This window comes from Phyllostomus discolor, chromosome 1 (assembly GCF_004126475.2).
Source record: "Phyllostomus discolor isolate MPI-MPIP mPhyDis1 chromosome 1, mPhyDis1.pri.v3, whole genome shotgun sequence".
Lineage (NCBI taxonomy): Eukaryota > Metazoa > Chordata > Mammalia > Chiroptera > Phyllostomidae > Phyllostomus > Phyllostomus discolor.
Window position 1 is genome coordinate 36,775,471 of NC_040903.2, and position 72,089 is coordinate 36,847,559.

Consider the following 72,089-nt stretch of genomic DNA (forward strand, 5'->3'; position numbering starts at 1 on the left):
TTTAATCAAAAATATTATGAGAATTACATCTATGAAAAAGCCTGAATGGAAAAATATTTCAACATTTCCATACAGTTTCCTTTTGTAAAAATGTGAGAGGAGTAGGTTGGTTACAGTTTTATGTTCTGATTCTCAATACTTTTATTCATTTTCAGTTAAAAGCACATTACTTTTATAATTAGAAAAAAATAAAATAAAAAATAGACATAGATGGTTACAATATGTTTGATTTATTTAAGACTTTTAAAGGATATTCTGTTAATCATTTACCATTGTTCATTAACATCTATTGTGAGTTCAAGAATTGTCCTCTGGTTTTACTTATTTATTTATATCATTGTATTATGACATCTCATAAATATTCTAAAGCATATCTTCTTATCCTAAGTATGATTATTTCATGTGTTTGTATTAATTTCTATGCAAAATGCTGTGCTATAGAACTAAATCAATTTTTACATGCTTCACTCAGCAGTATGCTTTAAATGTCCAGCTTGTTGCATTGTCCAAGCCCCATTCTCCCATAAGCCACACACAGTTTTCTATAACCCTATGTCCTACCAGCAGTTTTTCAGAGTTCACTCACTCCGTTTTGGACCCTTATTCACTCGTAAAATTTTTTTTTAGAAATAGGACTTATTTTATATAGAATCTTAAGCTTATTTTAGTGTGTTAGGAACAGGATAAGCAGAATTGGAAAGCAAACTAAAATTCCAAAATTAATAAAGGAAGGGAATAAAGTAATAAAATAGAAACTTGAGCAATCCAATGAAAAAAGGGAAAAGGTTAAAATAGAAAACAAATTTAAAATATATATGCAACAGTAAGGAATAAAGTGTGTATTATTTATTACACTGAAAAAATGACTACTAATAATCATGCCTATGGCTTAATCCTACTGAGTTAAGAGCACTAACAATAATTTATATATGAAAATATTTCCTGAACACAATGATTTTTACATATACATTTAAGACATATTATGTATTAATGACTAAGAGATAACCTTGAATGTTTTAAACAACAGAAACATACAAAACAGTTACAACTGATAAGAACACTAGAAAAGTGCCCTGTGTTTTTATCCAAGAGACATACCATAGGAAATCAGGTTAAGAAAACTTTGAAAAATATTTTGTATATTAAGCCCTGATTGGTGTGGCTCAATGAATTGAGTGCCAACCTATGAACCAAAGGGTTGTGGGTTTGACTTCCAGTCAGAGCACATGTCTGGGCCGAAGGCCAGGTCCCCAGTAGGGAGTACATGAGAGGCAACCAAACACCGATGTTTCTCTTCCTCCTGCCTTTCCCCTCTAAAAATAAATAAATACAATCTAAAAAATGTTTTGTATATTAATAATGAGTTTTTTGGGAGAACACAGAAAAACAGTTTTTCCTTTGGCTTAAGGTAGTCAGCAGTTTGAAGTTATTGAACTCAGAAGGCAGCAGCCCCTGGGGGAGCCAGAGTTCTGCGGCAGGAACCCAGTATGGGAGCGCTCCTGTGTCTTCACTCCCTCCACAATGTTCACTTGGGGTTCCCACCGTAAAGGAGCTGCTGCGGTGGTCACTTCTGATTCAGAAGGATAGTGGTTTGATGGTGTGACTTTTTCATCTTATTCACTGTGATGAATGATAATTTTTAAAATGATTTTTTTTCCCACTTTAAAATGTAAATGTCTATATCCCAACAGATGAAGTGAAGGTATGCTGGGAGTCTGAAGGTAACACCCACTCCCGCCAGTCTGTGGGCCCTGTGAGCAGGAAGCGTGGAGGGTGTCTGAGCAGCCTGGAGTTCAACATCAGTGGCACCGTGGAATTCATCGTAGTCACCTTTCTACCGCTAATTACAATCATAACTGTACTCTTTTTCTTGGCATTATAATCTCACTGGAGGCTCTTCATTAATACCTTGTTCCTATGAACACATTTGGGGCACAACATATTGTCCTCCAGGTGCAGGGGTGGAAGGCTGCAGGCAGGTAGCAAGAAGAGTGCACACACTTTCCCTCATTTTTCAGGAACTCAGGCTTGCCCAGCATAAAACTGTAGCTTAACCCAAACTACTGTGTCTGCAGGGAGACTTCGCCCATGGACCACACACCACCTAACACCAGAGGCCTCTTGTGGTGACTGCAATGTCTCCATCTGCCCAGCACTGGCTGCGATTCTGCTCCAGGAGGCAAACACAGCTTCTGGAGTGGAAGTTGTCACAACAGCACTGTCCATTCCCTCAAGGAGAGCAGTAGCCCCTCCAAGACCAGGCACCCCCTCCTCAGGGGGAGCAGTCACTTGAGGAAGACCAAAACTTTCTAGAGTTATTCCTTCCTTTTCCATCTTCAATTTCCTTTTTGATTCTGTCAACACCCTGGTCTCCCTTGAGGAGACAGGAGTATACGTTTGATTAGGGTAAGCATATTCACACCGCCTCTTATATGCTTCCACTTTCAAGCCCTTGGTGCTCAGCTTTAACTGCTGGCACCAAGCCCTCATGATATCTCGGTGAAGCACATCAACTGGTGGCAATTTAAGGGGCAACGGAGGAATTGGTGTCTTCTTCCGAATTCTGACTCTCTCATTGTCTTGTGCCATCTCTTGTGGGCAGGAAGCTTTGTCATCTTTCATAGACCTTTTCCATTTGTTTTCCTTCCCCGAGGTTCTTTCTGTACTTGATTCACCAGCAGCCTGATGTTCCTCTTCAGCTTTTACTGGTTGGAATTTGGAAGTCATTTTCTTCCCCCCTGACTTCTTTTTGGACTTACACTTCTTGCCTTTCGCATTTTCCATATTCAGAATAGAACATGAGGGTGACAAAAAGAAAATCTTCTTAGTTCTCACTCATAAAAGTTTAAAATAAATTCTTTCAACTTCTCAAATAAAACCGGAATTTTACAATTACATACTTACAATTAACTTTTGTAAGTAATTAAGATTAATTTATCATAGTGTTATTTTTCCCTACCAGTTTAAATCTTTAGGCCTTTTAGTTGATTTTTAATATTTTCCATGGACTTTAGATAATATTAGTTAATTTCAATAATATTTTATGAGTTTTTATTAGTGGTGTCATTTATTAAAATATCTTGTTAGTTATTGTTTCTGGATGGAAATGCAATTGTTTTTTGTCAGTGAACCTTGTACATTGCAACTATGAACTGTGTTTTTTCTAATTGTCTGACAGAATTAGACATTTTTCTTCTCTTTTGTTGTTGCCAAACATTTTCTGTAGTAAATTTATTATTTTGTAATTTGAAGTTAAAAAGTGTATTCTAAAATATTTGTAAATGTTACCATATTCTACATATATTTGAATTCTGCTGTCCATCCTCCTTATTACTACAACTGCCTCACAACTGTAGGACTGAAGAAAAACTCCGTTAATGAACAGTCATGTGCCACAATGCTTGCTGTCAGTAATTTCTGGTAAAGCAATCTCTACATCATTTTCAGGATAACATGGAGACATTTAATATTATGGTGCACTGCTTTCCCTCTGAATTCCATATCCCATTTATTATGAGGAAACCACATTGGGCCTAGCACTAAGCATTAGGAAAGTACACACTAGTTCCTCTCCTAAAGTTTCTTTCACATAAAAGAATATTTCATTAGAGATATTCACCTAGTCTCCCTCCACCTATTTACTCATTTTTCCTCAGCAAAGTCTTGACCTATCTGCTTATCTGGCTTAGCAGAATGAGATAGACCTATTATGTCTAGTTTCTCCATACCTCAGATATGCTTGGCAACAGAAGTCCTACCCCTCTGTCCTTGGCCTCATGGTTGTAAAATCAGATTAAATATATAAGCTCTAGCCCTGGCTGGCATAGCTCAGTGGATTGAGCGCGGGCTGCAAACCAGTGTCGCAGGTTCGATTCCCAGTCAGGGCACATGCCTGGGTTGCAGGCCATGACCCCCAGCAACCACACATTGATGTTTCTCTCTCTTTCTCCCTCCCTTCCCTCTCTAAAAATAAATAAATAAAATCTTTAAAATTTTTTTAAAAATATATAAGCTCTGACCATGGCTTAAGTTTTCTAGTAGTCAAATGGAGCTTCATTCACAAATGAGTACAGCTTTTTCCTAATAAACAAATAATAAAGGAGACCTATGAGAATATCTCATCTCCTTATTTTCAAACAGATTAGCAATTCAACTAAATGATAGGAAACCCAGAGCCTGAGGAGGTTCTTACAAAACGTGGGCTTGGCACTTCTGGCTTGAACAATAGTATTTGCTCAGAAAATCAAACAGAAACTAAGATTATTAGAAAGACCTGGTTCAGTTCCTTCAGATAAGGAACAGCAAAATAATTAAAACATAAGAAATCTTGAATATTCTGGGAAAAGAGAGAAATTTCCTCAAGGGAAAAGTTGAGTCTTAGACTCTAATACATTAAACAGGTATAAATTGGAAAATGATCTACATGCCCAGGATAAAGAGATACAAAGGGAATGCAGCTACTCTTAAAGGGAGTTTTGGGAAAGATGGTGTTGTTCTAGGTATCACCAACCAGCCATATTATTTTGGCACCAAAATTTCAAAATCAAGAAGACCAGAATGACCTCCTAGGAAAGATTTAGGATCAGGGAGATACTGAAAACTGCTCTCTTGTACATGCAGTTGGAGTGCCTAAGATCGGAATAATTAAAACTCTGCCCCTGAGGATTGCTACAGGCATGTAAAGTGGTTATGGAAAACTTGAACAGATATAGAGAAAATGAGAAATGTCACTGTAAAATACTGAAAGAGTGACTGGGTTGATTCCAAAGTGATTTCTTTACCAGTGGTTGGAGTACAGGATTACCTGTTTCCTGAACACATGTATCTGAAAAGCATATTGGATTATGATGCCAATAAAAGGTAGAGAAAAATCAGCAGTACCACAACTAGCCCACAAATATAAACTGTGCAAATTGAAATATAAGTTGTTCTGTGCTTTGGGTAGACACACTGTCACGTAAGAGCACTCAGTGCTGCAATGGGGATGAGGTTAAATACCTCTTTTCTCAGTGCAGGACCTAAAAACCAAATGTAATAATTCTGAAATTAACCATACCAAAAGGAAATCAGGAGGAACTATAGTAAATGGAGTAAGTGTGAGTTTGATGGTAAAATGGCTCCTAGGTGGTATTATCCAACTCAGGGTGAGGTAGAGGTGTAATGTTTTTTGAACACTGGATATACTTGGCAAGCCTATATTTCTCACTAAGGCAACCCGCCCCAACACACAATCTAAAACAGCATGTTAAAACAAAACATTGTATTGTACAGAAAGTGCAGAAATTATACAACAAAAGTAAGAACTCCATTTCATCAAATAATAGCCCAGAATGTGTTAGGAAATGAAAAGGATAAACCAAAGAAGCATGTTAAAATATTAAGAAGGAGCATTTGATCCTCCCTGAAGGAATAGGGAAGTGGTTCTCAACACCATCTGCACATACTCATGCATCTGGAGTACTTTAAAAAGTAATTAAAGCCCCATTTTCTAGCTCAAATCTATTTAATGAAATAAGGGGGTGACATTTTTTTAAAGAATTCCTCTAGGGTTTCTCAAACGCAGTCTGAGTTCAGAGGCGCTACTCCTGAGGCAGACTCTACTGCTGCAGAGTGACGCAGATCGGAATACTGCCACCCAAGTGCACCTTCCCAAACATGAGGAAAGACAGTGGCCTGAGACTGACTTGCGTGGTAAAGCTGTTGTTCACTGCTGGGCCCCTAGCAGAACGCCTTTGGATAGATTAAAAGTTCCTTCAATTTAGGACTCTTCTGGGGATAATTCCACAGCTGTAACTATTATGGAGACTAGGGGCAAGGTTTCCCTGGGAGGTAAGTTTCACAGGCATAAGCAATTCCATAGCAAGAGGCAATAACATTAGCCAATGGACAGAGGACAGAAAATGCCTAAACAGGAGACAATGGAAAACCTCTCTCACTAGGCAGAGCTCACACTCCGTGTTGGGCTGGAAAGACAGAGGCATGGAGATTCAGGGGCAAATGAAAATCAGGCATATTAAACTATTTTGGATTTAGACCTGAGGACTGGAGATACCGACCTTGCATTTTCTGATTATTAGAGGGCAAGAATACTTCAAATGCCACTCTCTGAGAAAGAATCAAGTAGCGAATCAAGTATTTTAAACATTTCAAACTAACCACACTATTCTTGAAACTGAACAACATTGCCTAGCAAAACAAAACAAGAACACCAAACGCTCCCGGTTTTCCTATTGATGATGCCACCACATCACACTGCTTGTGTATTGCATATGAAATACACCAGTAGGACAGGTTCCACTCACCCACATGGCCTTTCGTACCCGCTTTCAGCTTCTCCCCCCTCTGTGAATGCCTGCTCCAGAAACTTAAAATGCTGAGGCCAGGATTCCATCCTTCCTTCTGTGAACCCAATCTTCTTCCCTGTTCACCAACCAACCACTTTATGCATTGGTGAGTCAGCCGATTCAAATTATCTTCCATATGTCTTCTTTCCCTGGGCTGTAATTTTCTTCTCTTATTTGAAAATGCAATAAAGGCTTAATGTGAGATGTGGGGTTGAAACATTCAATTGTAGAAAATGCTAGGTCATGTTGTTGTGAGGTTTAAAGAAATGACTAGCACAAGCCTGTGCAGCTGGGAGGTCTGGGACCTGAGCCCCTCACATCCAAATCCAGCCAAGCCCTGCCTGCAATTTGGTGCCACCTGGTGGTAGTTGTCCACTCCAACTTCATAAATGAGAATAACTGGGTCCTGTGACAGAATGGAACTTCTGGGACAGAAGCAGCGATTCCAGGAGTCTGACCAGGTATGGACCTGTTTGTTGACCCAATCTGGAAGGACTGGGCCAGGAGAATAATAAGACTATGAGCACCCACTTTTTCAAGATACAGTTGTTGGCTGTTTTCCAACTTGCCCTGGTTTTCCCTCCAAACAGAAAAGCCTTTAGTCCCACTTGAGAATATAGGTTAGGCACCGGATGTGACCTAATTTCATTATTTCCAAATTTGGATTATCTCAAAGTGAACTATAGCAGAGTTTTGCTGTATTATTTTTCTGACTCATGCCTTTTCTAATTTTACCTTTTAGCTTCGTTTTCAAGACACTGGTCATACACTTCTCCTAGATGATCATAGCAGCCTCCCAGCCTATTTCCCTGAGTCTTCAAGATTTTGCTCAAATATAATATTTTCCTAAATTCTTCTCAGGCTTTTCTCCCTGTATTTCTCTCATGCCCTTCTTCTTTACCTCCTTAATATCCTGTGTAAACATTTTTATAGGGCACATCTGCCTCTCATAATTAATTCCTTAGCTACCTTCCCTCTTGAACTTGAGCTGCTTTAGGATAATGGCCTATAGTCGTTTTACTCCCAGCATTGACCATGGTGCCTAAAAAATTACAGATGTTTATCTAAGTGTTAATTTACATAGCCCTCTCATTTTACACATTCACAACATTACAGGTCGTTTCTTCATTGGCTCTCTAGTACTTTAAAAAATATTTTATTCAAGAGTCCCAGGTTCAATTCCCAGCCAGGGTACATGCCTGGGTTGCAGGCCATAACCCCCAGCAACCGCACATTGATGTTTCTCTCTCTCTCTCTATCTTCCTCTCTTCCTTCTCTAAAAATAAATAAATAAAATCTTTAAAAAATATTTTATTCAGCAATAGAATCACAGATTCCTTGAGCTTACATCAAAAGAAACTTTTTCAAAAACTTTAACACTTGTTGATTTAATATAGAAGTTAAATATTGACTCCAAGATGTTAATGTTAACATTACTACTGTCCATATAAAGTCATATTATACTTTACCTTTGCTTTTTTTTCTCCTTATTCTTCTCCGCTGTCAGGCAGCTAATTTTTTGTGTACCTGCTATGAGCAAGACTTAGTGCTGAGCAATGTAGGGATTAAAAAATACAGCCCTGCCTGGTGTGGCTCAGTGGATGGAGCGCCAGCCTGTGACCGAAAGGTTGCCAATTCAGTACCTGGTCAGGGAACATGCCAGGGTTGCAGGCCAGGTGCCCAGTTGGGGGTAAGTATGCAAGAGGCAACTGATCACTGTATCTCCCACACATGGATGTTTCTTTCCCTTACTTTCTCCCTGCCTCTTCCTCTCTCTCTAAAAATAAATAAAATCTAAAAAAAAAAATGCATACTGTAAGAGCTTGTTCTTATCCTCCTGGACTTAAAATGTAGTTAGAGAAATCATTGTGAGAATGATGATTACAAAAATTGTCATCTTTTAAAAAGTAGTTTATGCAGACTATGCACTATACTGATTATTCTATAACAACCTGAAAAGGCAGATAAACATTTTGTGCCCTGTAGGTGATGAGGGAGCTCCAAGGACAGCAGACACCTGCCACATTCATTCACAGAGTGAGTGAATGTAGAGCTGGCAGTTAAACCTCGACTCTTCAGGTTGATGGTCCATGCTCTGAAACACACACACACACACACACACACACACACACACACACAGAAGGAAGGGGATGCACAGGGAGCATAGAAAATATTGATGTGGAAGATGCAAAGAACAGCATTACTCTCAGGTGGACTATCCAGGAAAGGTTGCAAAGCACACTTTGAACAGGATCTTGGAATCTATGGAGAAAAAAGTAGTGGTGGAGTAAGTCAAGGGAATGTGTCTCAAAAGAGGAAACTGGATATTAAGCTTCAGATTGGAGAATTTTAAAATATCCTTTCTTTTTTTTAAATAAATATAGCTCTCATATTTTCCCTCATAGTATGGTATTCAAATTAATGTATTGTACCAGCAGAGATTTTCAGTTCATAAGTATTCATCTTTTAACTAACTTTTACCTGGAGCCATTGAGGAAAAAAATAAGAGGTTACAAAATAATTATTCTAGATTAGGTCTAGACTGTAATTAAGGAACAGGACACTGTAACTACAGAGATCAAAAATAAGCATCATTTTACCAGGCAAGCTTTTACTATTCACTAATAAACAGTATACAAAAATGTCTATATTTCTGCACATTATTTTACTTTTAAGATTATATAGTTTAAGAGGTAATATATTTCATATTTTCAGTTAGGCAAATAATAATAACTTTTTATGATCCTTACTATAATGACTAGAGAAGTGTTATTGCTGCCTCGTAATTGTGCTCATAGGTCAATGAGAACAAAAGAATGAGCCAAATGACAGAAGTCCATGGTAACTGCAAGCTCACTGGAGAAGTAGTACAAGAATGGGTGTCAGAGTCATCAAATTTTTACACATTGGTGAAATAGTTGGTTGATGATAAAATATGTTTTATTGGTGAGGGGCATTAAAGGGAGTAGGTATGTTCCCTTAAAAAACACTTTCACTAAGATATCATAATGATCAAGATTTTAGTTTTTAATATTTGTTGAAGTAGGGGAGTAGTTAAAAACTGTAATCTCCTATTAGTAGTAATGTCAGAAAAAATATTCTGGCATAAACTATACGTTTACTTATTTTCTGGTATAATCTGCTTTCTCAGAGTTAGTTGCTATCTGCCAGCCAATTTTGTTTTTTCATTTTTTTTTTTACCTCTGGAAAGACAAGGTGACCATGACCTTTGAGCAAAGTGAACAAACCCCTTTCTGCTTCCTTTGTAGTTTATCTAGCCAAAGTCTGCTAGCAGTCTGAACTATGTGGATGGATCAAATGTACTATTTCTTGGTCCATAAATCATTTTTCAAATGAGGTAACAAATATGAAAATCCTCAAACTAAAGAGTGATTGTGAAGTATATGCTGCTGTCATTCCTTTAATTTTATATTATCTTTTTACTATATATACAAAGGTTTCCCCAAGATATCCAGTATCATCCTTTCTAAAAAAAAAAAAAAAAAAAAAAAAAGATGTAGCTCAGAAGAATTCTTTCATTGAAAGCTCTGTTTTGCTTGGTTTGCTTAGAAACTTTTGTATCTAGAATAAGTGCATCTTGCCATATCATTTTGACCCCAAATGTGTCTCTCACACATAAAGGCCAAAGTATGCATGAAACCATTGGCAAATCAAAGTTTTGCCATACCAACAAAAGTTTTAAATTACCATTTCCTGGTAATTTCTCTTCTTTAAATATACTTTATGAAATGTGTTCACTGAAATGTTAATTTCTTGAGATAGCAACAGAAATTGCACAACAAGGGATTCTGTGGTTTTAAAGATATTAGATTCAAGTAGTCATATAAGTGTAATAATACTAATTTAATGTCTATAATTTACTCAGTAGTTTCTAGTAAAAATAGCATATGACTTACTTTAGAAGCATTTTCTCTATCTTTCCATTTATAAGTGAATAACCAGAAATTTATTTAGAGCCTTTAAGTAAATGTTAAGAGTCACACAGTAGTAGTAGAACCAAGACCTAAACCAAGGCATTTCTACTCATTTTGAAAATTCTTCTACATTAAAAAGATAGAGTTCTTACTTTCTATTCTAAACAATCTTTGAGATGCTGTAGTAGGCAGAGTTTTACAAAGAAACAATAGGATATCCTTCCTATCTATCTATTTATCTATCTATCATCATCTATCCATGTACCCATCCATCCCAGATGGATAGGCAGAATTTTTTTTCTATAAGGAATATGTTTGCATGATTATGAAGACTGAGAAGACCCAAAATCTGTAGTTGGTCAGCTGAAGACCCAGGAGAGCTGAAGATACAGTTTTAATAATGTCAGAGTCCTGAGAACTAGGTGAGCCAATGTTTTAAGTTCTGGTCCAAAAGCCAGCAGGTTTAAGAGCTCTAAAAAGAAAATTTTTGAGGTTGAGTCCAAAGGCAGAAAAAAGACCAGCATCCTGGCTCAAACAGTCCAGCAGCAGGAATTTCCTTTTATTTAGGCTTTTTGTTCTATTCAGGTCTTCAATTAACTCAATGAGACCCAACCACTTTAAGAAGAGCAATCTGCTTTAGACAGTTTACCAGTTTCGATGTTAATCTCATTCTGAAATACCTCATGGACATACTCAGAATAAAAACAAGTAAAAATAAAAATTAACCATCATACACAGTAACATGGAAATTTTAGGCCCGAAGTGAGTCAGGAAAATGAGTATTTTCTAAATCTTTTTAATGACAAGTTTTATCCCTTTGAAGAGAAAATATCAGGACCATGGTTCTACAGAATATCTTTGGGACTTGTTGTTCAAAAAATGGAGAAACAAACAAATAATTAATTATGAAATTGAAAAAAAATTTAAAGACTTTATAGACTATCACTATATATATCACATTCTCTCTATAACCTTTGAAAGGTTTTGCTCTTTCATTTTTTTTAATTAATGTGTCCTCAGAAAGCAATAACCCTAAAAAACTGTTAAAGCGTAGGGTCTTTCCCTTCAAAGTAACTATGGTAGATGCTGCACTAATGGTCTCAAATTTGACATACCTCTCTATACCAATATCCTGGGGCACTCCCTGTACACACTGACCCTAGACTCAACCACAGCACTTTCTTTAACCAATGAAGCAACAGCAATGAGACACAAGCAATTCTTGACAAGTAAACTGAACATAGGAATTTTCCTTATTTTACTGATTTTGGAATCTTGTTGGATGAGAAGACTATGGCCCAATCTTTCTCTTCACCTCAGCTGGGAGCCAGCCAGCCCTCAGAGCTGCTGCACCTAGATGACCAGCAGTTGAATTCGGATGCTTGAGTAAGCCTGGCCATGACTGACAAAATAACCACCCAGCTGAATCCGGGCCAAATTGCAAACCTACAGAATCAACCATGATGTTTTAAGCCAGTAAGTCTCAAGGAGATTCAAAGTTTGGAATTAAAAGAACTAGCCCTAACAAGTTCTGTCTGTGTGACCCACCCCTGAAAAGTTTTAGCTCTCCCTCTTTAAGGTTAGGACAGTAATATACTAAATAATATTACTTTAATGGTTAAAACAAATAAGGATTTTGAAAAAATATTTGGTAAACTATAAACATTAGACACAACAGTTACAATTATTTTACATGAGATCTTATTATTATTATTAGTTATCATAAGGCTAGTTATCATTTGTTTTGTTTGTATAATGTTATTTGCTGCTCAATCAACATAGTCCTGAACAGTTATACAGATTACTTGGTCCCTTGGCCAGACCTATGTGGAACTGGTCCTTGGGCTCGGGCAAAAATAAAGGTTCAGAATGAACATGTAACAAGCATTTGGTTTGCCTTGTTCACACGAGACACTTATATTGTTTACATCAATCTTTGCTGGACATCTTCAGCAAGTCCAGTATATGCAGAAATCCTTGTACAAAACAAAGAACAGTGAGATCAGGCCCTGCTAGGCTCTCTACTGCATGAGAGAAAGGAGAGGCCAGTGTGAGCCCTCTCAGGTTGCACGGTACCAAAAGCTTCCTTGCATATGTTACTTGATGTATCTATTTCAGTTTCTTCATCGACTAAAGTAGGAAAATAAAACATAGTATCCCTGTGAGAAATGAATGAGTGAATACTTAGAAAGTAATCTGAACCATACCTGGAAAACTGTAAGTACTCAATAATATTTATTGTAAATATTTAAGAAGGTGATAGCTATTATTACTCTTACTGTTATTGTTAAGTAGTTGTACTATTACACTGTGGCTAATATTATTTTATCACATTATTTTTGTTTGGACTTTTCAATCTATAGTTCTGCTGGTTCTTTTATTCTTTGGAGCATATGCAACAATCATAAATGTAAAAATATTCTAAATTGATGATCCAGACAATTTTTGCCAGCAGTTATAACATTTCAGTAAGACAATTCCTTGATGATTAAATTCATTGCATTGATGCTTGAGGTTTAAGGAATCCTTGTATGTCTTCATGCTATTGTGCTGGCCAAAAAGTTCATTTGTTTTTGTTTTTTTTTCCATAAGATGGTTCTAGTACAGCTTAGTTGTCTTTAACTTCATTCAAAACAATTTTGCTAAATTGTATTATGACAGCTGTCATATTGGCGTGCATTTTTTAAAAAGCATCAGAATTGGTGAGTTGTTGTGTAGACATTTTAGTATTGAAGATGGAAAAGAATACCCAACATTTTTGGCATATCAGGACTTATTGTTTCAAGAAAGGTAAATACACCATTGAAATGCAAAAAAAAAAAATTGCACAGTGTGTGGAGAAGGTGCTGTGACTGACTGAATGTGTCAAAAGTGGTTTGGGAAGTTTCATACTGGAGATTTCTTGCTGGATGATGCTCCATGGTTGGGTAGACCAATTAAAGTTGATAGTGATCAAATAGAAACATTAACTGAGAACAATCAATTTATACCACACAAGAGATAGCCAACATACTCAAAATATCTTATCGATAAAGTTATTGGTGAAAATGAAAAATGTGTCTTTTATTTTAGGAAATAAAAACAGAATAATACATGCCCCCTACTAATATCACATTGCAATTTAGAGAACATATATAACCAAGTTAAAAATGTTATTCCACCTCTCTGGTGATTGGAGCATCTTCATGTAAACCAAAAGGCCATGGGTTCCATTCCTCGTCAGGTACATGGCTCGGTTGCGGGTTTCATCCCAGGTCAGGGTGTACAAGAGGAAGCAAATTGATGTTTCTCTCAAATTGATGTTTCTTTCACATCAATTTTTCTATCCCTCTTCTTCCCTCTCCTTTCTCCTCTTTCTAAAATTAATAAGCATGTCCTTAGCTGAAGATTAAAAAATGTTTTTCAAATATTATGACTGTTAAATAGATATAACACAGGTGTTCATATTTACTGTAACAATATAATAAAATGATACAACTGGCATATTTGTTTTTTATCAGCTTTAAATATGTTTGGACAAAGCTTTAATATAAAATTAAATATCTGAGGAAGATAATAAACATCAATAAAATAATGATGCATAAAACTAATTCTTTTCTAGGTCCCAACCTCTTATTCCTTCTCAGAATTCTAATTTTAAAAATAAATCTTTGTATTATATTGCACATTGGACATTTTATCTTGGAGAAAAAAAGAATTAAGCCAACTTAACTTTTACTTTACTGGTTATAATTGTTGGCACATTCATCTCAGAAAAGTCAGTTACTGCTTTAGCTGTGGAAAGGGAGACTTTTAAAGGTGCTAAGACTTGGTCTCCAAAACAGATACTTGAACATTGAACTTTACTGTCAAGACACTGTGTTGAGTAGCAATGAAATGTCAAAGGTTATAAATAGAAGAGTCTCGATGTAAGATTCCTCTACAAACTTATTTTCTTTTATATTACCTGACATCAAATGAAAAACATATATATATACTGATTTCCTAGGTAACCAATTAATCCAATTATTTTATTGCCAGTCATTTGCATATAAAAGAAGAAAGGATTATAACACAGAAAGGCAGTTTAAATAAAAGCCATTGTAGTAACAATTTAAATAGAAATTCAAAGATTTGGGGAAAGAAAATGTACCTATTGTACATTTAAAATGATTATTTACAGATGGAAATGAATCTCTTCCTTTAAAAGGCATATAAGAAATATCAGCATTTTTGCTTATTGGCTTTATTAAAAAAAATGGAGGGAGCCCTGGCCAAGTGTCGGAGTTGGTTGGAGTGTCATCCCCTACACCAAAACATTGGGGGTTTGATTTCTCCTGCTCAGGGCACATTTCTAGGTTGCAGGTTTGATCCCAGGTTGGGGCACATACAGGAGGCAACTGATTGAAGTTTCTCTCTCACATCAGTATTTCTGTCTTCTTTCCTCTCTCTCTAAAATCAATAAAAAATATACTTGGGTGAGGATTTAAAGAATGATGAGAGTATTTTTAACTAAACTAATTTTTTTCATATAAAGAGTCAGAAATTCTTTTTCTGCTGTTGTTAGTTGAGTTGCTGAGTACTGTTTATTATTTTATTCATATTTCCATTAAGTTCATGGCTTTTATTATGTTCAGAAAATGTTATTTATGATAGAGATGTGGGGACATAGCAGTCATGAACAGCCACAGAAATCACACAAAGAAGGCCCTGGCTGGTGCTCAGTGGATTGAGCACGGGCTGTGAACCAAAGTGTTGCAGGTTCAATTCCTAGTCAGGGCACGTGCCTGGGTTGCAGGCCACATCCCCCGGCAACCGTGCATTGATGTCTCTCTCTCTCTCTCTATCTCTCTCTCCCCGCCACTTCCCTCTCTAAAAATGAATAAATAAAATCTTTAAAAAAAGAAAGAAATCACACAAAGAAACTCAACCTATCATTATAGAAGATACTATAACTGCCAATCTTAAACTGTACCCACCAGACCAGAAAAGGGATCAAAGGGAATGGATCAAAGAGAATGGATAGTGAAACATAAAAACAGCATAAGCAAAAGACTTTTTTTATACCAAATATACCTACTTAATAACAAGATGTTCATATAAGAAAGGAGCAAGAGAAAGGAAGAGGTTAAAGCAAGTGAAACCCAAAGAATTTTCCCCAAAGTCTGAGGGAGGTCATGACCCTGGGGATCCCAGAGGTGAAGGGCTAGAAAGAGGCAGAAGAGGAATCACTGAAGGTACAGGAAGAGAGAAAAACCCAAATGAGTAAATTCTTTATTTTAAGTGGCAAGCTGGTAAGGAAGAATTTAGATTACAATGTACTGAGGAATTGATACAGTAGCAATTTGCAACCAATGGAGAGAATATAGTCAAGGAATTTGCCTTTGAATGGGGAAGGGAAAAGAGATTGTGGCTGAAGGAGACCTAATTCCAAGGGATGCCTTTTGGGGAGTTTGAGGAGGCCTAAACTATGAGGGAAAATAACCATAAGAAAAATAATTTAAGGAATACATTCAGAAAAAGAATTTAAAAAATGTCATATGCTGATTGTACTAAAAGATTAAGTTGAGTGGGGATATATCGGGACAATTGAAGTGGTAAGGTAGATATTTAGCCCTGTTTCTGTATGTTTAAATATTAAGAACTATTTTGTCAGTGTCCGGAAAAGGGCTGGCACCCTGAGCCTAGACTCCCAGCCTCCAGAAATTTGAAAAATAAATTTGTTTTTCATAAGCCACCAAGTCTGAGATATTTTGTTATAGCAGCCTGCACAAACACCTAAGCATATTATCTTTGGATAAATCAAGTCAATATATTTTTATTTTTATGCAAGTTTTATAATTATAGGAATAAAAATAGGACTTATTTCTACTAATTCTAAATTCCACTAGGGCTAATGTTAAAAAATGTTAAAAGCATTTTTACATTTTGTTTTTATCTGCTTTTGTACTTGTTTTCTCTTCCTATGTGACAAATTATCACAAACATAGAGGTATAAAATAACACACATTCATTATCAATGTCTCAAAGGCAAGTATCAGAGCCTCATTGGGCGATATCAAGGTGTCAGTGTCATTGTGTTTTTGGTAAAGGATCAGCATTTTCTTCCAATCTTACTAATTGTTGGTAGACTCCAGTTTCTTGCAATGATGGCACCGAAATCTCCTTTTTCCTTCTGGATGTTGACCAGAGGCCACTCTTGGTCTGAAAGACCACCTTCAGCCCTTCAACTTACAGCCATGCAGTTTCTAAACTGGCAATTCAAATTATGCATTTTGCTTCTTTAATGTCAAGGGTTAAAAAAACACTCTCCTGATTCAAATCTTTCTGACCCCTTTAAAAGGCTAACATAATTAAATTAGGTTACATTAGGATAATTTCTCTTTTGAGTAACTAAAAACCACTGATTAGGAACCTTAATTACATCTTTAAAATTCCTCTGCCAGATAATGTAACTTAATTGCAGAAGCGATATCATATTACAAGTGCCTCCCAAAAGGAGATGTTATACAGGGCTATGTATACCCGCTTGGTGAGACACATAGGGCATAATTTAAGAATCTGTCTACTATATCTGCATATTTTTGTCATCTGCATATTTTGAAATGTTAACTGAATGCTTATGATAGCTGTTAAACCACATAAACTTTCAAAGATTCGCAAGAAAAAATTTAGTTTCGAACCTGACCTCAGAAGCTGCCATTGATAAGGACCACACACAATTGAACTGACTGTAGCAATCAAAGATGGCTATTTGCTCCTGAATACATAAATAAAATTATTAGCATTTTGTTGCACTGTCTAAATAGCTACAGATGTTTTTATATTGAGAGTCTGGGTAAACATCTGGCCACATAAAGCTTTTAAAGAAAAATATGAGACTGCAGATTCCAGCTCTGATATATAAATAGGTTGGAAGTTGTCACTTTCATTCTTATAAGAAAAATCTGAATAAACTAAAAAATCAGTGATTTATTTTAGCCCATCAGAGGACTGAGGAATCAGGACAAGTTGCTACCCCAAAAGTTGAACCAAAAAATAAACTCATAGGTAAGACCTGCTTAACCAGGACAGAACTGCTGGAGCTACACACTGGTAGAAGACTTAAATGATAATTTCGTGAACTTCTGGAGGCTGAGCATAGACTAGCATGAGCCTGAGAAACTCCTGGAAGCTGAAGACTTAGGGAGCTCCCCGCACTTTCGTAGTATTTACCCTCAGGTTTTATGCCAGGATCTTATCGTGAAGAACTAAGAATGAATTCCTGGGATCAATGGGGGAGGTGGAAGAGACTAATTAGGGAATATGCCTGCAGCATACTCCATAACAAAGACCTACTACTACTGTCCAGGGGAAAAAGTTTACCAGAACCTTACTCCAGCTGGGTGAGAAGAACTCCTCACCTCCACTTCCCAGTTAGCTTGCCTATGTCACCTAAAAGGGGGATTAGGGGTGGGAGAAGTACTCTACACTGGAGAAACTCACAGAGATACAGACCCATTAAATGACTGCAATTTAATCAGTAGACTCTAGAATATCTTCCTTCCCCAATACCACACCACCACACCAACAGGGTTTATTGTTATAGCAGACAATTACCACTGATTGGTTAGGAAGATGTAGCCCTCTCTCTGAAGAGAAATACTTAAGGAAACCCAAAGTCAAGAGTAGAGATAAAAATAAGATATATGAATCCTCTGGCAACTACACTTACAGTAAACATTAAACACAACCCAACTCTTAGTCAAATAAACCACATGCTATATAGGCCTATTTGCTCAGTTTTAATTACTTAATACTACATGTTTGGCTCTTAATAAAATGTTACACTCACCAAGATAAACCATACTCTGGATCATAAATTTTAAAAAGTGGAACAACTGTAATGGCATAAACAATAAAACAAAAGAATAGGAATCATACAATGTATGTTCTCAGATCATAATGGAATTAAACTAGATACTAAAAAAAAAAAGATACCTGGAAAATGCTGAAACATTTGGAGATCAAAGAAAACATGGATCAAAGAAGTAACCATAAGAAAAGTTCAAAAAGTGTTTTAACTAAATGACAATGAAAATTTGTAGAGTGCAGTGACTGTCATTCTTGGAGGAAAACATACAACATTACACACACACATTAAAAAATAAGAAGGATCTAAAATCAGTAACCTAAGATTCCACCTTAGAAAAGGAGAGAAAGCAAAGAAATTAGCTTAAAGGAAGTTGAAAAAATATTTCAAATGTCAGCAGATAAAAGTGAAATGAAAAATATAAACAATAGAGAAACATCAACAAAACTAAAAGCTATTTTTTTTAATGAATAGATAATCCTCTTACCTGGTTAACCAAAATGGAAGGGAGGGAAGAAATAATATCAGAAAGGAAGACCATGCAACCATGTAATAAATATTATTAAGTAATAAATATAAATAAGCTATCAAGCCACTAAAAGACAAAGATGAATTATAAATACATAATACCAAGTGAAAAAGCCTGTCTGAAAGCCTAAATATTGGATGATGCCAATTACATGAATTCTGGAAATGACAAAACTAAAGAGGTGGCAAATGGATCAGTGGTTGATACTGTCTGAATAGACAAAAAAAATAGATTATTTCTTAGGAGAATGAAACTAGTATACTATCTGGTACTGTGATGGATTTGTGACACGGTGATTTGTCAAAACTCATAAAATTTTATAGCACAAAGAATAAAACTAAATATATATATATATATATATATATATATATATATATATTTAAAAAGGTCATTTAGGAGACTGGAAGACCTCAGGATAGAATGCAGAATGTGACAAAACAATTTAATTATGTTATAAATGTATGAAAACCCCTCACAGCAAGTGGTGGAAAGAAAAGTTGCTAGCCTAAGTAATTTTGAAAATCAGAGGAATTTGCAAGCAAAGCAAAAGGAACTGTACCTAAGTACTGTGCTGTATTTGATAAAGTTGTTTCCTACAGAGGTTATAAGTTAACAACTGTGATACCTCTATACATGTATACTGGAATGTAATCATTAAGTTTATGGGTGACAGAGAGTGAGAGCGAAGTTTCTCACCATCGGAATGAGAGGTGACAAGGGGGGAGGACTAGAGGTATTCATGTGGTAATTCATTGGAGTGGAGGCAGCAATATGAACTTCTTTAATATCAATGTACAGCTACAGATACTTACATATGTGTATTATATACACAAATATGTTGCCTTGTGTAACTGGGCAGCATGGGGCCTGGCTTCTGGTCACCATGTATACACATACCACAGAGATTTGTGGGTAAGGAAATAGGTTTTTATCAAGGGCATTCCCAGTTTGAGGGGGCTGGGAGCATTCCCGCTCTGTGCTGACCAAGCTGACTCTCCCTCAAAGCACAGAAAACCGGTCACTCCCAGGGAGATTGAAGTCCAAAGCCAGGTCCATAAATTCCCCACTACTGCTTATCTCTAGCCTAAGGTTGCTACTGAAATGGGTCTCTGCCTGTCCAGCTCCAGGCTCGCTCTCTCTGGTGCCAGTGTCACCATCACCTCGCAGCAGCTCTCGCCTCTGAGTGTTCCTCTGTCTTTGGACACTGCTCTCAGAATGAGAGAGTGGAAACAGTCCAGGACTCATGTGCGGAGCTGCACTGGGTCATAGTGTCCCAACATCTGGCACCCGGCGAGGCACGCATTCCAGCATGGGACCCTGCCTGTCTGAGCTGGCATCCAACCATGCAGGACCTAAGAGCCATCTTGGCAACTGCCACTACTGCCTGTGCAGGGCAAGGCAAGACAGCTGCTTCTGCCCATCTTTGGTTTAAAAGTCCTCTTCCAGAATCCCAGGTAATGAGTGTCCTTTTCAACCCTCTTCTGCTCACCATTTTCCACAAGGGGACAAAAGCCTTGAACCACGCTTGCTCTGTACAAGCTCTCCTCTTCTGAGTCACAGGATGCTTGTCTGCCCTACACAATCTCCCTCCCCTGGTGGCCCATCCTTTTACAGGGAATGCAAACTGCTTTTAATCTTCAATTCTGTCTTGGGGTTTTTCTCTCCGCCTCCTGCCTTCTCCAGTGCTCTGTTACACTTGCTCTGTAGCTGAAGAAGATCTAGAAGCAACCACAGGAGGAATTAATGAGTGTTCCCAACCCCCAGATCTTGATGTCTATTACCTTTCTCAAAAAAAAAAAAAAACAAACAAACAAACAACAGGGCTCATTCTATGATTCTAGGGCTGGAGCAGGAAATTTACATGAAGATCCTGAAAAATCTTGTAGGAGGCAGGGAATAATTGAAAAAAAAAAAACAATAATTGTGTTACCGAACAGCAAGTGGAGTACTTCTACCCACCACTACACTCTAGGCAAAATTCTGGAGGCAAAGTTTTGGTGATAAAGGAAAGAAGTCTTTATTCAAAAGCTACAGTTTTGGAATAACAGCTTTCCACAGGCATTAATCACTTAAGCCCATCAATTAAGGCTAAACTCTTTTTAACACTTGAGTTCTCCTATCATTCCCTTTGTTAGTTTTTGATTATCTTATTTCTATAGGGTTAGTTTACAAACTAAAACCACATAAAATAAAAAAATCTACACAATTTTGGAAGAATGGCAGGCTTCTGCTTCAGAGCTCATCCCCTCTAAAATACCCAAAGAAGAATAAACTTGCCACCCTGTGCCAGGCCAGCCCAATCCTAGGCTTCACCTGGAGTTCCTTCCATCCAAAATACCATCTGCTGGGGAACTCAGGCAGCTGCAGCCCTATCACCCAGGCATCCTTGAGGAAGAGAGCCCAAGAGCCAGTCTCTGCCCACTTTTTCTTTTAAATCTTCTGGCTCATGGTTGCATGTGATCTTGAATCATGCAGCTTCTCAGTCAATCCTGTCCTAGACTGTTTAGCATTGCCTTGGGCAACCTCCTCCTACACCCCCTTTCTCTTCCTCCCCAGTGATCTGATCAGATCTCTCTGGATTAGAGTATATAAAGAGGGAAAGGACTCAAGTGAAAGAGCTCCCAATGGCCAAAGCTATGGCAATGTGTACAAGAAAATAAAGTAGTATTAGATTACAACTCAAAGCATAAAATAATTGTCCGTGAGTATAAACTTTTGTGTACTATAAAACAATGGGGGGGATTCTATGGACAGTAATCTCACAGGGTGATCTGATTGATTATAAATTCCTAACTGGGCAGATCCTGGTGGGTTGTCACACCCCAGGCATAACTTTTAAGTAAAAGGTTTATTTTTGCTTAAGCAAGCTCTGCCCATTGTTTCTGTGCATCTGGGTTAACACATCTTTGAAATAAGATAACCATCCTCAAGGAAACACATAATCTTATCAATTATCCTGTAATCCAATCCCAGCTTTGTATTCTTGCATGTCCCTGTAATATTCCTTATATCCCCTCCTTAATTTCAAATGCAGAAAAGTAACTGCAAAACTCTTCTTCTCTAGAGCATTGGAGATCTTGCTCCCCAGCATATGTTATCAGTTTGGCTCAAATAAACTCTTATAAAAATTCTCTACAGGTCTGGACGTTGATTATGTAGACACATGTAAATGATTAAATGCATAAATAAATGTAGAAGAAACAAATTTTCAGTGCAGCAGAATTCTAAGTAATTTACATAGATATTCTTCCCCCAAGAAGGTGCAATGTGACTCCTGACTCCTTAAGTGTTGTCAGGAAATAGTTATTCTTCACAGAGAATGCAGTATGAAAAGACTGACAAAAAGAGGAACTTCGCAGTGGACCTGCACTGAGTTGACAAGCAGTCCCTCACCAACACTGACACTGATATGATGCTATATCATAACAGTGATATAGCATTTAAAACCATTTAAAATTAGAAGTTTATTTTTTAAAATATTAAACAATCTGTTATGAACTGATTTTATCTCCTCCCTCACCCTCAAATTTGTATGTTGAAGCTCCTAACGCCCATTGTGGCTGTATTTGGAGATGGAGTCTTTATGGAGGTAGGTCAGGTTAAAAGAGTTATAAGTGTGTGGCCCTAATCCAATAGGACTGGTGAGAGACACCAGAGAGCCCTTTATCTCTGTCTCCTTCTCTCCCTCTCTACACAGTGTAAAGGCTGTGTGAGGGCACAGCAAGAAGGCGGCCATCTACAAACCAGGAAGAGAGGTCTCACCCAAAAATGGACCCTCCAGTCCCTTGACCTGGGTCTGTTCAAGTCTCCAAAATGGTGAGAAAGTAAGTTTCTGTGGTTTAAGCCATCCAGCCTGTGACAGTTTGTTATGGCAGCCCAAGTAGAGTAATACATAGTCATTAACAGTGATATCAACTTGAGTACAAGGAATTTGGAGATGCCTAAGTAAATTTAGAGACCAAATTAAATGTAAATATGCTCTGAGGATATTAATGGATATGTTATTCGATGTACAACTGAAATAAAAATAGAATGTATCTGCATATTGTTGGAGAACTAATTTTGAACAACAAACAATCTTACAATTTAGAGAGAAAAATTGTTCTTAAGCAGCATTTGAAACTGTAACTCACCCATGGTTTAAAATTTGTTGTGTGTTCCAGCATTTCCATAGTGCTAGGGGGTTGCATTTGATATACTGCTTCATTCAAACAAAGTATGTTATTTTAAAAAATATGATTAATGTTAGCAATAGAGTGAGCTAATCTTCATTAACCTCTGTAATATATTTAAATTGGGAATCAAATAATTACCCCACTTGTGATTTAACTATTTCTTCCAAGTGCAAAATATTTCCATGTGTCTTATACTTTGGATATGTTTCCTTTCACTCCTGATAGGGGTGGTTTGGATTAATATAGTTTTGAAATAGTATTTAAGTAGTATATAAAGTAAATATAATGTCAACACTGCCACCATTATGCACTTTACTCACATTTGTCATTTATGAAAAGTTATACCCTAACCAGGACAATAGCTTATAAACTGTAAATTTATATTAAATTAACAAAGTAATAGTTTTGCATGGAAACAAATTCAAATGACGATGTTTGGAGGCATAGTGCCTGTTTTTACTCTCATTAAAAAATTAAATGTCTACCTTTCTTTTGGACTTAATTTAGTAAACATTGAAGTAATTTTCCATTTTACTTTAGAGAATGGCTTTCAGGAAGCATTTCCACCCACTCCAGAATCAACATTATTTGGAGGGTTTGTAAATTGGAGTTTTAATTACAGCTCTTTGCAAAGAATAATGAAATTACATAAAATTTTCATTTTGCTAGGAACAATAGAAAGCTATTAACTCATTGGACTCTGTTCACTGAAGGCATGATTCTTAATAGCCTTAGTTAAATATCAGGGCATTATTTCATTAACTATAATAGCCAATAATTGAGGCTTGGAGCACTAAAATTTTTCATTAAAAATGTACATTTCTGGAAAAGTAGAAGAGAGTTCACCATTTTATGTCTTGACTGATGCTTTCGTGGACTAGAACATAGTTCTTTGGTGGCAGAGATCTTTGCTTTATCCATTCCTGTGCACTCACCACTGGAACAGCACCGACATATAATGCACATCCAATAAATATTTATTTAATGAATGAATGTGATCATTAAGACTTTCACAAACATTATGAACTCAAAAATGATCATTGTTTTTATCTCAATAGACATTTTTTTCAAGGAAGACATGCAAATGGCCAACAGGTACCTGAAAAGATGTTTAACATTGCTAATTATTAGGGAAATACAAATCTAAATCTCAATTAGATCATTAAAATGCAAAACTAACATCAGACCTGTTAGAGTGACTATTACCAAAAAGATTAACAAGTGTTGACAAGACTGTGGAGAAAAGAAAACCCCGGTGCACCGTGAATAGAAAAGTAAATTGGTGTGGGCACTAAGAAAACACTATGGAGGTTCTTCAAAGAATTAAAAATAGAACTACCATGAAATTCAAAAGCCTCACTGCTGGGTGTTTATATCAAAACAAAACAAACACATACACAAAGACACTAAATCAAAAAGGTATATGCACATGGTCATTGTAGGATTTACAATAGCCAAGAAACTAAAATAACCTAGGTTTTGGATGAATAGATAAATAAATTCAAGTATATTTATATTTTTAAATATTATATTTTAATATTTAATAATGAAATAATGTTCAATCGTAATAAGGAAGGGATTTTTGCCATTTGTGAAAACATAAATGGACCCTGAAGGTGTTAATACTAACTAAAATAAATCAGGCAAGAGGAGAAAAGATTCGTACCATATGATCTCACTTATATGTGGAATCTTAAAATAATAAAACTCATAGAAAAAGAACAGATTGGTAGTTGCCAGAAGCAGAGGGTGGTGGGTGGGAAAAATGGATGAAGGTGGTATAAAATGTTTTTATTTTTTCAAATTTTTTCCTTAAAGATTACTGTGGAACTTATGACTCTTGAAGAACCTACCTAAATTGCCTCTTGACAAGGTTTGAAAAAGATGAAATCTATAATGTATATGTAATAGATCCATGTTGTTATGTGACTACTCTAAGAATATTAACAAAATCATAGACTGAATCACAAACTGGAAACAACTTTTATATAAAATATAAAAACCAAAGGTAGACAAACATTACAGTGAACAATCTTGAAATTCTACCATATGAAGATTTAGCTATATTTAAATTATTGAAGGATTATCGTATAGAAATGAATATGACTTACTCTTTGTTGCTCCACAGGTATTATTTATTTTGGACCCTGGTTTAAAACCAATATAAGGAATACTTAACAGCTATGGCTATGGATTTATAGAGTGAGTATCCACTGGTGAAGGAGACTCCCTAGTACTGCATGTATTGAAGGTATGTTTGACAAAGATGCTTGACACTTAGAGACTTGAATACATATTCATGAAGATTATACATAGTCCACAAAACTATGTTTCTCACCATATATTTACAACAACCATCTATTTTGCTACTTTAGAGTCAGAAAAGCGCTAGCCTTGGTAGAGATATTTTTAGTTGGAGTACTGCCTTTGCATACTAATTTTGAAAAATTGTATTATACTATATTGGAAGTGTTAATACATTCTTTGGCAAATAGTGAGGATCAAATAAGATTTATAAAGTCTCAAATATGATATAAATCATGCATATATTAAACCACTTATTAAGTGTCTACACATAATTTTTACTTATTTCCCAAATATTAATTGAGTAGTTCTACTGTTTTCCACACAATAAACTAGTCTCCAGAAATGCAGAAGTGGACAGTGCAGAGCAACTGTCACTAGTCTAACAGGCAGTTTTATGTCCCTCATGATTTAGTCATTTTAGATCCCAAAACTTGATCAGTTTACAGAAAATAAAGGTTCAGATCACCTACCCTGGCATGGACTACTCACTATCTGGTGGCACAACCAGATTAGAACCAGGTCTGTGTAATTTCTAACCCCTTGTATATTATCATTCCTCTAAAATATCCAAAGATATTCCTGTACACTTTCACTATTTATTTTCAAAGAAAATTGTTTCAATCACTACCTCTGTTAAAAATATAGTGAATTTTAATTTCTTGGGAGTTACAACTTTTTTCATTATTACTATGAGTGTGTTTGCATGGTAAATACATAGAAGAAAGTTTTCTTTAAGAGTTCTGCAGTCCTGTCATTAAGTTTGGGAGCATAATTGTCAACTTTAATGAAACAAAGACTTATATGTCTGTCATAAGCTCAGCCTGGTTCTTGAATTTTCTCCATTGTTGGGGGGATTTTGAGGCGAGCAAAGAGGAAATATCAGTCTTTAACAGCAGCAGGACCTCACACCCAGGCCCAGTGCTAAGTTTTGTTAAAATCAGCAATGTCCCTTTGACTTGCATGTATATATATATAATTATATATATATATATATATATATATATATATATATATATAATTAAGGTATACACATGTAATTAGTATCAAAGTATATATACAGTTAGGATATATAAGAAATTAGGTTAAGTAATCAAATATAACATTTATAAACAATTATGATGTATATAATTATGATATTGAAATTTTGAAAGTAACCATTGTTACTTTCAAAAACAGCAGTTTTATATAGTTGAACCTAATGTTTCAAATGGGCCAAAGTTATTATACCTGTTTAAAAATATAGCTTATTTTGTGTTCTCTTTCAAAAACAAAACAAAACAAAACAAAAAACCCAACCAAACAAAAAAGAAAAGCAGCAATGTCAACACTCTTCACGTGCTCCTTGAACTTGGCCAGTTCTCCTCTAGTGGGTCAGTCTTGAACTTACCTTCTTCCACCAAACAATGGATCTGCAGCTTATGGATGCCGTAGTTGATGGGCACCAGCTTGGAGCCACCACAGGTCAGCCCATCCTGCTAAATGGAATACATATGGGCCTCTAGCTGGGCCAGGCACATCTCGTCATCCCAGGGCTTGACATCCAGGAGGCTGGAGAACTGGGCCACCAGCACAGGCTTCTTGGCCTTCTTCTCTGCATACTCTTGCAGCCACTCCTCTCCTCCCACCGCCAGACAGCCTCTTTGTTATCCTCCTGTCACTGCCAGACAGGGCAATGTCGTAGTCCTCATCATCTTCCATGGCAGTAGCTGTCTTCTTGGTGGGGAGCTCCATTTGGCATGTGAGAGATATGTGCTGGGTCTGCAGGGCTGTAACCAGGCAGGCAGGTGAGCTCTTCTCCAGCACAGACAATTATTGTAACCGATTAATTCAATGGGTTGAACTCAATAGGACACAGTCATATATATAATTTAATATACAAAATTTATTAAATTTATATATTTTTATTTTTATGGAAATATAATATGCATATAGAAAAGTAGATGTTTCATATGGGTACAACTCAACAAATTTTCAAATTGTTTACACAGTTCTTACATGGGTAAAAAACTTTAACATTATCAGTACTAAAAAGTACCGCTCACATTCCCTTCCAGTCACAATACCGCTGCTCCTAAGGGTAACTGCTATTCTGAGAAAAGAGCAGAGCTGCTTTGCTTGGCTTTTTATATTATATAGCTGAAGCCATGTAGTGTGTACTGCTTCTCATTTGGCCTTTTTGACTCAACATTGTATGAAATTCATTCCATTGTGATACCACAATTTATTTTTTCCATTCTACTATATGTGAGCATGGATATTTTGCTAGTTTCTCATTTGTGTTCATTATGAATGGTTCCAGTATGAACCATGAATGCATGCTTTCTGTTGAAAAGATCTATGCATTTATCTTGTGTCCATGCCTCACAGCAGAATTTCTCATTTTTTGAGTATGCTTATGTTCAATATCACCAGATAGTTTTTTAATGTAGTTATACTATATCTACTCTGACTAGCAAAACAAAAGTTTAACAACTCTAATTCTCTGCAAACATTTGGTATTTTTCCATCTTTTTCATTTTAGGGAGTCTGATGGGTATGGAATAGTATCACATTCAATATGTATATCCATGTTGACTGAGGAAGAGAAATGTGTTTTCATATATTTATTGGCCATTTATAAAATGTTCATTGTGAGCTGAGTATTCGAGTTTTTGTCTATTTCCCTATTGAATTTTTATCATGTAGAGTCATGTAGAGTATTTTTAATCTTGGATATCTTAATATATAATACTTGAAATTCCTAAAGTATAAATTCTACAAGACGAATGATATTAATATTTTCTATTTTCCACAATATTGTATACTCAGCTCCTAGACCAGTACTTTTATCATTTAATTTTCAGTAAATATTAAATTAATTAATATAAAAACCTTAATTAAACATGTATTAAATTACTACATAGAACAGAGATATAAAGCAAGCTAGGATTTAAATGTAGAAATCTATCTTAAAGTTTTACTTCTTTAAATAGTTGGCCTTTGTTAAAATCAATTGATCATCCAGAAGATGGAACTAGTTTGTGGTAAGTGTATTATTTAATTGTTTTCTATTCATATAGCAAACCTCTAGGGCTCCATTTTATTTCCCATCATGAAGCCTGACTCTACATTTATTTTCCTTTTTAGAAAATCTCTTTGTCTTCAACTTGTACATAATTGTCATAATCAATCACAGTATTAATCTCAACAGTATTCTCCCTCCAGCTCTAACTGCCTTTTCAGCACAAGAGGTAGAAAAGAAAACACTGCTTCTTTCAGTTCAACACATTAGAGGAAGCTAGAAATCCAATTTCCTGATTCCCAGGTCAGTTTTCTGTCTGCTGCAAACATAATGTCACTGAGTGAACTTTAGCTACTATATCTATAGAAAGTTCTAACGTTCATAGTCGCAAATCGACATGTGTACAGTCTTCCTCAAATTCAGAAGGTACAGACAAAAGGAACTAAGGGAAAAACAAAACAGGTTGATTTATCAACTTTCAGTTCAGTTTACTCTTGAACTACACACACCCTGTTTTTGTGGTATTGACCCTTGAGGCTGCTAGGGTGTTTGACTCAGACTAGGATAAACAGAGCAGAGGACTGCTGGGGTTAGGAATAAGAGAATAGGCATGGTAATAAATAAAGGCAGTGCCTGGGGCAAAGGATTATAGTTATGGATTCCCACACACAGCCGCACATACAAATATCCAGACATCATGTATAATAAAGACAATACCTTTTGAAGAACATCATTAATAAATTACAAATGAAGCCTTCCACTGGCAACCTTTTTTTATCTGATGGTAACATTAGAAATACTAAATCATCCAGCCTCATAAAATATTTCTGTATTATAAATATGTTGCACTGAATAATACCAAAATTATAGAGATTTCTAAACAGCATACAAATATAACTGGCAATACTCACATAAATATTACAACATAAAATGACACACTAAGAATGGAGAGAGGCATTTTCATAAAAGAAATTTCTTTTAAGTTGCTAGTCAGTACCATCGTTGCTTTTTTTTTGTGGACCACAATGTGAACTACAAGCAGGACTATAACAGAGAACCAGGAAAATTCTTGGTAATGGCAGGTTCTAAATTTCCTCTCCCATCACAACATCAAACACCATAAAGAATGTTCAATAATAAATATCAGGATAGAACGCTTCTTTTGTAGCACCCTTTAAAATGATTACTTTTAAAATGATTACATTTAAAAATGAAAGTGATAGGAGCAGCGATCTAGACAATCTTATTTTTTAACTTTTATATTATATGTGAGCTTGGGAAATAAAAACAATCTCAAAAATAAGGTATGTTAAGACTCTATGTCTTATTTTTAAATTAACAAAATATTAAGTTCACAACATTTTTACACTTAATTAAATCATCTACAGGCTAATTCACATTTTCTGAAGCAGAATTTATATAACCTGACCACATTTACAGTATTCATTGTATTGACAATAAAAGATTATTTTGTTTCTGGGATGTCAGATCAATATGTAGGGAAAATGTTATCAAATTCAGTATTGATGTCTTTCAAGATTCAAAGTAAAAGTAAACCAGATAAAAACACTGCTAATGAAAAACATAGTCCCCTTCTATAGTAACATTTGAGAAAATGAGTAACTGGTTTGTAGATCATAGGAAAAGAAAATTTTGAAAGAGTTTATTCTCATTCATAAGTACCAAACACAAGTCCCGTTTTGACTTAACTCTAACATTTTTGGTTGTATAATTTGCCATGCTTTATTAATCTAAATTATATATTTATAGTCCAAAGTATAAATAAATCTAAGTTTACCAGGTTTCATGTACAAATACTATTTTTTTAGAATTCTAAATTATTTTTATATATTATATCTATATGTCATTTTTGTAACTAGTGTTGCATTCAACAAACTTGAATTAAAAGAGTCAGTATAAAGAATTTTCAAGCATAGCTGTACTATGAATCAACACTAACTTTTCAATGAGATCATGATAAACATCATGGCAGTCAATTAACTGCATTTCCTCCAGATTCAGAAGACAGAAATTACACTGAAGTCCTCCTCCCCGAGTTCCTTCACATGGATGCTAACAGTTATGGTGGTCACACTCTGTGTGGTGGCCAATGAAAGCTTCACAGGATCAGAGACAGTTGCGGACGAGGTAGCGACAGTTTCCTGATCTCCGGATGCAGTGTTCAATGGAGTGTACGTGTAATCGGGTAGCTCCCTGAGTCTCACTCCTCCAGCCCTACAAACCATGTTCTGAGTAATTAATTTTCCATATAGAATTCATACGAATTAAAATATCTATATCTAACAGGGCATATTCTTTCTGCACTGCATACTAACTGATAGGAAAGAACAATACATTGGATATTGACCAAAGAAACCTTAATACATTATATGTATATACATATACACATATATAATGTAAACACATATATATAATGTCTTCTGTAATGTAATGTAGATATATTACAGAAGACATAAATAAATAGAGTATACATCCTGTTTCAGGAAAGTATAAAACATTTTCTCAATATATAGAATTAAAGATGTCGTATCACAGAACTAAGGAAATTTGTATAAAGCTTTTAAAACATGATTCTAAAGTTTACCTGTATACATAAATAGTTAAGGACAAAAAAAAATTCAAAAAAGAAAAAGGATGTAGATATTGTACTAGATATTAAGACATATCTCTAAACATGAATTTCTTCACAGTGAAGAAAAAACTATAAAAAGATGAAAAACACAGAAGTGATGGTAGAGACAACTTTTATTATATCTAATCATACATGGAACAAATTATTAAAATCAGTGAGGAAAACAATAAATGATTTAAGGAGAAAATAAATACTTAAATTAAAAAAGTTTTGTCTCACACCATAATTCAAAACTAGTTCCAAATTGACTAACAAACTAAACTTAGATGTTGGTATCATATATATTAAAAGGTTAATTGAAAGTCTACTTAAACATTATGTAAGTAAGAATGAGCATGGGCTTTCTTAAACAAAAAGGCACTGAAACAAATCATAAAGAAAAAGAATAAAAAGTTTGTCAGTATGCAAACCTTTTCATGCCAACAGACTTGTATCAGTTTGAAAATAAAATGAAATTAGAGAAATATTGGCAATGGATAGGAGAGACAAAAGGTTACTTTAATTATACAGAGAATACAAAATGAAAAAGAAAGCATGCTACTGGAAAAAAATAAGAAAAGAACCTCAAAACAAAATTTACTTATGTTAAGTAATAAACTAAGAACTGAATTTCAGACAAAAATACTCTTCCTCACATTTAAAAAATAAACTTCCAGAAATTTTCATTATGAAAGAATTAGAGATGCAGATAAATAGTATGGCATAAGAAAAAATATAGTATTGTTTAAAATGATAAAAATTAGAAACAATCTAATTTGGCACACTAAGGGAACTTTGAATAAACTATGCTATGTCTATAAAATAGACATAACAAGGGACCATTAAAATCTTATTTTCTTATATTTAAGAGAGAAAATGCACAAAACATAAGAGTAGTTGATGGAAATAAGCATCTACTACTTTGAGCAAAAAACTAGTCATCCAAAAATATTTTCATTAAAAATATATCTAGCTAGCTTGGTATTTAGTTAAATACATTCATTCTGGAAGAAAATGCACTAGAATATCAGTTGATTGCAGCACTATGGGTGATTTTTATTCACTTTATACTTTTTGTATTTGCTGTAATAACGTAGTATAAATTGCACAATCTAACAAAAAACAGTAATTTAATCTGTAGATTAGATATTATTCTTCCCATACTGAAAACAAGTATAATATCACACATAAAAACATATAGCTTAAATGTTAAGTTCTCAATTGTATGTTTCATTTAAAAGTACTTCTCCAAAGCATCATGCTTCTTACTCAAATAATATGACTACTGTGCAAAAAGAATTATTCAAACATTTAAAATCTGAGAGTGCATATTGCAATTAATAATTAAGACAAAAATAACATGCTGGTGGTAAATTATAAGTTACACCTTCAATCAATATAAAGTAGATGTATTGCCAATGAAAAGAGACTGCATCAACTCATGTCAGTTGTCTTTCCTGATTTATATTCCAAGACTCAGGCACTAGAAATACAAAATGACATTTATACTTACTGTACCCAATTCTCAATTTTTTTCAACCATAAAAATGTAGATTATAATGCAATCCCTATACTTTTTCCACAAGGTTTAAAACAGACTTAAATCCAAGGCAGGGAAAAAATTTGAGGAATTTAAAATAACAAGACAAATTGCCCAAGTCATACAAAATAGTCAGCTAATTTTTACAGTGTAAATTAGTTTAAGCCTGAGGATTTATTGGATGCCTTTGAATACAAGTGACAAATTTAACCTACACTAACTGAAGATGGAAATGTATTGGCTTGTGAAATAGAACTTTTCATGCCAGTATGATCTTCTTTAGGCAGCTGGATCCTGGGACACTAACAATGTCAACAAAACCTCAGATTTCTCAGCTCCAATCCATCTGTATTAACTCCATTCTCAGGGTGACTCTTACATTTCATTGTCCAGAAATTTTGTCAGTTTTGTTCATTTCTGTTTCCCAAGTTCCTGCATTAGGCACATGGTAGGTGTTGCATAAATATTTGCTGACTGATTCAATAAGTTAATGGATTAATGAAAGAGAGATAGCCATAGTAACTCCAACTTCCCATCAGCCCTGCCTCAATTAGTAGAAAAAGTTTGTCTATCTATATTAGTAGCCCCAGTCAGTATCTCATTTTGGAACCAAATAATGTGATCCTCTGTCTAGAAATGGGCAAAGGCCAACCTCAAAAAGATAACTGACCTACCTCATTCAAGGACTGAGGAATAGGTAGTAATCCAAATAAAAATATAAATATTGTTACCATAAGAATGTGGTATAGATGCTAGGAATTCAAAAGGTGGCAGTCACTATTGTATATCTGTGTTAATAGAAGTAGCCACACATAAACTCAATCCTAATATTTAAATTATGCCTATGAACACTAAGTACACCTCCCTCAATTAATAAGACTTAAGGAACATCCTATAAAATCTTTTGGGGTTAATGCTTTGCAAATGTTTTGGATTTGGATGAATGAGCCAAGAGATTCCACATTTGTAGTCGGCGGCTCAAAGTGAAATCAATAAATGCTTTTCTTCAGGGAGGGGGTTATGCAGCATAGAGCATAAATCTAAAGTGAAATAAAAAAATGATGACCTGTTAAGACATATTGGTTACCTTTGTTATTAAAAAGTAAAAACAAAGTACAAAAATGGATGACCCCATTCACTGAAGGCTTTTCCATTTACCTTCAGTAGTTTTCAATGGATTGGCAAAAGCACTTTTTGAACTGGTGTCAAGGCACAAATCCATCAATTTACTCAAAGGCTCAGCTATCAATACAGAGTCTCCAGGATGTCTGGAACACCAGGAACCTCTACACAATGTTTTAATGAAGAGTAGGAAAACTACCTTTATATTTATTGTAGACTTTCATCTATTGATTAGGAATTATACTAAATAATAAAATATGAAAATTGCCTATTGCCTCCTAATATTTCCATATGGTGATGATGACACGCACTATGATACTATTAACCATTTAATAATGCCTTTAAAATTGCTTTGTAAACATTTTGTGGGTAGACTGCTAAAACTTATGGACAGCACAAATAAACCATTTCTCCATTCTGTATGTATGCAAATTGGAATGCGAATGCTCATGTTTGATCACTGAGTCCTAGAACTGTTTAGTTACTTGAAATACATTCATTGGATTCATTCAATGAATATCTGTTGAGAGATTACTCTCCTGAAGACAGTACACATAGTGATTTACACTCCTAAAGGCAGGATGGCATGTGAACTCAGGAATCAAACCCTTGGTATACCACATACTAGCTATAAAACCTTGGTAAAATTTTTAGAACTTCCTATTTCAACATCTCCCACTATAAGAGATATGAGATGCTCTATATTTGTAAAGCCTTGCAAATAATTTAATACATGTTAATAACTAAGGAAAAACTGTCTAACAAATATTTATAAATATCAGCTAGCATTATTATATGTAAGGTGTTATAATAACCCTACATGGCAGAGATGGGTATATGAACACCTAAATTATCTGGACAAATATATGAGTTATTTCTTGTTTAGTGTGGCCATGCGAGGTGTGCCTGTCCTATAAAATGTTCCTTCCAGTCAATGTCCATTATTCTTTCTTGCTGGTTAGATGTTAATGACAGTGGTAGCTTTGGATGGTACTTAGTGAAAATGGCAGAGTCTCTGACAGCCTGGGTTCCTGAATATGTAGATGACATCTGGACAACCAACTTGTCCACTTGCCCAGAACTTTTCTGTACACAGATATAGAACAAACATTTCAAAAAATTTTATATGGAACCATAAATGACCCTGAATAGCCTCAGCAATTTTGAAAAGAAGAAAAAAGTAGGAGGGATCACAATGCCTGGCATCAAACTATATTGCAAGGCTACTGTAATCAAAACAGTCTGGTATTGACATAAGGTCAGACACATAGATCAGTGGAACAAAACAGAGAGCCCAGAAACATACCCAAGTCTCTATGGTCAATTAATATTTGACAAAGACAGCAGGAAAATAAAATGGAGTAAAAATAGCCTCCTCAACAAATAGTGTTGGGAGATCTGGAAAGCTACACTCAAAAAATGAAATTCTATCTCCAACTTCCACCAACTTTACACAAAAATAAACTCAAAATGGATAAATGACTTAAATATAAGTCACAACACTATAAAAGTCCAAGAGGAGAACATAGGCTGGGAAATTTCAGATATTCCTTACAGCAATATTTTCACTGATATGTCCCCTACAGCAAGGTCCAAATAAGACTAAACGTTAAGTTTCTGCATAGTTAAGAAAACATCAGAAAAATGAAAAGGGAACCAACTGTATGATAAAATATATTTGCAAAAGATACCTCAGACAAGGGTTAGATCTCCAGAATATATAAAGAAATCATACAACCCCACACCAGGAAGGCAAACAAACCAACTGAAAAAATGGACAAAAGACCTGAACAGACACTTCTCCAAGGAGGACATACAAAGGACTCAGAGACATATGAAAGGATGCTCAGCATCACTAGCCATCTGAGAGATGCAAATTAAAACCACAATGAGATACCACTTTATAGTGGTGAGAATGGCCATCATAAACAAATCAAGGGCTGGCAAGGTTGTGGAGAAAAGGAAACACTAGTATATTGTTGGAATGCAGACTGGTACAGCTACCATGGAAAACAGTATGGGATTTCCTCAAAAAACTAAAAATGGAACTGCCTTTTGGCTCAGCAATTCTACTGCTAGAACTATACCCTAAGAGTCCTGAGATATCAATTCAAAAGAACCCATGTACCCCAATGTTCATACCAGAACAATTTACAATAACCAAGGTGCTAGAAGCAACCTAGGTGCCCATCAGTGAATGGGTGGGTCAAAAAACTGTGATACATTTACACAATGGAATGCTATGCAGCAGAAAGAAGGAACCCTACCCTTTGCAACAGCATGGATGGAACTGGAGAGCATTATGCTGAGTGAAATAAGCCAGGTGGTGAAAGACAAATATAATATGATCTCACTTATAAGTGGAACCTAATCAACAAAACAAACAAGCAAGCAAAATATAACCAGAGACATGGAAATAAAAAAGCAACTGACAGTAACCAGAGGAGAAAGGGGAAGGGAATAACATGGCAAAGAAGGGGAAGGGTTGTCAAGGAACATGTATAAAGGACCCATGGACAAAGGCAACAGGGTGGAGAGGACTGAATATGAGAGGTAGGGATGGGTAGGGTTGGGAGAGAGTAATGGGGGGAAATGGGGACAAGTGTAATTGTACAACAATAAAACAAAAAGAAAGAAATATTTATTGAACAGAGCTATTACTGTGGGGGATATTTATTTACTATGTCTTTTGTTCTATTTAATACAAGTAGCAAGAAAAATCCTTAAGATGCATAATTTGGTTTAAGGAACTTTTGAAGATAACTTTACAGATACACACAAATTAACATCTCAAGGTTGTGAAGTTTCTAGGGAAAAACTATATTGGAATACAGGAACTCAGGGGTTTTCAGGAAGACCAGAGATAATACTGGCTTATGAAATCTCTGAATGTTTTATGCAATTGTGCCTTTTGAACTATAGCTTCAAAGAAGAGTGAAATCATGACAAACACAGGTAGCTTCTCAGGCACTAGGAACAGCATGAACAATGAAGCAAGGTGAGAAAATGCCAAATACTTTTAGGAGAACAGCAAAGGCTAAATTTGCCTGGAGTGAAAGAATGAGTTGCCAAGGTTGGAAAGGTAGACTAGTATCAGGACTTTTTTAAACCTTTATTTCCGTGTATAACTATTTAAGATAGATTTGATATGGAATTGAGAACACCTGAAGATATTATAGTGATAATAGTTATAATTAAGGAAGATTTTAACCCCTTCATCATGTGACTTTTGATCTCTTTTCTGTTATGTACTCCATAAATCAGCAATATCAAACCACTGGAGCATCCCGAAATTTTACTATTTCATATTTCTATACCTTTGTATACACTGCTTCTTTAGTTATAGTACCACCTAGCTTAGAGGTCATCTTCTTCAGGAAAACTCACCTAACCCTCTCCACTTTAAATATTTTATTTTTTAGAGACTGCCCTACGTGTATAAGTTTGGTATGTAATATGTGCCCAATAACTATATGTTTAATGAATGTACTTCTGTAGATTGCCCCACACTCTGCATCAATATGTATTACAACAAAATTAACTCATGAAATATGCCTATAGTGTCTCACCCCACTTTGTATAACCAGCATTGAGCCCATTTTCTAGTACATAGTATGCTGTTAATAATGTTTATTGAGCTACTTGATGTGTGGTATGGATAAATGCACTGAGAACATAGAAATAGGAAAACTCTTCAGAAATGTACCTAATTCTCATCCTTAAATGAACACCATAAGGTTTCTTTCAAACTCATTGTTCATGAGTAGCATCCACAAAAAAAGCAGCACATTACTGAATTAGTAGCTAATACAATATAAATGAGCTTGGGATGCCACAGGCCATTTTTAAAAGCATGGTGTTCTTTGGATTGATGCTTTTAAATAGTAATGAGACTAAAGCTTATGTTCTCTCAGAAAACTAAGTGGCCTCACAGCAACACAGATAGAGATATCCAAAGTTCTATTTTGTAGATAATCATACACTATCTCTAAGGTAGATGCAATTTTTAAATATAATATTAATATTAATTAAAATATGACTTAAGGCATGGCACTACTTAATATTTTGCAGACTTACCAGCCAGGCTTAAAGGACATTCTGTGAGGACCGGAACCTGCTGACCAGCTGTCTCTGGCCACTGGAACTTTAGCTCCATATGTCGGTTTGGTCAGCTTGTTTCTTTTAACAGTATTATGGTTTTTTTTTTAATTGATGAGTTGAAATTAAGATAATCCTTATGATTCAGATGCATAATAATCAATTTTAATATAAGTTGACTAGAATTGGTAGAGACTACAAAATATACATGATATAAAATTCTTTGTTCCTAGGTGTTAGTAAAACCTACATGCATGAGCCATTAAGGCACTGTCAAATTTTTCTCTTGCCATTTTGCATAACTTTTATTGATCATATTTTAATAGAAATGGCATGCAAATTTCAGAGACATCTCAATCTACATAATTACAGAATACTCAAACCTTAAAGTACTGAAGCTTCATCATGTGCACTTATATAACTCTATCATAACAATTTATGATACTATTGATCCTGCAGAGATTCCCTTAAATACCATGGTTGCATATGATTGCCTGGGAATGGCTTCTATGATGGGATCAAAGGGAATTTATAAATTTTCTCAACTCTTTTTTTTAAAGATTTTTAATTTTAATTTTTTTGTTTTTAGAGAGAGGAGAAGGGAGGGAGAAAGAGAGGGAGACGAACATCAATGAGTGGTTGCTTCTCACATGCCCCCTACTGGGGGACCTGGCTCACAACCCAGGCATGTGCCCTGGCTGGGAATTGAACAAGTGACCCTTTGGTTTGCAGGATGGTGCTCAACCCACTGAGCCACACTAGCCAGGATCTGCTCAACTCTTGGTGAGAGTAAAACTGCTTCCACACAGTGAGCACATCATAGAAGATGTTTCTTCCATTTTTAAAGGTTATGTCATACATGATTATGTCCTGTGTTGAACTATTAAGTATTTCCTCACATATCATTAAATAAAACTAAATAAAGGTATGCATTTATTGTCTTACTTTGTTTTGTTTTTACATTTTTTTGTGTTATATCCTTTTAATTTGGTTTACGTAGTGAAAAAATAGAGTATAAGCAAAAGTAGGTTCACAGTTGTTCATATGGAAAAACACATGCAGGTTGTGATGATTACAATAGCTTTATTAAATCAAAAGAACATCACCCACATATGTAAATATAATTTTGCCTACCCCTGTACAACAAGATAAAATAACTGATATTTATGCATACATAGCCTCCATAGCTATTCCATATTGAGAAGCAGGTGAAGAACACCAGCCCTGGAGCCAGAAGAACTGGTTGTAATCTCAGTTGTGTCACATGAACTTGACCAAATTATTAATCATCTATTACTAAATTTCTTCCAGACAAAATGAGAAAAACAATAGTACTGGATTTTTATGATTGCCATAAGAATTAAATGAATGAATGACATACAAAACTCTTAGAAGGCAATTATCATAAAAGTAGCTGCTCTTGGAATATACAGTGGCTTGTGCTCAGTGTGAGACTATACTAGAATGTGTGGAAAGTTTGAATCAGAGAATATTTTCAAGTAACATCACATGCATCTCTGATTATTAAAAAAGGTATGTAGTTATTTAAATCATGGAGTCAAAAATCACTTCAAACATAATTTCATTTGGTTCTTTAATAACTCCCTAAGAAAATTTCCTTCAGGCGTCTCTCCTATTTATTTCCTCAGTAAATATTGCTGAAGTTTCACCTGTCTTCTCAAAGCTCCATATTACTTACACCTCAATCTTAGCCTACTTACTGAGTAAATCAAGGACATTAACCAAGAATTATTTCAATTTTCTTTCAGGTCCCCCCAAAAGCTATAATGACCCACTTTGCTTTTTCTTCTTTCCTCATCTTTCAATGAGAGAATATTCACTAGTTATCTCCTTGTTTAATCATTACTCACCTTAATGGAAACCCTGCTCTAGCAGTCATCAACTCTGTACTGGAACAAATCTCCTTAAAGGTCTATAAATACCTGAAGCTCAGCATATCCAAAACTAAATTTGCCTATCAATCCTAGTGATACAGGGAGATCTGGCCAGATTTCTGGGCCAAATGAGGGAGGGGCCCCAAAGTAGTGAGGGAGAGGCTGTGTTCCCTATAGTAAGGGAAGGGTGACAGAAAACACCCGAAGCAAGATGGCAGTATGGCTTTGCTACTGGCAACCAAGTTAGCGAAGTGAATGATGATACATTCCCTGCCCTCGGGGAAACGCAGCAGGAGGAAGCCTTGTATAGAGTCTGCATGAGGGTTGAACATAATGGACAAAGGAAAAACCCTCCCACCCCCTTCTGGTTCCTGATTTAAGGGGAAACCAGAGGTCACAGAAGCCCATGTATCCAAAGGTTAACATGGCAGCAGGGGGAGGTGTTGACCTGCCAGTCTAGCCTGGAAAGGGATGGGACTGGCTGGGAAAGCTGGACATTTCCAAAGCACATGTCCAGAGCTAGACAGTGGGAATTTGGGGCCAGAAGATTTAAATGGAGTGAGAGCAGAGGCTGGCTGCACCTCTTCCTCAGGGATCCCCACACAAATCTGTGGGCCAAAGTGCCTGATGGCCCCCGGGGCTGAGGCAGCCTTGAGCCCTGTGGATCGAGTGCCTGCATGACTGGCTGCAGCAGTTAACAGCAGCCCCAGGACCCTAGAGTGGGAAACTGCAGCATGGCGATGGTGGCACCAGCCCCACATGCACAGACTCCAGGGAAAGAGACTGAAGCCAGAGAGCCATCTGCTTAGCAGCCTCAATCTACAGATAAGAATGGAACAAGATTTCTGGACACTGTTTCTGGTTCCAGGGTACAGCTGGGTTTTATCTGTGTGAGATTGGCCTGGAGTCAGGGAATGCTCCCTTCCCCTAAATTGTGCAGCATCTTGATGCAGACCTTTTCCTTCCACTCCAACATTTGTCTTATGCCTGTGTTTGATGATCAGCAGCTGAACTCCACTTTTGTTCAGTAACTCTAGTAAGCCATTTTCTCCCTCTCTTCCCCTCTCAATGAATAGTATTACCATCTATCCAGATACCCAAACTTGACCCTGCAGTCATCCTTGAATCCTTTTACTCCCATCACATTTGAAAAAGTCAAAAACAAAGTTATTTTTTGCTTTAGATCCATTTTCCCCACTCTCCCTAAAATATTAGCTTATATACTATCATCAATATTCTCATGTTTAAATAACTGCAACAGTCTTCTACCAGGATGTCCCACTTCTAGACAATGTATTAAAACAAACAAACTGCCTGGCTGGTGTGACTTAGTGGATTGACTACTGGCCTGTGAACCAAAGGGTCACTGGTTCGACTCCCAGTCAGGGCATATGCTTAGGTTGCAGGCCAGGTCCCCAGTAGGGGGCGTGTGAGAGGCAACCATAAATTGATGTTTCCCTCTTTTTCTCTGTCCTTTGACCTCCAAATAAATGAAATCTTAAAAAAAAATAAAGGTAAGTTAAACAAACAAACAAACAAACAAATAACAATGACACAAGTAGCACACCCCTCTCTGGACAAGCAGTATGTTGGAGATGGCACCTACCAGTTCATGAAAGACAATGGGTAGATATTCAGGGATTTTTTTAATAAACTGCCCAATCATTGGTAGCTTGAAACTGGTCATGGAACCAGTATTTGTACAATAGAAATTAACAAGTCCTTCAGTGGATTTAGAAGCACACAGCAGGTCTCCACTAGGAAGTAAGAATGACACTTTTAAAGCATAATTCTGATGTCATTCTCATGCTTAAAATTGATTAGTGGCCTTGTTCCTTTCCTGATCAATTCTGGTGATTGCAGTGGAGCAACAGGACTTATCAACCAGCACACCATTGCTGTTTTTGTACTTGGCAGACTCTGTATCCCTGTCAGCAGGTGTATCACTCTTGTGCCTGTCCAAGCTCAATAGAATTACCAGGTTCAAAATCTTAGGAAGGTCTGTCATCTGCCTCTCTCCTGTTTATACACAAACCCCTCTACTCCATCTACTTTTCATGCCACATTGTGGGTAATATTGCCTTATGACTTCGATCCCAGACATCCTTTGTAATCTGAGCTATCTTCCGTGTCATCCCCAACCATTTCCTTCCTTCCTGTATGGCCAGTATCCCACCTGCTTTAGGGTTAGTTCAAAAGCCTGGCATCATATGTCTAGCTTAGTTCAATCACTGGGGACAAAGGAAGCACTGGGTCATCACCTGTCATCAGAAACTAGGAAATAAAAATGCACCTCACATTGTGATCAAATGCAGTTTTTACTTTGTTTTTTACAGAGCCATAAGATAGCATTTGACTATCTGGAGTGTTTGGATATACAGGGGAAAACAAAGTCACAAAACAAATAGCTCTGGTGGCAGAATTTGGCTCATTTTATCATTCTTACCATCACTACCAACAATGAAAATGATCAACTTATGAAAAATTACAGAAGTAGATTTTATAAAAGGGCATACACAGTATAATCTAAACAAACTTAGAAACAAAAAAACAAAAAAACTTAAGTAAGGTCTTTCCACTCCCCATCACGGTGCTGAATAGAGATCTCGTGGTGGAAGTAAGAATCATTGTCGAGAACCTACCATTGAGTCATCAGTGACCTGGAAACATACATGTCACCAGATAACCTGATAATCACTTTCAGCACTTGACCACCAATATTAGAATCTTTGTGTCAATGACAAATGCTCCCTGACTCTAACCCATTGTCATCATATACATGGTGACATCAACAAAGAAGATGGTAAGTATGGCCTGTCCTGCCAGCTTACTAGTTCCTGTGCACAAGCTAAAGTAAAACTCTCATGATACTCGAGGTCAACTACTTTTCACCACGTTTGATGTACAGCCTGTAAAGTGAACTGTGACAGATTGTAATGTCCTTTAAGTAATCACAGTTGGATAAATATCATAAACCATAACAAAGCATTGAAACGTGTTCTATAACTATTATTTCTAAATAAAGCAACTATAAGCTCCATAAGTGCAGAAACATTGTCTGTTTTTGGTAACTACTGCATCCTCACCACCAAGAACAGTGCTTGGCATGTTCTAGAGGCTCAGTGTCAAAGGACACTCTTCCTCTCTGGATGAGGTCCTAAAATGCTAAGCAAGACCTTGGTTTTGTCTTTCTCTGAACATGCAGTGTAGAAGTTAAGTGTCTATGTTTATGATCAATGTTTTAACTGAAAAAAGTGTTAATTGTACCAGAGTCTTTGTTTGAAATAGGAACAGATAGTCCAGGTATTCTGGAATATATTTATAACTAAAATAAATGTATCCTGGCTATTGGAAGGACCCAGACAGTGGGTCACTATATCTTTAAACCACAGAGCAGGACTCTGGATTTGACAATGAAGTTCAGCATGGATCTCATTGCAGGAAGGCAGAAAGTGAAATCACACTCTCATGATACATGATTCAGGGTTGTTTGCTGTCCGTGCAAACACAATTAGGAACTTAAAGGACATATTATCCCATACAAGTCTAACATAACAGTAGTTGGAAGATGGTGAAGAGCAATAAGGAAATAAAACATAATTACCTAAAATTTCATGGGAACCTCATATAGCCTGTATAGAGCCACCCTATGATCATGCCAAAAAGCCAACCCATTTTTCTGATAATAACCTATTCTTTGAACCTGGGACTGTGACCTTCAGCTAGGGATGATGAGGCTTCTTTACATTGACCCCCTTCATTAATTACTAAGACATTTAGAGTCTCCTTTTTAAAATCTCTTGAAATCATTTCACCTCTGCTATTTCTCCTGCCATCCTTTAGGCACTCATCCCTTATTAACTGGATTACAGTCGTATCCTTCTAATTTCATGAACTTCCATCTATTGTTACCACAGTGATTCTCCTAGAATGCATATTTAATTAGTTTTATGCTTTTTATATCCTTTAATATCATTGGGATATCTTTTAGGATAAATTTTAGACTCTACTCTAAGGTAGTTCTTCTAATATGTATTTGTATTATGAATATCCAGATTTACAAAGAATCTACTGCCCCCAAAAGAATTTAGAAATACTCCAAAAATTTTGTTATGATATATGAGACATGTACTATATGTAAAATATAAGATATCATGAGTTATTTACTAAAAATAAAGTGTTGTGGAATTTTCTCATAATTCTAACATTATCAGCAGATTCATCCCCAACTATAACTATTCATAACATCCATTGAATTTTCATACATATTTTTCTCACTCTTTGTTGTGTGCTGATTTTGACATTTCTAAACATCCAGCCTTTTTGGCCAAGATAACTCAGCATTCCATGCAACACTCTAAGTCTTAGATACTGAGAAAGGGTTAACAATTCCTAGTATATTTTCCCCAAGAATATTGTTTCTTTTCTTTTACAAATTTTCAAACAGTTTTCCTTCCTCATTAAGTATTTAAATTGCAGGAACAGTCAGTATTATTGCCTTGTTTGTTCTACATTTTACCTGCTCATATCTCTGCATTGCATGCTCTCTGGGACAGTAGCCTGTTATTTGTCTAGGATTTGTCCATCATGTACATTTCCTGTCTGAAACAGTAAATAATAATAACCACCTGGTAGCTGTAATGTAAAAAAAGCAGCATGAACAGAGCTACAAGGCAATTATGATTCAGAATGTCACAATCATCTTGGGTACTCACATTTGCATCAAAGTGGTAGAAAGTCCAATTGCTCTGTCCTCCCCATCTGAAATAGTCAGCACGCATATTTATTTCTTGATGCTATGCTATTTTGTTTTGCTTGTTCTTTTCCCTTGTACATACTAAAACCCTATCTTTTATATGGTAAAGTTATAGTTTCCTTGGGTGTATTTTATTATTGCCAGTATATTTTCTAACAGTAATTTTAAGTGTGTTTCTATCAGCTTTTATTTATTGGTCTTATGTGACGAGGCTTCAATTTGATTACAATATATTTAACATCTGCATGGTTGCTTCCATATTACAGGTGTTTCTTTTTTAACGTAATTAAAATTTACTATTGAGTGTTCTTGTTTTCAATTCACTCAAAGACTAAATTTTTCTTTTTTATATCATCGTGTTTTATTGTTATGCTTTGCCTTGCACAGCAAAGATTAAAACAGAGGGATTCTTCCTACAATTATAAACAAATGCCCTGTAAAATAATGTTATATTTAGATCTTACATGATTATCCATAGAAACAAAATAGTGTTGATTTTTACAAGTAATTTTATGAGCAATTTTATAGAAGAAGAACTTTCCAGTGTGTCTAATCATATACTGTCAAAGTGAAGAAAAGTGGTCGCAAATTCCTCCCTCATCCTATGCGTGCATCTTCGCACTGTGAGTTTGCTGTCAAGAGGTGAGCTCTTTCCCTTTCACCTGTTGCACCTGCAAGCAGCCACGTAACTTGCTTTAACTACATTGCACACTAACAAGTGAGTATAGAAGAGGCCTGAAAAATCACGTTTACATTGTGGCTTGCTCCCTCTTGTTACTGGGAACATTTTCTCACCATTTGAAGAAGCCCAGATGAACTTAATGGAACACAAGGAGCTACATGAAGCAGAAACAAGCTGCACCAGTTTATACAGCTAAATTTACCAACTGCCAATGTGAAAGTTAAAAATATACTGAGGATGGGAGTAAAAGGCAGAAAACTGTATTTGAACAATTAAAAAATAATAAAATAAATAGAATAGAATAAAATAAAATAAAATAAAATAAAATAAAATAAAATAAAATAAAATAAAATAAAATAAAATAAAATAAAATAAAATAAATATACTGGACTGTTCTGCAGTGTGGCACCTTAGACATCAACTATGATAACACAGACAATCACCTAGAAGCTGACACTGTGAATAAATGAAGTGGTGGATGCTTTAAGTTTGGGGCTACTTCATTATGCAATAGTACATTGATAAAATACATAAAATTTTGCTCTTTGTGTTATAGATGTGTAGAAAATACAATGATATAATGTATATCTTCAAGTTAACAGATTATTATCTTGTTTCTTGTCACCAAGAAGCACTTCCTTTACCTCCCTTCACTCTTCCCTATGCTGTTTTGTCTCAACCACCATAGTAAATACTATCCAAAATCCAAAACCACCCAAGAAAGCCCAATGATGCATGTGAAAACAAAGATCAGAAACCAGAAAAGAGGGTTGAAATGTGCACATTTTAATTGCTATCATTGCCATTGATTTACTACTAAATCTGATAATATATCTACACATTTCTAGGAACTCAGAAAGCAAATGTGGTTTATTGAATCAGTGTAATTAATGAAAGGTGCTTTCTAATATGATTTTCAAAAAGATACAGAATCATTCTTCAAAAGACCATGTCTTTAATAAACTTTAGTACATGAACTCCAGGGCATGAGACTTAAATGGTAACACAAAAAGACCTTTGTATAAGCAATAAAAATAATTTCATGAAGACATTTTAATTTATTGTACTCTAAATTAATACAAGCTATGCGTGTAGAAAAAAAATGTTTTCTGAAGAAGACAGAGTTCACCTGTTCCTTAGACTCTCTCTTTCAGATATTAGATGTTTGCTCAAAGATTTTGGCAAGTGCTGAATTACATATGATTCAAAGTCCAGTTTTCTATTTCTATATAATTTTATTCTATGAAATGATCATCATAAGAACCATATCTTATATTTTATAGTCTTTAAATTTCCCCAAACACTTTCTTTTACATCATCTACTCTTTTCTTCCTCTTTATTTTCTAAACTTTTTAAACATTCTTCTTAATTGTACTTTTTCTATTACTATGTATTCATCCTATACCTTCTTCCACCTCCACTCACACCCTCTACCTTATAATCACCACACTATTGTCCATGCCCATAAGTTCTTTTTTTTACTTGATCCCTCAACCTCCCAACTCTTCCTAGAGCAGTCAACCTGTTCTCCATCTATGAGTCGGTCTCTGTTTCACCTTTTATTTCAGTTTGTTCATTTGATTCTGCATATGAGTAAAATCATATGGTACTTGTCTTTTTCTAATTGGCCTATTTCACTTAACATAATGTTCTCCAGGTCTATCTGTGATGTTGCAAAAGGTAAAATTGTCCTTTTTTGTGGCCAAATAGTATTCCATTTTATAACTGTACCATTGCTGTTTAATCCACTTATCTACTGATGGATACTTGGGCTGCTTCCAAATCTTGGCTACTATAAGCAGTGCTACAAAGAAAGTAGGGTTGCATAAATTCTTACAAATTAGTATTTCATTTTTCTTTGGATAAATTCCCAGAAGTGGAATCACTTAGTCCTAAAGCAGTTCAATTTTTAATTTTTTGAGGTAAGTCCATACTGTTTTCCACAGTGTCTGCACCAATCTTAATTCCCAACAACCAGGCAGAAAATTGCCTCTTTTGTCCACATTCTTGCAGCACTTCTTGTTTGTTGATCTGTTGATGACAGCCACTCTGACAGGTGTGAGGTGACAACTTATTGTGGTTTAAATATGCATTCCTCTGACAATTAGTGACATTGAATGTCTTTCCATATGCTTATTGGCCATCTCTATGTGCTCTTTGGAGAAGTGTGTATTCAAGTCCTTTGGCCATTTTTTAATTGGATTTTTTTGGTGCTGAAATTTATACGTTCTTTATACATTTTGGATATGAATTGCTTATCAGATGTATCAGTCAATATGTTCTCCCATTCAGTGGGTTGTTTTTATATTTTGTTGATTGTTTCCTTTGCTATGCAAAAATTTTTTGTTTGATATGGTCCCATTTGTTTATTGTTTTCTCTTCTTTCCCTTGCCCAAAGAGATATATTAGCAAAAATATTGCTACAAGAAGTGTCCAAGATTTTACTGCCTATGTTTTCTTCTAGGACTTTTATGGTTTCAAGTGTATCATTTAAGTTTTTAATCCACTTTGAATTTACTCTTTTGTGTGGCATAAGAAGATGTTCTAGTTTCATTTTGTTGCATATATCTGTCCAATTTTTCCGACACTATTTATTGAATGACCTATTTTTAGTTCATTATACATTTAAGCCTCATTTGTCAAATATTAATTGACTACAAAGGTTTGGGTTTACTTCTGGACTCATTCTGTTTCATTGATCTGTATGTCTGTATGTTTGTTTTTATGCCATTTCCATGCTCTTTTGATTACTGTGGACTTATAGTTTAGTTTGATATTAGGTACATGATTACTCTAGTTTGTTCTTTTCAAGATTATTGTTATTATTAGGGGTCATTTATAGTTGTATATAAATTTTTGGAATATTTTTTTCTAGTTATGGGAAGTATGCCATTGGTATCTTGATGGGAATTGCACTGAATATGTAGAATGCTTTTGGTAATATGGATATTTTAATGAAGTTAATTCTTCCTATCCATGAACACAGTAGGTGCTTCCACTTATTTGTATCTTCCTTAAATTCTTTCTTCAGTGTCCTATAATTTTCCTGTAAAGGTCATTTACATTCTTGGTTAAATTTATTCCTAAGTGTTTTATTCTTTTTAAAGCAATATTGAACGAGAGTGTTTTCTTAGTTTTCCTTCCTGGTAGTTTACTATTGGTATATAAAAGTACAACTGATTTCTGAATATAAGTTTTGTATCCTGCTACTTTCCTGAATTCATCTATTAATTCTAGTAGTTTTTTGTTTGTTTGTTTTTGTGGAATCTTTAGGGTTCTCTATACACTAAACCATTTCATCTACAAATAATGAGTTTTAATTCATCCTTTCCAGTTAGGATGCCTTTTATTTTTTCTTCTTGTCTGATTGCTAGGACATCCAGTACTATGTTGAAGAGTGTTGAAAGTGAACATCCCTATCTTGGTGTTGATATTAAGGGAAATGCTTTCAGTTTTTGCCCATTGAATAGAATGTTTGCTCTGGTTTTGTCATATATGGTGTTTATTACATTGAGGTATGTTTCCTCTAGTCTCACTTTGTGAGTTTTTATCATAAATGGGTGCTAAATTTTGTCAAATGATTTTTCGGCATCTACTATATGGCCACATGGTTTTTATCCTTCATTTTGTTTACATGGTATATATCACATTTATTGATTGGCAAATATTGTATCAAAGTTGCCCAAGAATTAATCATACTTGATCATGGTGTATGACCTTTTTAATGTATTGCTGTCTTTAGTTCACTAATACTTTGTTGAGGATTTTAGTGTCTATGCTTATCGGGAATATTGGCCTATAACTTTCTTCCTTTTTGGTGTCTTTATCTGGTTTTGGAATTAAGATAATGTTCTTTCCACAAAATGAGCTTGGGATTCCTTCCTCCCCTTGAATTTTTGGAATAGTTTGAGGAGGAGATGTGTTAGTTCTTCTCTGAATGTTTGAATATTCACTTATAAAGCCATATGGTGCAGGCCTTTTGTTTTGGGGGAGTTTTTTATTACTTCTTCAATTTTACTGGTTGTAATCTGTCTATTCAGATTCTCTGATTCTTCCTGATTTAGATTTGGAATATTGTGTGTTTCTAAGAATTTATCCATTTTCTCCAGGTTGTCACATTTATTGTCATATAGTTCTTTTTTTACAATCCTTTGTATATTTTGTTTTATAATCGTTGTATTCTTTGGTGTCAGTTGTTTCTCTTCCTCTTTCATTTATTATTTTATTTGAGTCTTTTCTATTTTTTTCTTGATGTGTCAGGTTAAAGGTTTGTCAATCTTGTTTACTTTTTCAAAAAATCAGCTCTTAGAATCATTGATCTTTTGTGTCTTTTTTAGAGTCTATTTTGTTTCTTTCTGCTCTGATCTTTATTATTTGCTTCTTTCTAGTCACTGTTGCCTTTTTTGTATTCTTTTTAAAGTTCCTTCAAGTGTAAAGTTACATTATTTATGTGGGCTTTTCCTTGTTTCTTGGGATAGGTCTGTAATGCTACTAAATTCTCTCTTAGGATTGCATCCCTGTGTCCCACAGACTGGGGTGTTATATTGTCAATTTTATTTGTGTCAAGGTGTCTTTTGATTTCTTCCTTGATCTCACTGTTGACCCATTTATTGTTTAACATGTTATTTATCTTCAATGTCTTTGTGTGTATTTCAGTTTTCTTCTTGTGATTGATTTCTAGTTTCATAGCTTTATGGTCAGATAACATGCTTGATATAATTTCAATTTTCTTATATTTACAGAGACTTGTTTTGTTTCCTAATATGTGATCTATCCTAGAAAATGTTCCATGTAGAGTTGAAAAGAATGTATATTCCCCTGCTTTGGGTTGAGATGCTCTGAACATACCAATTTAATCTATTTGATCTAGTGTGTCATTTAAAGCCATTTTCTCCTTGTCGATTTTCTGTCTTGAAAATCTATCCATTGATGTCAATGGAGTGGTAAAATCTCCTATTATGATTCTATTTCTCTCAATTTTTCCCTCTATGTGCATCAAAATTTGCTTTACATATTGCAGAGCTCATATTTTGTGTGCAGGAATGTTTACTAGGGTAATATCTTCTTGTTGGATTGTTCCCTTTATCATATGTAGTGCCCTTTGTTCTCTTGCTCTCTCCTTTCTCTTTCTGAAACTCCTGCGATGCAGATGTTGTTCTTATTGTCCCAAAGGTCCCTTAAACTATCCTCATTTTTTTTATTCGTTTTTTCTTTTTTCTGCTATGATTGGGTATTTTTGTTTTTTTTTTTACCTTGTTTGCCTAATCACTAATTCAAGCCTCTGTTTCATCTAACTTACTGTTTATTCCTTGCAGTGTATTCTTTATTTCACATATTGTGTTCTTCATTTCTGACTGGTCCTTTTTTGCAGCTTCTATGTTCTTCTTCATGCTGTTGAACATCCTTATAGTCTTTACTTTCAACTTTATATTTGATAAATTGCTTGCCTCTATTTCATTTAGTTTTTCTTCTGGAGAATTCTCTTGTTCTTTCCATTGAGGCCTGTTTCTTTGTCTCCCCATTTTGGCTGATCTTTGTGTTTCTATGTATTAGGTAAACCTGCTATGACTCCTGGTCTTGCCACAGTAGCCATATGTAGTAGGTGTCTTTCCAGAATCAGTGGCACGCTCTCCCTAATCACCTGAGCTGGGTGGTCTAGGAATGTCCCTTGTGCATGTTATGTGGGCAATCCTATTGTACTTGATTCTTGATTGCCATTGGCTTGTTCATGCATGGGATCGACCCTTGGGCTGCCTGACTGTGGGGCTCTACCTCCAACACAGTGTGCAATTGCTGTGCATGTTCTGATTACAGGAAACCAAATTTGCCTCAGCAGGGTTTGGTGCCTGCCAAGATCTCCCTGTGAATACACTATTCGTGAAGCTTACTGATCTTGCTCTGTTGTTCTCTGAAGCTGGTACTGGCTGTATTGGTTCTGGGTCTCTTTGGAAAAACTCTGATAGAGACTTTTGCCTGGCCCTGGGCAACCTGTTTGCAGCTATCAACAACTTACTGCTTGTGTCTTCCTCTGCTGGGCCTGGGTATATGTGGAAAGAACAAAGCTATGCACCATGGCTTATTATTATCAACACTGGGACTGGAGTGGGTCAGCAAAAGTATCAAAGTACCCAGGGGTCTGCTTCCACCTGCAGGTTGCCCGTTAAGCTTAGTCACTGAAAGAGTCTCCAGCTGTACTTATTAGCAGGTTTAAGATCCACAATGTGGGATGAGAGAAATTCCTGTGGGGGGGGCTATTGCTTACCCACAAGTGATGCCACATGGAGGGGAGTGCTCTGCCTAAGAAAGATAGCTTTTGCAGCATGGGGAAATGACTCAGCATAGGCACCCTGGTGGCTGAAACTTCAGCTCTCTCCTCAAAGTCAAAAACCTTTGACTTGGCTCACATAAACCTAGCCGGCTCTGCTTGCCCTACAACAAAGCCCAAAGTGGGTGGCTATGAACAAAATTTCGTGCATTGTCCCTTCAAGAGGGTGCCTGTGTCTGTAGCCATCTCTCCTTGGTGGAGAGAAACCCTGCTGCTTTTCACAGCTGGACATTATGTGCCCACCTTTCCAGGCTCTGGTGCTCTAGGCCGGGGAGCCAGGCTTGGGGGTTCTACCTGACACTTCTCAGGAGGAAACTTCCCACAGTTGAGATACTCCTCCAGAACGTCAGCTACCTCCCAGTAGATCCCAGCCAGCCTTCTTGCACCTCTGTATTTCCTGAGAGTCTCGATCTGGCTTCTTCTATAAGTCTTTCATTGTATGGCTCCTCTCCAGCTAGTGTTCAGTTGGTTATTCAGAATGATTTTTCTATAATTTAATTGTAATTCCTGTTTGGGCCCGAGAGGAGGTTAGTATAGCTTCTACCTAATCTGCCACCATCTTGGATCTCTTTATCATCTCATCTTATCGACCTTGAATTAGGCATCTTTATTTTCAACAGAGCTCAGGGTGAGTGACTGTGAACAAATCCACCTTGAATTAGGCATCTTCAATTGGGCATCTTTATTTTCTATTTCATAGATAAAGAAACTGACGACTTTAAAGAAAAGTAGATTGCCTAAGATCAGTTTATTTGTTCAATTGACATTATATATTCACTGTCCTTTTATTTTTTTCATTCTAGGCCCTGCATTGGCAGTAGGGATATGCTGATAAGTGATGTTAAGACACATTGTCTCTCAGCTTGTCCTTCTATACAAATCTCTTTTCTCAGTCAGGGTATGTGAATCCCATCTGCAAGGCCCAGCACAACCTTTATCTCTAGGTTACACACAAATTTCTACACAGACACCTGAGATATAGCACCACGGAACATTTACTGGAAGTTTCTCTCTAATTTTTATCTGAGATCTAATAACCTTTTTTCACCTAATTTCTTTATATGATTGATAATATAAAAAGCCAAATTTCTGGAGGTAGATTCCTATGTTGAAGTCTGCAGTCAGCTACATTTACCAACTTTCCAAAGTATGATAATATTACTTTAGGTACCCAAAAATCAATATCTTCAACTGGAAAAAGTGAAGAGTAATAATCTCCATCTGAAAGGATTTTCATAAGCTTCAGATCTAATACATTTAAAACACTTCAAACATTAGGCACACAATACATGCTCATTAAAACTAAGTGCTTAGTATTCTATCAGTCTTGACAGCACCACAGCAGCACGTGTGACTCTCAGCTCTCATTAGCACTTAATTTCCTCAACTCGGCTTAATTACCTACTCCAAATCTATTCTGCTCAGATGGCTACCCACTTAACCTCAGTTCTCACCCTTAATCAGGTTGTGCTAGAGGCCTGGAGCCATGTGTAGTCACAAGCTTTTGGTTAAGGAGGCTGGGCACCTGAGGTCCTCTGTCATCTGTCAGATCTATTAACTGCTTTTATCTTCTGCGTTACACTTGTGGCAGAGAAATCACACTCATGGCAGCCCCAGACTCTCTACTGAGATATCCTATTTCACCTCTCTTGGGCATTTTGCTAATAATCTCTCTGTTTCAGGACCCACATATTTCCATGTGACCTTCCTTCTATTTTTCCATTGTCCACAGTAATTTTTTCCTGACAAGAAAAATATTCTTTTCCTCTCATCACACTAGTTACATTCACTTTCCATATTGGGGTTTAATTTTTTAGAGAAAGAAAAGCTCCTGAAACTGTTATCTTTCTCTTCCCCATCTATCCCTAAATAAATGAAAAGGGGAAACATACTATAATGCCTCAAAATATTATTCAATCTCAAAATTCTTGTCCTTCGAAATCTGAGACTTGGTGGCCAAGTGTACCACAGCCTGTAGAGAGATTTCTGTAATGCCTGTTTAAAATGCTTCCCCTCCATATAAAAACAGCACTTATTCCCAATTATCCACTGTATCACTCTTCCTGTCTCAGGCAGGAACATTATGCTCCTTTTACCTCTGAGAAGGCTGGTTCCAAGGCAAAAGTCTGTGTAGGATTTTTCAGGCCTGACGACAGGCAAACACAACATCATTGGCTACTGTCCTATGCAGAAAGCTGCTCTCCACTCAGAGACTTGGGCACAGCCCATTCACTGCAGTCTCTGGACCTGCAGTCAAGGTCTCAGGTGCTTGACTCTGCCATACTCTTCTGCATGGCTGTGTTAGCCTCTGTGCTTCATTCAGAAGCCTTTTATAGGCCACTTTCAATTGTGGCCTCCCAGGGGCCCCCACTGAAACCTTCTTAAGGGGAAACCAGCCCTACCCCCTCTTCAGCCTCTTACTTAGATTCTCACAGTAATTGATTAAACGTGTGACTGTTGCATTCATTTTGCCTTAATCAAGGATTCTGGCACCTGGCAGCTTAGCTCTTTCCAGTTCAACCACGATCTTGACAAAATCCCGTAATTAGAGCAGGCCTGGAACGCTGTCTGTTGCTTATTCCTTCAAGAACTATATTCTTTCTGTCTCATGCAAGTTCCTTACATCTGCTACTGTGTCCGTGGCCTCTTCTCTACTCCCTGCATGTAAACCTGAATCAGGTTCCAGGATGGCCTACCCAGCTCCCCTGCAGGCAACGGAGACCTCTCCAGTGCTGCTAGAGACTACAGCATGTGATAGGATAAGGATTTCTCTCCCAGACCCACCAACTGTCTTCTGTAAATGTGCTCTAGGTACTATAAAGTTCCTTTTATGCTTTAGAAACTTAGAAACCAAATTTTATGGGCCTATTATCTGCTGCTAATAACAGTTGGGTTTTTTCTAAGAAGTTTCTCACACAGTTTGTTGTACTAAATTTGAAGAATAATTATACCTTTAGCCCAGGCTATAAAGCTTGACCCAAAGACAGACCCAATATATGGAATTCATGAAATGTCGACAGATGTTTTAAACAATCTCATCAGCTCTGAGAGGCCAGGTCAAGGACAGTAGTCATCTTTAGACAGAATTCCACCTAAAAATTCACTTGCAATGAACAATAACTTAATAAACTTGTTAACATAACTTGTTAAGAAAAGTATTTTAATGAATATACATTAAAATTATTCTAGAGTTTAATGTAATGTGTCATACTACCATTTTGCAGTCAACCTCACCCCAGGCCAGGCCTTCAGCTGTAGGGAGAAAATGGGCTTTCTATAATCTCCATAATCACTGATCTCTGGATTATTTCTCCTTCTAACTTTTATTTTTGCAGCAATAGCCACAGTTGGACCTTCCTGTAATTATTAAAATCCACAGAAAACTACATTACATCGCTTTTGTTTCTCAAACACTTTCGACACTTTTACCATTGATTTCTTGCAACAAACTCATCTCTGTTCGAAAGGTACAGTAGTTTCTGCCTTTGTCTGGACAATTACAGATGCACTGGGGTAGTCCATGGGTGAGAGCTACCCTCATGTCATCTCTGTCTACTGCAAGACGATTCAATTCTAAGAAGTGAAGAATGCTTGTCAATGTGAAATTAATGAACTTAATCTTATTGGTTTACGAGGTAATTTTTCCAACATCATTCTACTTGAATCTTATAATTCTGGAAGGATAGGATAGTAAGTAATATTTACAAGTATGTAAATTTATATGTAGGAGCTTTAAGATATTGATTGATCTGCTTAGGATCATAAAGCTAATTCACTTATGGAGTAGCTATGATATCAAACAAGGTCTTTAGCTGTAAGCAAATAAAACTAACTTTTAAGCATATTTTAAGCATAAAAATAGTGTATTAAAAAATATGAGATAACTCACAGAATGACTGGAAGGCTCTGGTACCAGGCCTGGAAAGTGAGCAGGAGCAAAGGGATGCTGACGGCACCTTGACTGAGTACTCAGATAGCAGAGCCGTGCCACCTGGGTCTGAGTCTCACCTTTGCCCCTTTATATCTGCATGGTTTCAGGCAAATTGCTTGTATTTTCCATTTTCTATTACTTCATCTGTGGAATGGGAATAAAAATAGTGCCTACCTCAGATAATTTATACAAAGAATACATGAGTCTAATCAATACAAATTGTCTAGAACAGTGCTGGAGTCACGGTGAGATCCAACAAACATTCAAATGAATACATGAAAATCTTGCCAAATGGGAGATAACAGGCACTCTCTCTCTCTTCTGTATTGGTTTCCACACTTCCAATCACCAGACACTGGAGGCTGCCCCTGGCACCACAGCACATGTGCAGCTGGGAACATGTGACTTTCCCCTCCCCTGTCCCCATTACCAAGCTCTGATTGCTAGTCACAGGTCACATATATATGTTTTAGCTGCCATAAAGCTTTAAAAAATCTTGTGCAGGTTCTGCAATTGCAGGAATGCCCTTCCCAAACAAGGCCCAGAGAGTAGAAAATTGTCTGAACATAAGAAGAGAGTTTATATGATGGGCAGAACCCCCATCCTACCCAATAAAAAAGGAAGAAGGAGAATGAGGAAGGGAAGGAGGGCAGGGAAAACTGTCCTCTAATGTTTTTTATTGATTCTCAGTATTGAAGGCTATTTTTTTGTTTTTTATTTTTGTTTTTAATATGAGGATGAAAAGATAGGTAATCCATTATTACTACTATTAATAGCAAGCACTTACTCATCTTTTACACTACCAAAGAATGTAATCCTAGGACTAGCCCATAGTTAGGGATTCATATCCAAGTTCTGTTATTCTGCATGTTAGTAAACTTTGGACAGATTAAACTTTATTTTCCTCTTCCTTGCATCTTAGCATCTAACTCTACTCAGTTTCTCCCAGGTTTTTGAAAAACAACAACAACAACAAAAGAGCTGATAGTCATAGTGAATCGAAACAGAGAACTTTACTTTTTTGTCATGTGATAACCAGCAGATTCAGTGCACCAGGTATAATCGTTGGGTCTCATATTATTCTTGCCTAGAAGATTGTTTCTTTACTTCAAAGTTTTCAGCCCAGCTGAGTTTTATTGCACAGGACTTAACACCTTTTTCTAATTTCATTCTCATTTTTACCTATCCTCTCAATATATGAAATGGATGAGGAGTATCTTTCATTCATAGCACATGTACACAAAATGTGACTATAATGATGCGTATGATTTATTCAGAAATGCAGTGAGATTTAAATATACAAACAACCACTCTGTAATGGTGTCCCCTTTAAAGTCTATATGCTCTTTGAATTCTATCACATTTGGAACTCCTCTTTCAAAAACTGCTGACTCAATCATTTTAGAGTCTACAAAAAATATTCTCTTCTCTTTAAATTCCATTTATTAATCATATAAAGGTAATACCAATAATATAACATTTTATTATGTTATTTATTAAACTTAGTTGTGAATAATTTTAGCAAAAAATGTAATTCATATTTTAAAAAGTGATTTTAAAAGTGATTTTTCTGCTACAAAGGATTTTTCTTTTTCTTTTTTTATCTTTTATTTCTTTTCTTTAAAAAAGGATTTTTTTATTAGCCTTTCCTTTGTAAATAATTCCTAAATAGATATTTTGCTGGATGGCTTTTTGAAACCAGCCTCATTTGACTATACCACATCTTGTGGTCATATTATTCATAATATATAAAATGAGTCTCATTACATTAACATACATGTAATCTGCAAATGATTTAAAGTCAGATTGCATCCTGTCTAATCAGTTAGTCCTAGTTTCTTGTTATCTAGCGAGGCATACTTACCAACAGGAGGAAAATATAATATATGGAAAGGGAGAAAAGAAAGTGGAGTAAAGAAAATAAATGATATAATTCTACCACTATGTAGGCAACTATTTAACCCCAGAACCTTCATGCCTCCTGGCTGGATTTCTCCGAGAGACAACATCTTGAAAACTAATTCCATTTCCTTTAGAACTCTCTAAAAACTTCAATTAAATTGTGTACATACACAGAAGCTGAACCAAAGGTCACCTACACAAGCAAACAGGGAAAACACATAATTGTAAAACATTCAATAAATGTGCTTTAAACAACTGCACAGAATGTGCCAGGTTAACTTCTAAATTATATAGCAGAGTAAGGAGCCAGCCTAAATAACTGGCACACAGTTGTTATTTCTCCTTCAAACTCTCTGTTTCTAATAGAGCCTATAATGTTTCTTAATCATTAAGAAAATCCCATTATTATTTAATGTGCTTCTTTAAATTCCAGTGTGTCACATCCATTAGCTTCATCTAGAACGAACATTAATGAATATATTCTAATTTTAGTTGGCTTTGGACTTCCTAAACAAACAAACAAACAAACAAAAAAGCAAACTGTTAAATGAATCTTTAAGTACCTGGTGACCTATATTGTGCTTCAGTCACTGAAATATGTACCATTTTATAATCAAACAAAAACCCACTTCAACAAATTCAAGAGGGAAAAATAAATGAATAGGTAGAAAAAAAGAACAATATCTTTTCACAGCAGTTGTTTCTGTAATGTTTGGAAGACCAGTGCTGGCACTTTCTCCAACTTTATTTGCAATATTTCTGTAGCCAAGCCTAATTTGTTGGTGAAATATTTGTTTTTTGTAAGGCATGACAAAAAAGACAAATAAAATATAACTGTAATGCATCACTTTGTAGGCCTACTAATTTATCATCTCACAAGTGTGACAACAGAAATAGAGCTTATATTTTTCAAAGTTAATCAATTTTTCAAGGTACATAAGTATGGGCAGTTTTATAAGAAAATACTGCATAGTTAGCATCCCATGATTAGAAAAAAAATATGAGGTAAAATGTTTGGGGAGCCTGGTTTAAGTAAAATTTTAAAAATAAAAACAAAGTTTAAATTTATGAAAATGAAAGATCACATTGTCATGAGTTGATATTTTCAATTTAAAATGTATTCCCTGAAGATTTTTAAAGGCCTGAAAAATCCTACATGTTGAGTAAAGAATCACACAAAACAATAAACTTGCATAAACTATGTTTCCTTTTATGAAATCCTGAGAAGTCACAGAAGGCAGAAAACTTGAGCTTGAACAAAGAATTAAAATTTACAGCAACAACAATAGAAACTCAGCAACCACAGAAATGACAAACCATTGGAGAAACAGACCACTTGTTTCAAGGATGTGTGCTAGAGGCAAGGAGGGTGGGGTCTGTGTGCCACCATGGGTAAGGACATAAATAGATGGCAGGAGGAGGTTGAAAATAGAGGTTTACAATCTGTTCTTCCTTATTCCCAGCACAGACTTCAGCAAATCACACTAGGCTCTTTAGTGTAATTGCCTCACTGGAGCAATCAACAACAGCAGTCCATATGTGAGCACCGAAGTCCATGGGAGAATTACCAGGAGATCATAAGCCTTGCTCCCTACTAAGAGGAAGAATTGTAGGCACAGAAGAGCATAGACCAGAAAACCATGGGAATTCACTCCCCTTCAAATACACACAATGGCTGGATGACAATCTGGAGACACTGGCTCCCACAAAGCTGCTTCTTTCTAAGGATTTATGACTATACCAAGGCATTTATTGGCATGTTGTGGTTATGGAGTCATCCATCTTGGCACTCACTCTTCACTTCCTCATAAACTCCATGAGACCAATGCAGACTAATGAGACCCGTACACAATCCAGCCAGTGTAGCTGAGAGTCCTCCCTAGAAGGACATGAAGTCACAGGTGTGTAAGTAAGTGGATACCTGAGCTATACAGCTACCTTAAATATAAATTAACTTACTGGAAAACATGCAAAATAGAGTTACTGAAATGAATACACATAATTTTAAAATAATAATGATATATACTTTATACTTAGATGATAAGATAAAATTAAATCAGAAGGAAATTATAATAATGAATCAAAAAAAGAAAATGTGGCAAAACAAATGAAAAAATACATTGGATAGGTAGAAAGGTGGAATCTGCTGAAGGATGAATTTTAGTGAGTTAGAAGATCAGGTGCATGTACTCCCCCAAAGGTAACAGGAATAGATAAAGAGATATAGGATATATAGAGAGAGAATCATGCCAGTATCAGATAACAGAAAATAAAAAGCATAAAAAACCAGATAGATGATAAGTGAAAAATCTCAACTTTAAGTGATCTGTGCATTGACAGAAGGAATAGATAAGGTGAAATGTAAAAACAAAGACAAAAGAAATTTTATAAGCCTACAGAAAGAGATCACCTACAAAAATATAAGAATCAAAGAAAGTCAGATGTCAATGGATATACAAAGAAAGTATAATATTCCTAAAATATTAAAGGAAAAGAATATTGAGATAATCATTTGATATCCAGCTTAATTATAATTTAAATGATGGAAAAATAATAACAATAAAAATCCCAGACAAGGGCTTAAAATGTGCCACACAGAGACTGGAATTAGAAATATATTTGAATAGAATAGAGAGCCCAGAAACAAACCCACACTTTATAGTCGACTAATATTTGAAAGAGGAGGCAAAAACATACAATGGGATTAAGACAGTTTTTTCAATAAGTGGTGTTGGGAAAATTGGACACATACATGTAAAAAAATGAAATTAGGCCATCTTTTTATGCCATGCACTTAAAAAATTCAAAGTGGATTAAACATTTAAATGTTAGACTCAAAACCGTGAAAACTCTAAAAGAAAACATAGTCAATAAAATCTCGGACATTGCTAGTAACAATATTTTTTCAATATGTCTCCTCAGGCTAGGGAAACAAAAGAAAAAAATAAACAAATGGAACTACATCAAACTAAAACGTTTTTGCATGGCAAAGGAAACCATCAACAAGATACAGAGATAACCCACTGAATGGGAGAACAAATTCACTGATACATCTGATAAGGGTTAAATATCCAAAATTTATAAAGAATTTACAAAACTCAACACCAAAAAATAAAAAATTCAATTAAAAATGGGCAAAAACTCTGAATGGACAGTTCAAATACAGCATACAGATAGCCAACAGATGTATAAAAAAAGATGCTCAATGTCACTAATCCTTAGAAAAATGCAAATTAAAACCATAATGAGATATCACAGCACCCCTGTCAGAGTGGCTATCATCAATAAATCAACAAACAAGTGCTGGCAAGGATGTGCACAAAAGGGGAAATCTTCTGTCTTGTTGGGGAGAATGCAGATTAATCAGCCACTGTGGAAAGCAGTATTGATTTACCTCAAAAAAATTAAAAATGGAGTTGCCTTACAACCCAGTGATTCCATTATCCTAAGTGAAATTAGCCAGTCAGAGAAAGACAAGTACCATATGATTTCACTCATACATGAAATCTAATGAGAAAATTGAACTTAAAAGCAAAGGGGGTAGGTTTTGGGGGAGGGAGGATCAGTAGAGGGATTGAAAAAAAGTGAAAGAACTCATGGACTCGGACAACACCGCAGTGATTGCAGAGGTGGGCATGGGTGGAGGTGAAGGAGGGTATAAGGGTAATAAATGGTAACGGAAAAATATAATAAAAATAAACCATAAAAATGGATTGAACATCCATGACATTGTTCAGGGATTAAATAATAAACAAAAGAACCACCCAGGGAGGGAGAGGGAGAAAGACTTTTGGAAAACAGACTCAACTAATAAGGACACTCAGAAAAGTTAAACATTTGAACCTTAGTCAACCTACATATAAAGTCCTATTCTTTTCACTTCACCATATTGATTGTAAATTAACAACAATATTGTCTATATTTAATGCCTTTGTTTTTGAAATATGATAAGAAACAAAAGTTATGACAGTGGTTTTATGCTCTTAATAGGAGTTATTTAAAATTCAATTACATAATTTACATAATTACATAATTTATTTACATGCTAATCAGAACACCTTTCACTATATTTATTTAATTAAAACTTTATGATCACTGTATAAATGAATATGCCTACAAATGAATGTAAATCCCCAAAATAATTAGGGGGAGCTAATTTTCCAATTAACTATAGCATTTTTGTAGCCCTTATCAAGTATAAGACATTGTGGTAGTATCTAATGTGAATGTGGAAAGTGATAGTTATAATAGCATACTGATAAAAAAGACAGTCATTTTAACTATCATCTTCCTGCCCACCTAATATATTTGTTCACCATGAAAATGTATCCTAAATCTAACTCTTTTTCACAATGCCACTGACACCATCCTGTTCCCTTATCACTGCTTCTTCAGCAGTAGCCTTCTCTCTTCCCCGCATCTAGACTTTTCTTCCTTCTGCATACTGGGTTATCTAAAAGCCTGTTTAGTTTTTTCCACAAAATAAAAGACACAGTTTTCATTTTCACCAAAATCTTTATTGATTTGGATATTTTGAGGACGTCAGTTATCTCCCACATGGTACAACATTGATTGTTCTCAATTAATGTCTTGATTTGATCACTATCAACTTCGACTGGTCTACCTGACCATGGAGCATTGTCCAGTGAGAAATCTCCAGCACAAAACTTCACAAAGCACTTTTTAAAAAAAAAGGTTTTATTTATTTATTTTTAGAGAGGGAAGGGAGGGAGACAGAAAGAGAGAAACATCAATGTGCAGTTGCTGGGTGTTATGGCCTGCAACCCAGGCATGTACCTGGCTGGGAATCGAACCTGCAACACTTTGGTTCGCAGCCAGTGCTCAATCCACTGAGCTACACCAGCCAGGGCTCACAAAGCACTTTTGACACATTCGATCAGTCACAGCACCTTCTCCAGGTGCTACACAAATCTTTTTCTTTTATTTGCATTTCAGTTGCATTATTACTTTTCTTGAAATGATAAAATATAACATATCAAAAAATATTGCATATTTTCTTCCATCTTCAATATTAAAATGACTACATAAAAATTTCCCAATTTTGAGAATTATTTTTTTAAATGCATGCTGATATGACAGCTGTCACAATGCCATCTAACAAAATTGTTTATGATGAAGTTAGAGACAGGAACTAAGTGCTACTAGATCCATCTTATGGGAAAAAAACAAACTTTTTGGCCAACCCAGTATTTTCTCAGCATCAGCTAGAGAGATGGTTTTAACACTCATCAGACAACAGCATTCTCCCACTTAGACTTCTCCAGCAGCTCCCCAAACATTAAAATGAGTACTTTCCCTCTGCTGCATAGTATTCCATCATGCAAATGTAAATAAAGACAACTGTACTTGAACAACAATAAAATTTTTTTTAAATCAGCATTTTCCATGTGCATAGCACTGTTCTGAGTGCTCACATAAACTAACTCACTGGTTCCTGAAACAATACACATGCTCCTGATAAATGAATTAAAACAGAGAGCTATGAAGAGTCTCATCCAAAACCACCTCACCAGTAGTTAGCAGTCAATGTGGAACTCATGGTCTTTCCCTCTGATTCGGCTCTTTTGAAACTGCCAGAAGATGAATGTATGCTACTCCAATACCTTTTAGACCAGGGGTGTCAAACTCATTTTCACGGGGGGCCACATCAGCCTCACAGTTGCCTTCAAAGGACCAAAATAATTTGAGGACTGTATAAATGTAACTACTCCTTAACTGTTAAGGAGCTGAAATTACATTCGGCCCTTTGAAGGCAACAGCAAAAGTGACATGGTTGCCGGTGACTATGAGCTTGACATCCCTGCTTTAGACTCTTATCCTGACCTAAAGGACCTACAGCACATTTTTTTTTAACCTGGATGCCTCAAATTTAAAAAACAAAACAAAAATAAAAAGACACTGCAAACTTCTCTTGGTGCTAGTTTGCAGCCACATGCTTCAGTTAGGGCCGAAACGGTGTAAGAAGAGTTGTTCTGAGCACGTTGTAGCAGAAACTTCCTCAGCAGATGTCTGGAAGGCGCCTCTGACCTTTCTTTTTCATCTCTTTATCTTTCCTGATTGTTGAGATGCAGACATGGTGGCAGGTGCTTGGAACTGACAGAAGAGACCTATATTTTAAGGTAAAAAAAAAATAAAGTTAGGAAAGGCCTGGTTCCCTGATCATAACAAGTCCTGGATATCCTACCTCCAGACTTCTGTTACTTGAGGAAAAAATAAACTCTATATTACTTATGCATTGTCATTAGTGTTTTTGTTTATGCTTTTTTGTCATATGTGACCAAACTAATCCTAACTAAAATACATTCAACTGAAAATGTTGAGTATTTTGGTTAAATATGAGTTGAGGCCATTTCCATTAAATATAAGAGTTATGTACATGGTCCAGCAGAAGTAATGCCTGCTTGAGTTTGGTTGGTAGGGAAATAATATGGGTGTCATAATTTATAGTTTTAATTTGCACATTTCACCTAGAATGTCAAATGGTATGCTTGAGTGTGATAATGTCATGTTACATAATTACATGCTAATGATTTTGGAATAAAAGATTTTGTAATAAAAGGGGGTGTTATTTGTGCTGGACCTTATATATCACCAGGCTATATATAAATGCATAGATACTATTTAAACACACAGAATGAATGAATATTTGTAATGCATAGAGACATCATTATCACATTTTATAAATAAACCAATGAGATAAAATGCATGGAGGAAATAATAACTATATACCATATGGTGAGAAATCAGGATTTTCTGATGTTTCTAATTTCTCAGATTGATATCAAAGCTAATAATAATAACATATATTAAGGACTTACAGTGTGCTGGGTACTGTTACATCACAGGGATTTATTTACTTGATATTCACAGCAACCCTACAAGGTAGCAGCATTTTTCTTTTCATTTGAGAGACAGGAAATTGAGGCTGAGAGAGGTGAATAGCTAACCAAAGATCAAAGCATTTGTAAGCACTGGGAGCTGGAGTTGAACCCCAATCAACTGACAGTGGGTACCTACATATTTGATGCTTCTGTCAGAGACTACATAATTCTGTTTTATCATGATTACTTGCTTAGTGTTGGTTTCCCCATAGTTTATGATATTCTCCAGGCCAAGAGACAAACCTCATGCTGCAATAACTTCAGAGCTAGTAAAATGCCTGACAGGAGGCACTGAATAGATATTTTTAAATGAACAATGAAATTAATTGAACCAAGTACACCAATTCCTAATTTCTTAAATACAGCTGAAGGAATAGGTTCTAAAGCCATTTCTAGTTCTTACATTAAATCCTTAAATTTCCAACATTTACATTATTTTTAAGCTGCAGTAAATTTATTTAGCATCAGTGAAATGAACTAACAAGTAATTCATGTAGTACCTTGCCTAACATGATCAAAAATTTATCCTAAATTTTCACTAAAAAATGCAAATATGTGTACATTAAGCCTTGAAGTTTGGTTCAAATTAAAATATTCAACTTGACTGTAAAATAATGTACTGGAAAATTTGCATACATTTAGTTTTGGTTTTGTGAATTTGAATGACACGTTGGCTTTCTTCCTTTTCTGAACCTATTTTTTGTTTTGCTTCATACAGAGGCTACCTTATTTATTCCAGCCAAGATCTGAAAGATGCTGGGAGTTTTTGCTCATTGTTGCCCATTTGCTCAGCCTCATACCCACTTGCACGCATACATCCACAGAGACACACAGCTAGAATTTTGGAGATGCCAATAAATTGCACAGCTCCTGCCTAGTAAATAAGAGGCCACATACCTGCCACTCACTACTTCCCTCTCTGCCTTTGTTCTCAGAGTTGCATATGTGAAAGCAAGGACAACCGGTTTGTGTTGTCAAAAGTCAAATGCTGTCAAGCAGTTGTCCTGGCTCAGTTCCTACCTCCCAGCAGATGGATGAATATTTTCCCAGCCCTCCATTACAAATCAGAACCTGCATATTGCCCAACAGAGCCAACAAATTCCAGACCCAAATTTCAGAAACTGCAGAATGAGAGGCTCACGGAATTGAATAAAACCAAAATAAGGTTCCTGTTGAGATGTTCTAACCCTTACCAAGCTTAACCAGGTAGAAATATCACTAACGACTGCCAGGGGCCAGGGGACACACTGACAAAAGGAGAATAAAAGGGCCTCTCACAGCCCATTCAGAAAACCCTAATAACATCCATATGACTTCCATTTGCCAAAACATGAGCACGGTGAATAAATGTGATGCATCACACACATTAAGACAAGCAAAATTTCTGAACGTGAGACTAAACAAAAAGTAGAAAAAAGGTTTGCATGGCAAGATTTTAATATTTTTTTCTTTCTATAACATGTTGTTTAAAGTCCTGAGTACCCTAAGATTCCCAGATGGAAGACATTTGATTTCATTCAGGCCTGGATGTTTTCTTTCTTTCTTCAGTTTGGATCTTGAATATACACACTGCCAGACCTCCACTAGTATCATCGTACACACACTTCAGACTCCCAGTGGGACCCCTTCCTAAAGTTTTCTGAACAGATCCACACCTAACCTGTGGTAGCAGCGAGGCTTTTAACATGTGCTCTTCCCAACTACTACTGTTTAGATGTGGTACCCACAATTCCATATTTTTCACCAACTTCTCAAAGACTGTAGCCATGAAGTACAGAGGACCGGGTCCAGAAAACCTCTGGTGAAAGCAAAAACAAATGAAGTGACCTTTTATTAAGCACTGACAATGCATCAGCTTCATTCTAAGCAATTTACTCATATTAAATAATTGATTCTCTGGACGATCCCCTAATATAGTTGTCATTATTGACTTTTTTTTCAAATGAGGAACCTGAGTCCCAGACAGTTTAAACTCACTTCCTAGCATCACAGCAGGCAGTGGTGTTTCCGGATTCCAATCCAGGCAGTCTCACTCCGGAGCCTAGTTTCTTAACTTCCACTATACTATGCAACCTCTCACTGACAATGATAGCTAACATTATTTAAGCACTTTCTAAATCTTTTCTAAATGCTTTGTAGAAATGAGGTCATGAGCAGCCATCTATTTTCAAAGTCTCATGAGACTGGAAAAGAACCTTCCTGGACGTTCGAGTCAACTTAAAGTGGTGTAACCTTGTATAATCATCAGTTCATTTCTCCACATTGGGCTTTAGAAATGAAAAGGCAGAAATGTGGCATAGCTGTATAAAAGGGGTGTCTTTGGTTCACATCCCTGAAGCCTTTGGTTAACTATGCTTTTCACAAAGCTAAGAAAAATAGTACAAGATTAGTATTACAATTCACTATGATTTACTAATTTGTTAGTTGTTTTACACCAATTGGCAATTCCCTCTTGTATGCCCAGTTTAATATTTAAATATTAGAGGCAATTACTTTGGGCCATCTGAAGGGAAATTCAATCTGAATGCAATGTGGTTCATGTTCACAGCTTTTTATACTGAGATTATTCAATGATGATTCAAATCACTGAGTTCAGAATTCTGATTCAAGTTATCATTGGAAAGAGGAAATGGATAAGAAATCTCTATAGATAGGAAAAAAGAGGTAAGTATATAGCTAGGGATGTAGCAGGATCAAATAATGTTTTTAAGGGAAGAAAATGGTTTTTATTGCTTTAGTATACTAAACACTTTGTAGAAACTTGCTGAGCCCACAACATTGAAAGAGTTGAAAGTCTCAGAGTCTATTTGAGGGTGAGCAAGAGGTAAGACACAGAAGATGAAATTTCTCTGCCTAAGAAAGTAACAGCAATGTGGAGGCTTAAAGTTTTGTTGCCCAGTAGAAGGATCAAAGGATACCAGGTAGAGAAAGAGGCCCAAGGAGATAGTGATAAGCTGAAGTTTATATGAAGCAATATAGCTAGCAAGAAATTCCCTTTGGCATGGAAGACATAATAAGTTTTTAGGACAGTGGTTTCTATTTAAATCTATTTTTTTTCTTCCTCGGGCTCTAATTACCTTTTGCTACCCTTCAGTAAATGTCCATAATATGCAATAACCCTATGCGAGTGGTGATTTAGGAAAATGAGGGAAGGATAAGCTGGCTGAATCTGGCTTGATAGCAGTTGCAGGAGTTTACAGTGATGATGAGAAAGAGCTTAAAATAGTGAAGGTGGATGCAGCATCTTCTTGCAAGAGAATTGTAAGCCCCCTGAAAGTGATGTGACCTGAAAAAGTTAGATCATCCTATCTATAGAGAGACTTCCCCCTCCAAAACAAGACAGAAGGAGGGAGAAGGAAGAAGGGCAGACAAAAGGGACAGAGAGAGAAATAATTATTTTTTTAGAGAATTTTAATTATTTTAACTAAGTTGCTACAAAGGATGACGCCCATCCTCTCTCCTTGCTTTTACCTCACAAATAACTACAGAAAGAGCTCACATATGCACCTGCAGAGCCAATGATCCCTGCAGTAGTCACTGCACCAAAACAGAAACCCAGATTCCAAACTAGAAATATGATTATCATATTATCATCTTTCCTCTAATACATACAATGACCTCAAACCAGTGGTTTCATTCAAAACAGAGTGGAAAAAAAAACAATGCATTAGGCTTGTAATTGTCTAGCTTTGTCTGCCAACAACAAATAGTATCATGCACATGAAAGAAAGTAAACAGACATTAAACAGAGTTGACACTTTTAAAGTCTGGCTGTGTGTCAGGTTTCATTTAGTGATCAGGATACCCGTGAGCACATGCATAAATGGAATAAAAATGCATTTTTATTGTATCTATATGAGAAGATGGATATTAACTGAACCTATTGCAGTATCATTTCACAACATATGTAAATCAAACCATCTTGCTCTACACCTTAAACTTACACTGTGATATATCAATTATTTCTCAATAAAACTGGAAAAAACATGTTTGAGCTGATGGTGGGAACTTTTAGGCATATTACAAAACTAATCACACACAACAGTTTTTATCTGGGAGGTAAGTAGAAGGGAGAACTACACAGTGCTATTCAGGGTGGGGCCAGAGATATGTCTAGTTACTCAAATGGAAAATAGTACAAAATACTCAGTAAATAATACAAAAATAAACTCTGCGTTTGTAATACCCACAGATTTAAACCTACTTCTGCCCCACCTTGTATTTACAAAGTCATAAAAACTAAACGATATAGCCCTGGCTTTGTGGCCCAGTGGATTGAGTGCCAGTCTGTGAACCAAAGGGTTGTAGGTTAGATTCCCAGTCAGAGCACGTGCCTGGACTGCAGGTTAGGTCCCTAGCAGGGAACATGCAAGAGGTAACCACACATTGATATTTCTCTCCTTCTTTCTCCCTGCTTTCCCTTCTCTGGAAATAAATAAATAAAATCTTAAAAATAAAAACTAGGAAATATAGATGAAAACCTAGCTTAGACATAGATGAAAACCTAGCTTTCTGTATTGACTGGACTCATAGCAAACTTCCTGAACTCTGTGTTTGTATTAGAATTGATTAGCTTAGACTAAACCCACACCCCAGGTTGATGGCATCTTAGTCTGTCTGAGCTGCTATAACAAAAATACCATAGACTTGGCTGAAACAATAAACATTTACCTCTCACATTTCTTAAGACTGGGATGTCCAAGATTAAGGCACCATAGATTATATCTGGTGAGGGACCACTTCCTGGCTCATAGATTGCTGTCTACTGATTGACAGAAGGAGACAATGAGCTCTCTGGGGCTCCTTCTAAGGGCACTAAACCCATTTCTGAGAACCTCTCCAAAGCCCTGTCTCCTAGCATGGGGGTCAGGAATTCAACACATACAGTTTGGAAGTGCACAAACATGCAGACCATAGCAGATGGTGACATACAAAGTGACATGAAAACATCAGTCAGTTTCTAGTGAAGGAAAGTTCAGATGAGTCAAAGGCGACCCACCAGGTGTAGCCGGACTGCCGATAGCACAGAAGTGAAATGGATTATTGACTGTAATTTAATCAGAAACCAAGCCCTTCCTGTCAGGAAAAACACATGCAACTCAGTGGCTATTTTCTTGGTATTTTATGCAAGTTAAAAATGACAAATTGTCTACGGTCCTGTGTCCTGGCCTTTCCTTTGTTCTAGTGAGTAAGTGTTACTTAGCACTTCAGTCTCTGAATCTCTGAGAAAGTGCTGAGTGTTCATTCCATCAGGAAAATATATGCCCACTTTCTCTTCTGGGTGTCAAATATCACATGCAAGCAATTTTGTATTCATCAACCTTGGAAGGAACTGGTGTATCTTCTCAGTATATAAGACCTATGTCACTCTCATCTTTCTACCCATGGTAATTTAGAAATAAAGACTTAGTTAATAATAATTTCAATTTTATTTTAAAAATTCATAAGTACAAATGTTAAAGCTACAGACTTTGTTTCTGTCTCTGATATATTTAAAAGTAGTTATTTACAACCACTATGAAGGAAGGTTTGGTAGTTTTTTATAAAGTTAAACATACACCTACCTATGACACAGAAATTCTATTTCTAGGTACTTTCCCAAAAGAAAAAAAAAATGCAGTAGTTCCCAAAGACTTGTTCACAATGACTGTAGTAGATTTACCCAAAGTTTCCAACAAATGTAAACAACTCAACATCCATGTGATATTTTCATATATTTTATTTTATAAAATACCATGTGGTATTTTAGAGTATTACTAAACAATATAAAGGGTCAATACATAAAACAACAACATAAATAAATCTCATACACATTATGCAGAACCAAAAAAGCCATACCTTTCTGACTCCTTATTGCATGGATCCTGGAACCTATAACTGTTGAACCGACAACTCCAGTGGACCAAGTGTGCTTATGAGAGAGAATTATGATACACGTTTGGGGCAGAGCTCTATCTTTTGCTCTTCCATTGGACATGAACACATGAACATTACCTTAGGTATTTCTAGAAGCCGTTTGAAAAAGTATGATGGGAAACAGTACCAAAATGAAGTCTACGGTTAGGGTAATGGAACAAAGAACTAGAAAAAAAAAACACATGGATTGCCTGGCACATTAACTGAGCCAGCTCTGGAGAGAGATCACTCTGCACTAGTTCAGATGGGAACTTACACATTTTCTTAACTTTATAGCAGTCTGAGATATACTGCTTCAGACAGCCAAAGCATACTAAGTGAAATGGCTCCATTCTCCTTTTAAGATTCCTGTTAAATTATTTCACTAAAAATATTCTGGCATAGGGCTTTGCTCTTTTATCCTGCCCTGTACAGTATTTCCTTGGCTTTAAGAAACTTTATATACCCCAAACCTTTAGATTATGTCCTGTTCCAACCAATCTCTAGACAAGAATGGTGGTCCATTTAACCTCTATGACCCCAACCAGGCTCCCTTGCAATTTTCCTAATCTATGTGAATAGAATCTCTGTACTTACAGTTGTTCTTGCCAAAATTTTGGGGAACATCTTTGACTTTTCCTCTTAAATCTCACAAACAATCCATTGGGAAATCCTATCAGTTTTGCCTTGAAAATATTTCTGCGTTATTGCTATGTAGGCTCCCCTTAGGAGTTGCATACTGAAAGATTTAGGAATAACATGTCATGATTTTTCCATGAGTTGGGAAAAGACTTGGATGTGTGTATATGCATACATACATATTTACGTGTATAGTAAAGAGAGTGATATAAATCAAGTATAGCAAAATAATAGTTGATGAACCTAGATGAAAGGTATATGGTTGTTTATTTTATCATTATTGAAGCATTCTATAGGTTTAAAATGTTAGAATATCAAGTATGGTAGAAATGCTAATTCTAAAAATATACAATATTTTCTAGAGTCTGACTACTTCTTACCACCTTCGACAAACCCGCCTGCTTGTTCTTAATAACTGTTTCCTCCTGCCTGGGCTACTGAAGCCCTTCTAACTCTTCTCCCTGCTTCTGCACATGTGCCTCTATCATAGATTAGCTGCAGCCAGATTAACTCACTTCAAAACTACATTACTTTCCTTCTTTGCTTAAAAATGTTCCAATAGCTTCTTACCTCATCCAAACTAAAAACCAAGATTTTGACCATAGCTTAAAAAGCTCTAGAATCTGCCCAGATCACCTCTGGATTTTGCTCCCCCAGCTCTCTCTTTGGCTGCTGCATGCCCACTACCCTGACCTTTTTGCTATTGCTCCAAAAGAACACCTCCACTTGCCCACTTGGGATCTTTACATTTACTATTCTCTCTGCATAAGACTGCTTCACATAAAGAGCTATATGTTTCACTCTATCATTTTCTTCATGTTTTTGCTTATAGGTAACCTTTCAGTCCAAAATAAACTTGTTCCCATGTAGCAAAGAGAGCTAGCTCTTCACCAAAGGATGTTTTCCTGTAATGTGATGTAGTTGCTGCTGGCAAGTGGCTTCCCAGACATGGTCTACATTTCCCAAGTCCTCTTGCATCTAAAAAAAAAAAAAACATGTGATTACATCATATTCATTGTAATGAGGAAGGAGGTAAAGTTCACCAAGTCTATGCCTGATCCATAAAATCTGTGATATCTCTACAGTTTCTTCTCTTAACAGCCATCTGGGTATAAATGCTCAAGGTAACATTAGGAACCATGCTTTAAGATAATAGAGTCCCCATTAGTCTGGGTTTCTGAATAACTTCAAAGAGCATTGTACCATACTATCACCACAAATGCCACCATTTGCACTTATAGATGAACAAGAAATTTCATTATGGATAAAGCACTGAGATTTCAACATTTATCTGTTATGAGAGCTATTGTGTACTACGAATGATATGTCACCCTATGTGCAATAGAAAACTGATCACCATTTAATAAACATTTATTTGTTGTCTATTTTCCTTAGTAGGTCACAAAGTGAATGATATTAGATACTTATTTTGCTTTTGTTTGTTCTTACTTGGAGCACTTTTTTTGCATCCACCCCACCCCCTACAATCTATTCTTATCACAGTTTAACCCACTTTCCTAAATGGCAATTCCTTTCTTTTGGTCACTTGGAGTTATCCTTCTCACATTTTTCTGAAACCCTACTTTGTACTCATTATCAAATCTCTTCATTGTATCTTCAAAATATATCCAGAATATCACTACTTCT

At 35.9% G+C, this 72,089-nt stretch overlaps 1 protein-coding gene and 1 pseudogene across 1 annotated transcript; both read right to left on the minus strand.

Annotated features, from left to right (window-relative positions):
• Positions 1–1,864: 1,864 nt before the first annotated feature.
• On the minus strand, positions 1,865–2,798 carry LOC114491849 (developmental pluripotency-associated protein 4-like). The gene is given in 1 exon segment (XM_036020139.1): positions 1,865–2,798. A coding segment is annotated over 1 exon segment (900 nt). The 5' UTR covers positions 2,785–2,798; the 3' UTR covers positions 1,865–1,884.
• A 17,449-nt stretch (positions 2,799–20,247) lies between these two features.
• Positions 20,248–30,368, minus strand: LOC114491850 (annotated as a pseudogene).
• Positions 30,369–72,089: the final 41,721 nt, after the last annotated feature.